This window comes from Uranotaenia lowii, chromosome 2 (genome assembly GCF_029784155.1).
Source record: "Uranotaenia lowii strain MFRU-FL chromosome 2, ASM2978415v1, whole genome shotgun sequence".
In the NCBI taxonomy this organism is placed as follows: domain Eukaryota; kingdom Metazoa; phylum Arthropoda; class Insecta; order Diptera; family Culicidae; genus Uranotaenia; species Uranotaenia lowii.
The window spans coordinates 10,376,688-10,448,776 of NC_073692.1; the positions used below are offsets into that span (position 1 = coordinate 10,376,688).

The following is a 72,089-nucleotide window of genomic DNA, read 5'->3' on the forward strand; positions in this document are numbered from 1 at the left end:
GACAAAAATGACAAAAATGACAAAAATGACAAAAATGACAAAAATGACAAAAATGACAAAAATGACAAAAATGACAAAAATGACAAAAATGACAAAAATGACAAAAATGACAAAAATGACAAAAATGACAAAAATGACAAAAATGACAAAAATGACAAAAATGACAAAAATGACAAAAATGACAAAAATGACAAAAATGACAAAAATGACAAAAATGACAAAAATGACAAAAATGACAAAAATGACAAAAATGACAAAAATGACAAAAATGACAAAAATGACAAAAATGACAAAAATGACAAAAATGACAAAAATGACAAAAATGACAAAAATGACAAAAATGACAAAAATGACAAAAATGACAAAAATGACAAAAATGACAAAAATGACAAAAATGACAAAAATGACAAAAATGACAAAAATGACAAAAATGACAAAAATGACAAAAATTACAAAAATTACAAAAATTACAAAAATTACAAAAATTACAAAAATTACAAAAATTACAAAAATTACAAAAATTACAAAAATTACAAAAATTACAAAAATGACAAAAATGACAAAAATGACAAAAATGACAAAAATGACAAAAATGACAAAAATGACAAAAATGACAAAAATGACAAAAATGACAAAAATGACAAAAATGACAAAAATGACAAAAATGACAAAAATGACAAAAATGACAAAAATGACAAAAATGACAAAAATGACAAAAATGACAAAAATGACAAAAATGACAAAAATGACAAAAATGACAAAAATGACAAAAATGACAAAAATGACAAAAATGACAAAAATGACAAAAATGACAAAAATGACAAAAATGACAAAAATGACAAAAATGACAAAAATGACAAAAATGACAAAAATGACAAAAATGACAAAAATGACAAAAATGACAAAAATGACAAAAATGACAAAAATGACAAAAATGACAAAAATGACAAAAATGACAAAAATGACAAAAATGACAAAAATGACAAAAATGACAAAAATGACAAAAATGACAAAAATGACAAAAATGACAAAAATGACAAAAATGACAAAAATGACAAAAATGACAAAAATGACAAAAATGACAAAAATGACAAAAATGACAAAAATGACAAAAATGACAAAAATGACAAAAATGACAAAAATGACAAAAATGACAAAAATGACAAAAATGACAAAAATGACAAAAATGACAAAAATGACAAAAATGACAAAAATGACAAAAATGACAAAAATGACAAAAATGACAAAAATGACAAAAATGACAAAAATGACAAAAATGACAAAAATGACAAAAATGACAAAAATGACAAAAATGACAAAAATGACAAAAATGACAAAAATGACAAAAATGACAAAAATGACAAAAATGACAAAAATAACAAAAATGACAAAAATGACAAAAATGACAAAAATGACAAAAATGACAAAAATGACAAAAATGACAAAAATGACAAAAATGACAAAAATGACAAAAATGACAAAAATTACAAAAATTACAAAAATTACAAAAATTACAAAAATTACAAAAATTACAAAAATTACAAAAATGACAAAAATGACAAAAATGACAAAAATGACAAAAATGACAAAAATGACAAAAATGACAAAAATGACAAAAATGACAAAAATGACAAAAATGACAAAAATGACAAAAATGACAAAAATGACAAAAATGACAAAAATGACAAAAATGACAAAAATGACAAAAATGACAAAAATGACAAAAATGACAAAAATGACAAAAATGACAAAAATGACAAAAATGACAAAAATGACAAAAATGACAAAAATGACAAAAATGACAAAAATGACAAAAATGACAAAAATGACAAAAATGACAAAAATGACAAAAATGACAAAAATGACAAAAATTACAAAAATGACAAAAATGACAAAAATTACAAAAATGACAAAAATGACAAAAATGACAAAAATGACAAAAATGACAAAAATGACAAAAATGACAAAAATGTCAAAAATGACAAAAATGACAAAAATGACAAAAATGACAAAAATGACAAAAATGACAAAAATGACAAAAATGACAAAAATGACAAAAATGACAAAAATGACAAAAATGACAAAAATTACAAAAATGACAAAAATTACAAAAATTACAAAAATTACAAAAATTACAAAAATTACAAAAATGACAAAAATGACAAAAATTACAAAAATTACAAAAATGACAAAAATTACAAAAATTACAAAAATGACAAAAATGACAAAAATGACAAAAATGACAAAAATGACAAAAATGACAAAAATGACAAAAATGACAAAAATGACAAAAATGACAAAAATGACAAAAATGACAAAAATGACAAAAATGACAAAAATGACAAAAATGACAAAAATGACAAAAATGACAAAAATGACAAAAATGACAAAAATGACAAAAATGACAAAAATGACAAAAATGACAAAAATGACAAAAATGACAAAAATGACAAAAATGACAAAAATGACAAAAATGACAAAAATGACAAAAATGACAAAAATGACAAAAATGACAAAAATGACAAAAATGACAAAAATGACAAAAATGACAAAAATGACAAAAATGACAAAAATGACAAAAATGACAAAAATGACAAAAATGACAAAAATGACAAAAATGACAAAAATGACAAAAATGACAAAAATGACAAAAATGACAAAAATGACAAAAATGACAAAAATGACAAAAATGACAAAAATGACAAAAATGACAAAAATGACAAAAATGACAAAAATTACAAAAATTACAAAAATTACAAAAATTACAAAAATTACAAAAATTACAAAAATGACAAAAATGACAAAAATGACAAAAATGACAAAAATGACAAAAATGACAAAAATGACAAAAATGACAAAAATGACAAAAATGACAAAAATGACAAAAATGACAAAAATGACAAAAATGACAAAAATGACAAAAATGACAAAAATGACAAAAATGACAAAAATGACAAAAATGACAAAAATGACAAAAATGACAAAAATGACAAAAATGACAAAAATGACAAAAATGACAAAAATGACAAAAATGACAAAAATGACAAAAATGACAAAAATGACAAAAATGACAAAAATGACAAAAATGACAAAAATGACAAAAATTACAAAAATGACAAAAATGACAAAAATTACAAAAATGACAAAAATGACAAAAATGACAAAAATGACAAAAATGACAAAAATGACAAAAATGTCAAAAATGACAAAAATGACAAAAATGACAAAAATGACAAAAATGACAAAAATGACAAAAATGACAAAAATGACAAAAATGACAAAAATGACAAAAATGACAAAAATGACAAAAATTACAAAAATGACAAAAATTACAAAAATTACAAAAATTACAAAAATTACAAAAATTACAAAAATGACAAAAATGACAAAAATTACAAAAATTACAAAAATGACAAAAATTACAAAAATTACAAAAATGACAAAAATGACAAAAATGACAAAAATGACAAAAATGACAAAAATGACAAAAATGACAAAAATGACAAAAATGACAAAAATGACAAAAATGACAAAAATGACAAAAATGACAAAAATGACAAAAATGACAAAAATGACAAAAATGACAAAAATGACAAAAATGACAAAAATGACAAAAATGACAAAAATGACAAAAATGACAAAAATGACAAAAATGACAAAAATGACAAAAATGACAAAAATGACAAAAATGACAAAAATTACAAAAATTACAAAAATTACAAAAATTACAAAAATTACAAAAATTACAAAAATTACAAAAATTACAAAAATTACAAAAATTACAAAAATTACAAAAATTACAAAAATTACAAAAATGACAAAAATGACAAAAATGACAAAAATGACAAAAATGACAAAAATGACAAAAATGACAAAAATGACAAAAATGACAAAAATGACAAAAATGACAAAAATGACAAAAATGACAAAAATGACAAAAATGACAAAAATGACAAAAATGACCAAAATGACAAAAATGACAAAAATGACAAAAATGACAAAAATGACAAAAATTACAAAAATGACAAAAATGACAAAAATGACAAAAATGACAAAAATGACAAAAATGACAAAAATGACAAAAATGACAAAAATGACAAAAATGACAAAAATGACAAAAATGACAAAAATGACAAAATGACAACAATGACAACAATGACAACAATGACAAAAATGACAAAAATGACAAAAATGACAACAATGACAACAATGACAAAAATGACAAAAATGACAAAAATGACAAAAATGACAAAAATGACAAAAATGACAAAAATGACAAAAATGACAAAAATGACAAAAATGACAAAAATGACAAAAATGACAAAAATGACAAAAATGACAAAAATGACAAAAATGACAAAAATGACAAAAATGACAAAAATGACAAAAATGACAAAAATGACAAAAATGACAAAAATGACAAAAATGACAAAAATGACAAAAATGACAAAAATGACAAAAATGACAAAAATGACAAAAATGACAAAAATGACAAAAATGACAAAAATGACAAAAATGACAAAAATGACAAAAATGACAAAAATGACAAAAATGACAAAAATGACAAAAATGACAAAAATGACAAAAATGACAAAAATGACAAAAATGACAAAAATGACAAAAATGACAAAAATGACAAAAATGACAAAAATGACAAAAATGACAAAAATGACAAAAATGACAAAAATGACAAAAATGACAAAAATGACAAAAATGACAAAAATGACAAAAATGACAAAAATGACAAAAATGACAAAAATGACAAAAATGACAAAAATGACAAAAATGACAAAAATGACAAAAATGACAAAAATGACAAAAATGACAAAAATGACAAAAATGACAAAAATGACAAAAATGGGGATTTTTTTTTATTATCTAACAATTTGCGCCGGGGGTCTTCAGATTTTCCCCAAAATTGAAAATTTGGTTCATTTTTGCGACTCAAAAACACATGTATTTTTTCAGATTTCTAACATTTTTATTTTTTGAGTTAGCTTCGGTTAGATTTTTTTGTAAATAAAAAATAACCATTTTTCAAAGCTACATAACTCTGTTGTTTCTCAACGGAAATTATAAAATAGCACATCAAAATGCATTGAAATTTTATCAGCTTTCCAAATAGAATAGTTGAAAAAAATTAAATAATGACCTTCAACATGAAAAGTTGTAAATAAACTTTAAATGGCGTCTAAAAGTACCGTCTGCACCACCGAATATTTTGCAAAAAATACCATTGTATAGCTCAATTCATGATGCAACTTTCATCTGAAGACACCAAAGTGGGCCATTAACACCTTGAAGAGTTATGAAAGAAATAATGACAATAAATCTCTTTTTTAGCATCGAAAACAAACAATGGTCGAACAATTGCACTCACATATGGAGATATCAAGCACTTCTAACAACATGGAAACAAAAGAACTTACCAAAGCAGGTAAAAAACACTTCTTTTTCGTGCTTTGTAGAGTGTTTGCAGCAAAACTGACTTAAAATTTTAACCAAAATTCTGAGTATCGTATTGTTTATGTGATATAACTAATAATGGGAATGATGCTTTTACAACCTGGTCATATACTATATAACTTATTAATTTTTCGATTAAAGATCATTGTGAAGCATAATCAATGCCAATAGTAGAAGGTTCAGTTCCTATGTTTGGGATCACAAAAATGTGATTAAAAAAATGGAATATAGACGTGCTTTACGTATTTTTTATATCGGGAGCTAAGCACTGGACACCAAAATCCTTTCCCATTGATCAAAAAAGTATGAGAAAGTGGCACAAATGTTGTAGAAATAATCAAAGAGCTCAGTATGACCAGCCCAGGCTGTAAAATGATGAAAATATGATACTTTACCGTATTCGTTTTCTACATTCGCCCAGTTTTGAGGTTAACCATACTAGAACGAACATAATTCGTCGTCAGTGTTTTGCTGCCTCGATCGCTCACACACGAATCTTCAGTGTTCCCCGTCCATTTTAAATCAAATCTGGGGAATTACGGATGCAAAACTTAGCGCATAAACTTCTAAAAATGGCAGTAAAATGTGCATAACTTGTTGTGACCTGGTGCAAAACTGGGTATAAACGAATACGTTATTAGATTTTTGGATATAACATGAAGTCAGTTAAGCTGCAACAATCTACCGCCCCTTCTTTCATAACAGTCCCATATACAAAAATAAGCAAGCGAGACAATCAGCTTTTTCTGTTTTGGAATATATTTTTAAATTGTGACCACCACTTTCAGCATAGACGAAAATCGTTTCTAGGTTGTCATAATAAATCGTTAGACCTGAAATTTTCGAAATTGGGTTATTGGTAAGGTCGAGAGCACCATTTTTATTCATTATGAGACTGTTAATCGACCATATTTGAAACCTTTTTCGAATCTACTAGCATAACAGTCCCATACAAAATATATTTTTCTCACAAAGCTACTTTCTAAGACTTAAATTTGATCATTTTTGAACTTCTAAATGCAATTGTCAGAAAAAGAAACATACTTTTGCAAAAAAATATCATGAATTCCACATTGTAAGTTGAATCTTTCTACGATTTTTGATTGCATCCGATAGTTTTTCGCTCAGGAAGTCATTCCTAAGAAAGTCAGACCTGCCTTCGAAAACTAGTGTGCATCATTCGACATCAAGTGAGTTAAAAAAATGTTTAAACGATTCAAAGCAATAAACCAAAGACTATTTCGCCGAAAGGTATATTTCATATAGGACAGCCACGAATTAATATTTTTTTCGAAATTTCTAGAACAAAACCTCTTTTTTTAGTCTTTTATGTTAAAGCCTTATGTTGACCTAAACTGACGAAAATTCATATGGGACTGTTATGCGAGTAGGGGTAGTCTGAAAAGGACGAAAAAATAGTGTTTTTTACCTGCTTTGATAAGTTCTTTTGTTTCCATGTTGTAAGAAGTGCTTGCTATCTCCATATGTGAGTGCAGTTGTTCGACCATTGTTTGTTTTCGATGTTAAAAAAGAGATTTATTGTCATTGTTTCTTTCATAACTTTTCAAGGTGTTAATGGCCCACTTTGGTGTCTTCAGATGAAAGTTGCATCATGAATCGAGCTATACAATGGTATTTTTTGCAAAATATTCGGTGGTGCAGACGGTACTTTTAGACGCCATTTAAAGTTTATTTACAACTTTTCATGTTGAAGGTCATTATTTAATTTTTTTCAACTATTCTATTTGGAAAGCTGATAAAATTTCAATACATTTTGATGTGCTATTTTATAATTTCCGTTGAGAAACAACAGAGTTATGTAGCTTTGAAAAATGGTTATTTTTTATTTACAAAAAAATCTAACCGAAGCTAACTCAAAAAATAAAAATGTTAGAAATCTGAAAAAATACATGTGTTTTTAAGTCGCAAAAATGAACCAAATTTTCAATTTTGGGGAAAATCTGAAGACCCCCGGCGCAAACCCGTCAGATAATAAAAAAAAATCCCCAAATGACAAAAATGACAAAAATGACAAAAATGACAAAAATGACAAAAATGACAAAAATGACAAAAATGACAAAAATGACAAAAATGACAAAAATGACAAAAATGACAAAAATGACAAAAATGACAAAAATGACAAAAATGACAAAAATGACAAAAATGACAAAAATGACAAAAATGACAAAAATGACAAAAATGACAAAAATGACAAAAATGACAAAAATGACAAAAATGACAAAAATGACAAAAATGACAAAAATGACAAAAATGACAAAAATGACAAAAATGACAAAAATGACAAAAATGACAAAAATGACAAAAATGACAAAAATGACAAAAATGACAAAAATGACAAAAATGACAAAAATGACAAAAATGACAAAAATGACAAAAATGACAAAAATGACAAAAATGACAAAAATGACAAAAATGACAAAAATGACAAAAATGACAAAAATGACAAAAATGACAAAAATGACAAAAATGACAAAAATGACAAAAATGACAAAAATGACAAAAATGACAAAAATGACAAAAATGACAAAAATGACAAAAATGACAAAAATGACAAAAATGACAAAAATGACAAAAATGACAAAAATGACAAAAATGACAAAAATGACAAAAATGACAAAAATGACAAAAATGACAAAAATGACAAAAATGACAAAAATGACAAAAATGACAAAAATGACAAAAATGACAAAAATGACAAAAATGACAAAAATGACAAAAATGACAAAAATGACAAAAATGACAAAAATGACAAAAATGACAAAAATAACAAAAATGACAAAAATGACAAAAATGACAAAAATGACAAAAATGACAAAAATGACAAAAATGACAAAAATGACAAAAATGACAAAAATGACAAAAATGACAAAAATGACAAAAATGACAAAAATGACAAAAATGACAAAAATGACAAAAATGACAAAAATGACAAAAATGACAAAAATGACAAAAATGACAAAAATGACAAAAATGACAAAAATGACAAAAATTACAAAAATTACAAAAATTACAAAAATTACAAAAATTACAAAAATGACAAAAATGACAAAAATTACAAAAATTACAAAAATGACAAAAATGACACAAATGACACAAATGACAAAAAAGACAAAAATGACACAAATGACAAAAATGACACAAATGACACAAATGACAAAAAAGACAAAAAAGACAAAAATGACAAAAATGACAAAAATGACAAAAATGACAAAAATGACAAAAATGACAAAAATGACAAAAATGACAAAAATGACAAAAATGACAAAAATGACAAAAATGACAAAAATGACAAAAATGACAAAAATGACAAAAATGACAAAAATGACAAAAATGACAAAAATGACAAAAATGACAAAAATGACAAAAATGACAAAAATGACAAAAATGACAAAAATGACAAAAATGACAAAAATGACAAAAATGACAAAAATGACAAAAATGACAAAAATGACAAAAATGACAAAAATGACAAAAATGACAAAAATGACAAAAATGACAAAAATGACAAAAATGACAAAAATGACAAAAATGACAAAAATGACAAAAATGACAAAAATGACAAAAATGACAAAAATGACAAAAATGACAAAAATGACAAAAATGACAAAAATGACAAAATTGACAAAAATGACAAAAATGACAAAAATGACAAAAATGACAAAAATGACAAAAATGACAAAAATGACAAAAATGACAAAAATGACAAAAATGACAAAAATGACAAAAATTACAAAAATTACAAAAATGACAAAAATGACAAAAATGACAAAAATGACAAAAATGACAAAAATGACAAAAATGACAAAAATGACAAAAATGACAAAAATGACAAAAATGACAAAAATGACAAAAATGACAAAAATGACAAAAATGACAAAAATGACAAAAATGACAAAAATGACAAAAATGACAAAAATGACAAAAATGACATAATATGACAAAAATGACAAAAATCACAAAAATCACAAAAATTATAAAAATCACAAAAATTACAAAAATCACAAAAATGTTAAAAATTACAGAAATGACAAAATTGATTTAAATGATAAAAATGACAGACAAAATTTTTCATGAGAAACCAAATTTTGGAAGCTCCGCACTACAATGTCAATCATTTAAAACTCATTTTGGATGTGAAATGACCTTATTTTTTAACAAAATATCTTCTGTCCTATTTTCATTTTTTAATTAGAATTCAGAAACTTCATTTCACTTGGTAAGGAATTGCCGAGGTATAATTAGACTGAGTCCAATACCCTTCATCATGTTATTTCTGTTCAGACCATAACGGGAAAGGAAATGTAAAAGTAGCTCAAATAACAAATTCTAGGTCTGTCTCTCGCCACTACTACTCAACTTCCGGAAGCGAAAAAGTACTCCAAACTCAAAAGCGTCAATAGCAGGCTGAAGCTGGAACTACCCTCCTACATCCTACTACAACATAGGGCTGAGCACAGATGAAACTTTGCGTAGTTTTGTTCTTCCGTTTTCTGTGCCAGTGAAGGAGGCTTGTAAGAAAGTTGCTAGTATTTTGTTTCAAGTTTCTTCAAGAAAACTTTCTGGGTACTCACCGAGGAAAATGTTGGCTAGCTGTACTCTTGAGTAAGAAAGAGCAAATGAGGAAATTTAAGCGTCTCAGTTTCCGTGTTCTGAGGGAGCGAAAAAAGCAAAACAACTCGATTCTTAGTGCTGAATTTAATTAAAACGTTCTTTTTCATCATAAAAGGTGCCTTTTTGTTGCAGAAAGTATTTTATTTCGATTGGAAATATTCATCTGACTGTTTAAAACATTTAAATCCAAGTGTTGAATTTTCGTCAATATATTAAACAACGCATTTTAGCAGCATTTTGGTTGTCTAAGTTTTTATAATTGATTTTAGAAGATTTTGGTATACGTGCAGCAATTCATATCCCTTTAGCTTCAAATGATGTTCTTATACTCCTTTGCCACCAACCCAGTCCATTTGAAAAGCTGAAGCTCGAAATTCACAAGGCTGGGCGCAAAAGAGAATTTTTAGGGGTTTTTCTGCTCCTCACGTCTTTCCGGTACAATGCAGCGCACTTCACAATTATTTCACAATTCTCACATTCGCAGTTATGATCAGCTTGATTCCGTGTTAGATTAATAGTATTTTTACTATTTTTGACTTCTGTAAAAACACTTATTTTACGGAGCGAAAATTTTGACGTCCTTGCAAAACAACGCCTACTTGAACAACCTCAAGATACAGTTAAGTATTTTGTTTCTTTAGTTGTCGAATTAAAAAAAGCTCAAAATGTATTTTGAGTTTGAATCCTAAATTTAAAACTTAGAAATTCAAATCAAATTTGGAATAGCATGCAATAGACTACCACCTTGAATTTTATGACTACAAACCGTGGCATTTTAATGATTATTATTGGAAATAATCAAGTTCTCGAATTCCAGGGAGGAATCCTTTTCGTCCAATAGACTCATCGTAAAAAATTTCAGCTGCGTCCCTCGAAATTCGAATGCATCTTCCTAAAACCCTCCCCCAAATAGCATAATAGACAATAAATTGCAGCGCCTATTTGGAAACCCAACACCGGGACACCCGACAAAAAAAAGACCATTTAAAGAGAGCGAGTGCGTTGCCAGGGCCGTAAAACACGCGGCTAATACTATACTTTTTTATGATTACTCCCTCCGGATGGCCAACCGCCAAGGGACCAGAAAATAGCGCCAATAACCGATGCCCGTCGTAGCCCTCGCTCGCGACTTCGAAAGATACATGTATACAAAGTACTTTTATGGCCGTTCTCACATAGTTTTTTTTGTTACTGTCTGTTATTATTATTTTCGAACACTTTGGAACACGCGGGAAAAACGGCGGCCAGCGGACAAAAACCGGTAGTCCGTTTTTCTATTTTCGGGTATCAGAAGCAGCAGCAACACCAGAACAGGAAGCGCCGAATTTGGGCAGCTCGTACCGGGAACAGCATGTGAATACCTATTTGTTTTTTTTTCACTCTGTCTCACTCCGTGCTCAATTCTGGATTTCTTTCTGCGTCTTTCGACTATCTGCTACTACAAGTGCTTGTGATAAGGCGATGATTAATTTTTATTTATGAATATTAGTCAATTAATTCAATTTAAAACGAATTTTCGGCTAGCTGGTCAAAATCCGGACTCACGTTTGCTAGATCGATTCAAAATCGTGGTAAAAATGAAACCGAGATACATTTATGATCTTTCGGATGAGAAAATTTATTTATACAGTAAGGGAAACAAGCATAGTTTCACTATGCGTTTCGCTTATTAAGATATAACCGATTAATAATCATCAAAATTTTATTCTAAAATTTGTATATAATTGTTCGATGGATAAATTGGAAAACTACCTCGAAATGATGGAGATTGGCCTAAATAAACCCGGCAAATCAATATTGAGACTAAATTTGGTAGTAACTGCAAGATAGTGCTGCCATCTACGGCTTCAACGTGGGAAACGTGTGGTCTGCTGAAAAAAAAATCTAAGTAGTTGATTATAACTTATTTTTTCTGATTTAAAATAAGCCCAGAACGTTTGTTTTATCATTTCACGTCATATTAGTGAAGAAATTAAGTGATTAAATGTTAAGAAATTGAATGGAATTAATGAAGTAGTATAGCTGAAATGTCAAATTCCTTAGTGCTCGAGGAAAATCTCGTAAAAACTCCTTTAAGACTGGTAGAAAAAGATAGCGAATATATCGATCTTGTAGAATGCTTGAACACCCCCAGCAATCAAAAAACATCGCACGGCTTGACAGTTCTGCCGTTGCGGGTGTGTTAGTGCGTGACTGCCGAAACAGCTGATTGAAACATCAGCAGCAGCACAGTTGAACCGAAACCATAGCCGCGAACAAATCTACTTGCCCCAAAAATAAACCGTCGCGAATTTAAAGTCGAAGTCAGTGCTCGTTTTTATTCATTCCGCGAATTCCCGCAAAGTGTCCGAACCGGTTGAGTGATTGGGTGATCGTTTTTCCCCTGAACATTTTGGTCCTTCGAAGCCAGATTCAGGACATTTGTGGAAGCCCCGTGAACCGCGGAATAGTGAAGCTTTTCGAGCTATTGTTCCTGCCTGATAGCTGCACCATTTTGGACGCCGGATTCGCCATCGCTACAGCAGCTGAGAGACGACGCCGCGACGCCATCGCAGATTTGGGTGCAATTGAAAATTGCAATCTATCAGCTGGGAGATACTGCAGTTTTTGGAAGCAGATCCAGGAGGAACTGAAAGCCTTTTTTGGTTTGTTACGAGAACGGTAAAGTGTATACGATTGGTGGCTTGATGCATGTGGCCTACCTGAGTGAAAATAAATAAAGATTTTGCATGTGAGTAAGTCTTGGTTTGTTGCATGTGGTGTGAGCCTTGTACGCTGTAATTGGTCTAGGATTTCGCCGCATAATTTCACTTTGCTGTTCTCTATCGGTTGCCTCCCCCTCGCTGCTGTCAATAGGGTTGCCAGTTGTCAGTTTTTCGTCGCGGTACTGTGGAACGTCGAGTTGATAGTTCGGTCAGTGAAAAATTAGTACAGTGTAACATATTTGGTGCAGTGTCAGATATTTAAAAGTGTAGCAATGTCTAAAAGTACGCTGAAGGCTTTGCTAAAACGTGAACGGCAGTTATATGTCATTTTTGATGGTACGGATAGATTCATCCAAACCTATCAGATTGATAGTGATCGGTGTCAATTAAGTTCGAGATTGCATGTGATTGATACTGTGTACAGTGAGTTTTTTGAAATACGGAGCAAAATTGAACTTTTGCTGGATGAAGCGGATGAGAAAGAACAGAAAGATGCTGACAGCGAAGTCAAAGGAGAAATTGCCAAGCAACGCGAAGAGGAAAACGACAAGGTTCTACAGCAATTCGATGACCGATACTTCGCCATCCGAGGTGACCTCCTTAGACTCCAAGGTGATAAGGATGCCTTAGGTGTGAACACAACCAGCAACAGTCCGAGTCAGTCTGCGTCAGGGAATACTTCAAGAGTAAAGCTGCCAGAGATACGTTTGCCGTCCTTCAGTGGAAAAATAAGAGAGTGGATTACATTCCGGGATTCCTTCCGAAGCCTTATCCATGACAACGAGCATCTGACGTCTATGGATAAGTTTACGTACCTTCGTTCCTCTCTACAGGGTGATGCACTGAAGGAAATCAACAACATCGAGCTTTCAGAGGCAAACTACGACGTCGCCTGGAAAACTTTGCAAGTTCGTTATGAAAATAAGAAGCTGATTGTGAAGGCTCATCTCGACGCTCTTTTCGCCCTCGAACCGCTTAAAAAGGAGAATTATGACGGTCTGAACTTCCTCATCAGCGAGTTTGAGAAAAACTTGATGATGTTACAGAAAATCGGAGAGCCAACGGAGTCTTGGAGCACAATATTAGTCTACATGTTGTGTTCTAGACTAGATTCTGCAACATTGCGCCAATGGGAGACGCATTACGGGTCTAAGGAGGTCCCAACGTACGAAGAGCTGCTTCTGTTCTTGCAAGGTCACTGCTCTGTTCTCCAATCAATCACCTCTGCAAGAAATCCACCATCCGAAGCCCGTCAGACGAGATCAACAGTTTGTAATACAACCATCAGATCAGTTTCACGTTGTCCGTTCTGTGCAGATCCATGGCACTCACCGTTCCAGTGTGGCAAATTTCAACGGATGAAGGTTCCCGAGCGAATGGATGCTGCTATTCGCAACAAGTTGTGTCGGAATTGTTTGATGCCAGGCCACTTCTACCGAAATTGTGAACGAGGTTCTTGCCATCATTGTCAGCAGAAGCACCACAGTATGTTACATTCTAGATCCTCCGTTCCACAGCCGCAGTTTTCGGCACAATACCGACAGCAGAGTCAAACGCGTTCGGCGCAACAGATACCGTTTCAATCGCAACCGCAACCAATGAATCAACAGCAACAACACAACTCAAGACCAATACAGCATGCGCACACCACTACACAGCATGCACAAACCCACTCACACAACACAAACACAAATCCAGACAACGCACAAGCCACCACAAGTCAGAATTACGTAGCACTTCCGTTTATACCGTCTCGTAATATTTTACTGTCCACGGCGATGATCCGAGTCAAGGATCGTTTTGGAAATACACTTCTGGCACGTGCGCTGCTAGATTCGTGTTCTCAGCATTGTTTGATGACACGTGAATTCTCTCGACGGCTTAAGTTCCATGAAACCCCAACGTTTTTGTCGGTGCAAGGCATCGGCTCGTCTCAAATGGTTTCAACGAAGTTAGTTTCCGCAGAAGTTGGTTCCAGATCCTCCAGAATTTCACAGTTTAAAGAATGGATGCAATTTTTTGTACTGCCAAGGTTGACAGTTGATCTGCCTACTGCTGCTTTTGATCCTTCGATCCTTACGCTGCCGGGTTCGGCCTGTTTAGCAGATCCTGGGTTTTATGAGTCTGGTCCAATTGATGTTATTATTGGAGCCGAATTTTATATGGATTTATTGTCAGATGGAAGAATGAAGCCGTTAGAGAACGGACCCACATTACAGAATACAGTTTTTGGTTGGATTGTGTCTGGTAGATTGCCTAATAATCAAAATACAGTTTCTCAGTCAGAAGTTTATGTCTGTTCAGTCGGTGATATTCAAGATCAGCTCACACGTTTTTGGGAGCTCGAAACATGTCATGTTCGCAGCGTTCAGTCGATTGAAGAGTCAGCTTGTGAAGAGATTTTTAAGAATACTACTGTCAGAGATGAGTCAGGAAGATTTGTTGTAACGTTACCCAAAAAAGAAGGCTTTTTGAATCGAATTGGAGATTCCAGAGTTATCGCCACGAAACGGTTTTTGAGTTTGGAGAAACGATTATCAATGGATTCTGAATTGAAAAGGTTGTATTCTGAATTTATTCACGAGTATCAGAGTCTTGGTCATATGTCAGAAGTTATCGACAGCTCAAGTCAGTTGAATGAAGTTTGCTACTATTTGCCGCATCACGCAGTTCTTAAGCCCGAAAGTACCACGACAAAGTTACGGGTGGTTTTCGACGCTTCCTGTAAGTCGTCGACAGGAGTCTCTTTGAATGATGCGCTTATGGTTGGCCCGGTTGTACAAGATGAGCTGATCGATATTGTTTTGCGATTCAGATTGTGTAAGTTTGCGATTGTGGCAGATATTGCCAAAATGTACCGTATGATCCAAGTTCAGAAATCAGACCAAAAATTGCAGAAAATTCTTTGGCGGGACTCCACCGATCAACCTCTTCGCACCTACGAGTTGTTAACAGTAACTTACGGAACAGCGTCTGCGCCTTACTTGGCAACAAAGTGTTTGCAAGTCCTAGCCGATCAGGGTTCTAAAACTCATCCCTTAGCGTCGAAGATTTTGAGTCGTTGTTTCTACGTCGATGATATGCTTGCTGGAGTTGACAGTATCGAAGAAGGTGTACAGTTAGTCAAAGAAATGTCAGAATTAATGGACTCAGCAGGTATGTCTTTGCGAAAATACGTTTCGAACAGCTCAGAAATACTCTTAGAAATCCCTGAAAATCTTCGAGATGAACGTTCGGTTTTGGAGCTTGATTCATCAAGCTCGACGGTGAAAACTTTGGGATTGTTATGGGAACCAGAGTCAGATGTTTTTCGGTTTAGTACCCCAAGTTGGAAGAGTTCAGCACCCATTACGAAAAGGTCAATTTTGTCAGATGTTTCCAAGTTATTTAATCCATTGGGATTAGTCGGTCCTGTGATTATTCAGGCAAAAATTTTCGTTCAAGAACTTTGGAAACTTCAATGCGGATGGGATGATGAACTTACCGAAGATTTAAAGAGCGCTTGGGATGAATACAGAAGAAATTTGATTGGGTTAGATAATGTGTCAGTACCACGATGGGTGGGTGTCAGTAAAAATGTCAGTTCATTACAAATTCATGGATTTTGTGATGCGTCAGAGAAGGCCTATGGGGCCTGTATTTATGTCAGAACTGTGTCAGAATCGGGAGAAACTGTTGTTCAATTGATGACCTCAAAATCACGAGTTGCCCCTCTAGAGAATCTCCAGAAAAAGAAGAAACGTCAGTCAATTCCAAGGTTAGAGCTATCGTCTGCATTACTGCTTGCTCACCTGTTTGAGAAGCTCGTGAAAGGCACGGAGCTGTCTTCTTTCAAATCGTTTTTCTGGACAGATTCGATGATAGTCAAATGTTGGCTTGCATCTTCACCGTCAAGATGGACTAATTTTGTGGCAAATCGGGTGTCCGAAATCCAGCATATTACACGGTCGGGCGTGTGGAGTCATGTCGCAGGCACAGAAAACCCAGCGGATATCATATCGCGAGGAATGACCCCCGCTCAGTTACAGTATCAGTCTCTTTGGTTTCATGGTCCCAGTTGGTTACGATTGGAGGAATCGCATTGGCCTCAACCTCCACAAGTTTGCCCAGAAATACCCAGTTCCATGCTCGAAGAGAGAGGAGCTGTCACTGCTGTCACTGATTCTTTGACAACCAATGAGATATTTGAATTAAGAGCCTCACTTGTAGATTCCATTCGGTTGACCGCGTACTTTTTGCGATTTCGTTTCAATTCGCAAAAGTGTAACAACAGTAACAGAAAAGTCGGATATTTGTCAGCATCAGAGTTAGAAGAAGCCCTTCAGTGCTTAGTCAGATTGTCCCAAAAAGAAAGTTTTCCGAAGGAATATGCAGATTTGTCGAATAACCGTCAGATTTCAGTCAGTTCAAAGTTGCTGTCTCTCAATCCACGCATGATGAATGGAATAATTTGTGTCGGTGGTCGATTAGAGAATGCAGCAATCTCTGAAACTAGAAAACATCCGTTTATCTTAGACTACAAACATCCGCTTACCAGATCAGTCATGTCTTATTACCATCAGAAGTTGTTTCACGCTGGACAGCAGCTTTTAATCGCAACAGTTCGTCAGAAGTTTTGGCCAATTCATGCAGGCAGTTTGGCTCGGTCAGTAATCCATAATTGCGTACGTTGTTTTCGTGCTAGACCCAAAATTCAAGAACAGCTTATGGCTGATTTACCACCGGAAAGAGTGACACAAAACCCAGTATTTCAACGTGTGGGAGTAGATTACTGCGGCCCATTCCTTGTCACTTACCCCCAACGTCGATGTCGCCCGGTGAAGGTATTTGTAGCCATTTATGTGTGTCTGGTTACGAAAGCTGTGCATCTTGAAGTCGCGTCAGATTTGTCAACAGATGGGTTTCTTGCCACTTTCAAACGGTTTTGTGGCCGAAGAAGCACGCCAAGTTTGATTATGTGCGATAACGGCAGAAATTTTGTTGGAGCCAAACGGAAACTCGACGAACTTTCCAAGTTATTCAGCGAGAATAGTTTCCAAGAATCGGTTGTAAAGCACTCAGCAAACCAGGGGATAGAATTTAAGTTTATCCCAGCTCGATCACCCAATTTTGGTGGACTTTGGGAGTCAGCAGTGAAGTCGTTCAAATCACTCTTGAAGCGCACTATTGGTACACGCACGTTGGGTCTAGAAGAACTGCAGACTGTCGTTGTACAAATTGAGGCAATTCTAAATTCACGTCCGCTCACTCCGTGTAGTAACGATCCAAACGATTTTGAAGTGCTTACTCCTGGTCATTTCTTGGTTCAAAAATCGCTCACTGCACCCCCAGAACATAACTGGGAAGATATACCAGAAAATCGTTTAAACGTATTTCACAGAATAGAGAAAACTGCTCAACAAATTTGGAAAAGATGGTCAATTCAATATTTGTCTGATCTGCATAACAGAACGAAATGGTCCAAGCAGCGAGATAACATTAAAGTCGGAACGATGGTAGTTCTCAAAGAGGATAATTTACCGCCATTACAGTGGGCAATAGGAAGAGTGTCAGAAATTCACCCTGGTTCAGATGGTAATGTCAGAGTTGTAACTGTTCGAACGCAATCTGGAAGTTACCAAAGAGGCATTTCGAAGATATGCATCTTACCAATTCGTGACAACGATGTCACATCAGAGAAAGAATAACAGAGTTAAATTTTGTCAGATTTGGGTTTCTATTTCAATTCTTAAGAATATACAATTTTATCTCCGATGTAAAAACCTGAGCATGCTGCATGTAGTTTATAAGTCAGAAGTATTCCGTCAGATGTATTGTCAGTCAGTAACTATGTCAGAATGAACTGCGTCAGAATGAAACATAAGGTTTCACTAACAGAGGCGTTAAGCGCCAGCACAGCACTGTGCACGTTCAAATTTAAATTGTATCCAATTGGGACTAACAGCGGCGTTAAGCGCCAGCACAATTTAGTGCACGTTTTCGGGCAGAATGATTCCCCCTAAGATGCAGAGCACATATCACCTAGCAGGGTTGATAGGTACCATCAACCCTCTCGTCCAGGCATAGCAGTAATCGGCAGGCTTGGCCAGCATTGTCGATCGCAGCTTAAGACCAAGCACACTGGACCAGATTGGGAGCCGTCAAAATCACCAGCGAGAAAGGTCTCGAGGCAACGGAGGAGTCAGCGGAGGCCTAGTGGCCTCCGCGCCAGGCAAGTTCCTTTCATGTTTGCACTTCGACGGTTTAAAAAGCGCTCTTCATCCTAACAGGTCACTCTGGTATTTTTCCCGCACGTCATCGAGTTACATCACACGTCGGATGCATCGCAGAACACCACCGCAGTTGATCACTCAGCCCTACAAGGTTTTTGAGAAACCAATCCAGCAGCAACAAAACAACGGCAGTAAACTTCAGCGCAGCCTAAAACAGCGAAACAAAAAATTAGTTTCATCAATCTCCGAAATAGTTGAAAATCAGTACACTGGTAACCGTATTCCGACTGCAGGCGCAGTGCACAACAGCTGATTGCAACCCAGCAGCTAACGGGATCTATCCGATGCGAATTGGCAGCTTCATGCACTCAACCCAACATTCTTCAGCACCAGATTCACACACAATATATGCACTGCAACACATATTCACACACTAGTGTAGTTTTAAGAACATTTATAGAACAAATTTGCTCTCGTTATTTGGAAAAAATGTTGAATTTATAGGCACAGAATAGCTAAGAACTATGAAACCAAAACAAAATGAATTATGTTTGTATTACCGTTAGACTAAGCGAGATAGGTTGAAATGATATTTCAAGGCGGGCGGCATATGGTAGAAAAAGATAGCGAATATATCGATCTTGTAGAATGCTTGAACACCCCCAGCAATCAAAAAACATCGCACGGCTTGACAGTTCTGCCGTTGCGGGTGTGTTAGTGCGTGACTGCCGAAACAGCTGATTGAAACATCAGCAGCAGCACAGTTGAACCGAAACCATAGCCGCGAACAAATCTACTTGCCCCAAAAATAAACCGTCGCGAATTTAAAGTCGAAGTCAGTGCTCGTTTTTATTCATTCCGCGAATTCCCGCAAAGTGTCCGAACCGTTGAGTGATTGGGTGATCGTTTTTCCCCTGAACAAAGACCTTTGGAATACTAGAAAACGCCTAAAAATTAGAGTTATCTATTCAAATAACACAGTCAATTTTTAAAAATAATCTTGAACATACAGACCCCGTTCGTTTTTGGCAACATTCGATTTTGGCAACATCCAATTTTAGCACATGTGCCAAAATCGAACGGTTTTTTGAAACAACATTACCTTTTAGTTTTCATTAAAACAGGACCAATATAATTCACACAAAAACCATACATATTTTTTTATGTTCTGAAATGGTGATGAAATGCAACAATTCCAACAATAAAAACAAAAGTTTTTTTAAAAATTTATAAAGTACTCAAAAATGACAAAATGATAAAAAATTCGAAATGTTTTAAAACAAATTCAATCAAAAGCCTGAAAATGACAAAAAAAAAACTTAAAAATGATGAAGAATGTAAAAAACAGCAAATTTGATAAATTAAAATAAACATTATAAACAAAACTAGAAAAGTTCAAAATGCATAAAGAACATGATGAAGGATATAAAAATATTGATACAAATGGTCAGCAATTGACTAAAAATAACGTTTTTGATAATAATAATAGCTATATTGTAAAAATAACTGAAAAAAATGTTGAGAAATGTTGCACAATTTAAAACAAATTGTAGAGGAAAACTTTGATGATTTTCTATCATTCATATTAAAATAAGCAAAAAACAGAGTGGTAAAGAGTGATACGGTCAAATTTGGTCAATATCAACTGGACGTATTTCTTTCAATTTTGCATTTTAAAAACCTGAACACCCCTCATTTTGAAGGTGTGTGTATGTAGAATGTTGCTCCTATTTTGATTTTGGAATTCACTCTTCAGTTGTCAAAATGCCGTCCAAGGAAGAAGAGCAGCGTATCAAAATTTTGCTCGCGCATCGCGAAAATCCGAGCTACTCGCACGCAAAGCTGGCAAAATCGCTAAAAGTTGCCAAATCAACCGTTCAAATGTAATTAAAGTGTTTGGGGAACGTTTGTCGACAGCCAGGAAGTCTGGATCGGGGGACAGTCGAAAACCGGAAGCCGCTGAGACGATAAAGAGAGTTTCCGGTAGTGTAAGGCGAAACCCTAACCTCTCTCTCCGAGATGCCGCAAATAAGCTAGGTGTATCGTCTACAACCGTGCATCGAACCAAAAAACGAGCCGGACTATCGACTTACAAGAAGGTAGTGACTCCAAATCGCGATGATAAACAAAATACGACGGCCAAAGCGCGATTCCGGAGGCTGTACACGACAATGCTGACGAAGTTTGACTGCGTGGTAATGGTCGACGAAACCTATGTCAAAACCGACTACAAGCAGCTTCCGGGACAGGGGTTTTATACGGCAAAAGGAAGGGGAAAGGTAGCAGATATTTTCAAGCACATGAAACTGTCAAAGTTCGCGAAGAAATATTTGGTTTGCAAGCCATCTGTAGCTGTGGCTTGAAAAGCAGCATTTTCATAGCTTCCGGGACTGTCAACCGAGAAATTTACGTGAAAGAGTGTTCGAATAAACGTCTGCTGCCTTTCTTGAAGAAACACGGTTGTTCCGTACTGTTTTGGCCGTATTTGGCATCTTGCCATTACGGTAAAAAGGCCATGGAGTGGTACGCCGCCAACAACGTGCAGGTGGTTCCCAAGGACAAGAACCCTCCCAACACGTCAGAGCTCCGCCCAATTGAGAAATACTGGGTTATTGTCGAGCGGAACCTAAAGTGGACAAAAAAAACTGCTAAGGACGAGCAGCAGTTCAAGGCAAACTGGCTTTCTGCGGCGAAGAAAGTTGACAAGGTGGCTGTACAAAATCTGATGGCGGGGGTTAAGCGTACGGCCCGGCAATTCGGATTTGGAAAAGCGGAAACCTAACTGAATATTTTTCCTGAATTTTATACTAATTAAACTTGAAAAGAAATTTAATTTGATTTTTTAAATAAACGATTTCACCGATTTTATCACGCGTTTTCCCTTGACCAAATTTTGACTTTTCTTGTTTCGCTCACTGTATAAATAAATGGATTTTTGTCTGTCTGTCTGTCTGTCTGTTCCTCATAAATTTTAAACTACTGAACCGATTTGAGTGAAAATTTTCAGGTAGGCCGTAGAAGGTTCCTATTTCGGTTTGAGCCTTTTCCCCCTCACAGTAAGGAGGGAGAGGTCCTCCCAAACAAAAGACAAATGTTTACATAATTCGAGAACCGATCAAGCAAATGGTAAAAAATTTGGCATGGGAGGGTATTTGAGTATGAAAAATATGTCAATGATAATTTTAGACCCTTCCCGTTTCCCCAGAAGGGTACAGGCACCTACAAATGTCAACTAAGTGTAGAGTTAAGTCGTGCAAAAGTTCTTTTAACGAAATTTTCACGTCTGTTAGTTAGTGGATATTGTTGATTCACCAATTTTTTTTTTTGAGGCGCCACGGTAGCGGACTCATAAGGTGCAATACTGGAAGCTGCTCCACGTACATATTTGTTTGTAATGCCATTATCTTTGTTTTTGACGATAAACGTTCATGTAAGTGATTATTTTTTTTATTATGATGTAATGTATATAGAACCGGATTTTAAAGAATTGATGTTTATCATACACCAATTTTGAGTTTTCAAATTAAAAAACAAAAAAATATCCAATTCGAAAATTTTGCTGAAATTCAATGATTTTAAATTCTACGTCACTTTCATATTGCATGTCTGCAAAATTTCACAGACGTGTAATATTCTACACACACTGAAAATTACGTACCATAAGATGCTTCTTTTCATTTACATCATAAGTGATAGTTAAAGACCTTAAAATGTCGATCACAAACCCAGTAGCACGTAGACATACACTGTTTAAAAAAATTGTCCGTACAGCACGTACCTTGAAATCCAAACAATCAAAAAGTGCACTTGTTCAGTCAACAAAAATACTAAAATTACATCATTCGCTGCAGAAACTACTCCTTTTTGTAGATCAGTATTAAAAATATTTATGAATTAAACCTTAAAAATAATCCAATTCATTTTGTATTGAAAGTCCCAAAAACGACGTCAAAAAATTGTCCGTACACTGAGGCCTTTGTCAAATATTAGTCAAGTAAACAGTTATGTGTCAGTCTGTCAAACGCAGAAACGTGAATTGAATTTTATCAAAGACAATTTCCAGTGGTCTGAGCGATAAATAAGGTAAAATGAACTTTTTTTTGCATAAATCAGTAGATTTCAACAATTTGTAGATTAAATTAACAGGAAAATGTCTGCTCTTCACAAAAAAAAAACCCATTGACATCTGGAAACTGATTGTTGACCTGCAGAATGACGGTAAAAGCTTGTCCGAAATTTATTGATTTACTTGTCTTCGAATTACGCATAGAAATAGTAAAATGGCCATGATCGTCGGTTCAGTTTCAGCTTCAGAACTTTAAAAAGACTAACTCCCTTGAGACTAACCGTATAAGCTGATGGTTGGTTTTATCGTATTTTCGGGTCAGAACCAATCAGTCATATTTATATTCCTGTAGACGCGTAATTTGACTAATAAATCTATTTGTTTTTCTCCGTGAATGAATGTCAAGTTTCCGGTGCCATTTGCGCTGAAAGCATACCACACCATTACATGGCCACCACCGTGCTTAACTGTCGGTTGCAAATTTTTTGGATCCAATTCCGTATTTGGCTTACGCCATACTCTTACATGTCCGTCAGACCCAAAAATATTAAATAAGCTTTCGTCAATGAATATGACGTTCTGACAGAACTCTTCCGGTTCCAGGACATACTTTTGAGCGTATTCCAGCCGCTTTTTCTTATTTTTAGCAGATATAAACGGCTTCTTAAGAGCAAAACGACCTCGGTATTTTTTCTCATGAAGTATGTTCCGTACTGTTTGAGGATTAACCTGTATGTTTTCAATATTCTTCAGGCTGTCTGCTAGTTTCGGGGCACTGATTTTAGGATTCTGACTGATTTCCCTGACAATGATGCGATGGTGACGATCCGTAAGCTTCAGTTTGCGGCTTCTTCCTGGAGTGGTCTCCAGGGAGTTAACGGGTGTTAAAGAAAAAATGAGAATATTTTCAATACCTTTCAGTAACTCAAATAAAGAGCGTAATATTTTCTTTCTCCAAGAAAATTGCTCTTTGGGCTCCCTAGAAACCGTAGGCGTGTTTGGTTTTGCTAGTTTGAATTTAGTCAAAGCAAAGATGGCGTCGAAACAGCACGTGCTCCGCGAACGCATTGTACGGTTCTACGAAACGCATTTCCAGCAAGGAAAAAAGTTCACGGTGGCACATTTTAAGGAAGAAAATGTACCTGTCAGTACGGTATATCGTATCCTGGGTTCCCTGAACCCATCGATTAGGCGGATGGTTTTGGCCAAAATCTGTCCAGCTTCTAGGTAGCCAGAAGGTGGTTTGGTTGCGCAAACGACGTGCTGGGGTGTGCAAACTCAAGCTTTGGAACAATTGTGGACTGTCAACATTGTTTGTCAGGATATCGTTTACAAAAATTCTCTGCAAATATGTTCTTCTTTGACTCAGAGACGATATAGAAAGAAGAGCGCACCTTTGTGGGTAAGGCGGTAGCCTAACGGGGTCTCGTCAGAAGCTTTAAAAGAGTCATTTTTCATCACATATTGCCTCATCACTTCAAAAAAAAAAATGGTAATCCGTTTTCAACAAAACAAAATGCGCATTATCATTTTGTAAACTTTTGTTGAATTAATAGTTTTGATAAAATATCACCATGAAAGGATATCAAGAAAAACTGATTTCAATCTTATCACAGTTAGGAAATAATTTTCGGATTTCAGAAATCTTGTGAACCACCCTAAAAAATTTCCAATCAAAATGACCGCCTTTAGTTATTGTAAAAGTGTTTTGCATCAAACTTTAGGGGAAGACGCTAAATTTCATATCTGGACCACTGTGCAGTGGGGAGATAGGAAAGGGTAAGTGGAAAGGCAAAATGTGGCCAAGTTGTGGTTAAATTTTCAACCATTTTTTGGTTTACGCTCCGAAACTTCGAGTATGGTTAGAATTTTAACCATAATTTTTCTTAAAAAATAACCATTTTAGCATTTTCATAGCAAAATTAGAAAAATGGCTATTTTTTTTAACAAAAAATGGTTATAAAAACGAGCGTGAGGGGGGCTCAGAGTAGCACACTGGGTTCACGCTGTTGCTCGCCTTACCTTGGAAATCAATTTGTTAAATAAATTAACTACCTAAGCGAAGGACATTCTAGGCCTCAAGCTCAGCCTAATAAACCATTAAGCCCTGTTATAAGCCGCATAAAGGACAAACAACAGCATTTCAGTGCCTATTAGCCGTAGATATATTTTTTTTTGTTGGAATGAAGACTTTAAATAGGCCGTATATTGGTTTTAAGGTGGCGCTTCAGGGCTTTCAAGCCCTGTAGATCAATTTGATTTCTCTAAATGACCTCTGGGTCGTGAGGTAAAACAATAAAAATGTATAGAAATGAATCAAAAAGAAAAAGTGCACATATAAAGTTTTCATGATCGGATGTTGAGAGTTTTTATTTTGTTTTGCGTCATTAAAGTTAAAAAATTAAAACGCAGAAAAAAAAATCAATCGAAGAACGGAGAGTGGATTCAGCATCTGTTTGAATGGGGTTACCGATACAGCAATACATTTTTGCGGAAAACTCCGTCATCCTAAAATTCGAACCCAGTAAGCTATTTGGGAAGGATCCCTTGATGCAGATTTCCGCAGTTTTTTTCGTGGACAGTTACTCGGAGTACCGTTTTGCAATCATCGAAGCACGAATATCAGGTTCTGGAACTACGTGCTGTACTATTATATGCTTCTGCTTCGCTCAGATTAGCAGAACAATCAAGCAGTTCATTTAAGAAGGTCCAATTTTCGCTTATTGGCATAAGAACGCAATTGGATCATGCGGTCAAGTCACCAATTAATACATATCCCAATAAATTCTAAGTTTGATTCCAGTTCCTATCCAACACCTATCGAAAAAGTACGAGTGTGAAAGAGACAGAAAGAAAACAAAGAAAAAAGAAGCTATGGGGGAAAAAGGCGTCAAAAAATCATTTTTTTTCCTTTTTTAGCTGGAAATTTTTTTTGACGGTTTCGTATTCGCTTGTTTCGAATGTGGGGTCAAGCCCTAAATCGGCCGAAATACACACCAAAAATGGCTTTTGTTTATTGTTGTTTATTGTTTATTGTTGTTTATAAAAAAAAACCATCTGACGTAAATGTCTTAATGGTTTACTTAATCTAGGTCTATCTTGACATACATTCAAAGTTTTCTTATTAATTAGTTCTTAATTGGTCACTTATGCTGGATTCGATCAAGCGTTTAAAGGTTGCAGTTGAGACATTAAAGTCAAAGAGAGCATAATTGCGTAAGAAGCTTACTTTTGCAGAACGCAGGGGGTCATTGCTACCATAGCGCGTATTTCTTGATTCCAGTGATAGCCAGTCACGATTTCGCAGGGTTCTTTCTGGAGCATAAATATGACAGCGCGAAAGTATCCAAGAGCAATCGATTTCGTTTTTGAGAATTTTCGCCACAAACAGTGATTGGCTAATATCATGGCGATTCGACAGCGTGTGAAGGCCAAGCAAAGCGCAGCGTTGTGCATAAGGTGGCAGATTTCGAGGATTATCCCAAGGTAGATCACGCAGAGCATAACGTACGAATTTTCGTTGAACCGCTTCAAAACGCGCCACCCATGTAGTTTCGAATGGCCACCACACCAGATTTGCAGATTCTAATATTGAACGAACCAGGCAGCAATACAGAGCTCGTAGACAAACAGGATCTGTAAATTCTTTACTCAGACGTATGACAAACCCCAGCATTCGATTGGCCTTTTCAAGTGTAGCAGAGTAGTGTTCCTTGAATGTCATATGACTATCCAAAACAACGCCAAGGTCCTTTATTTGATTAACACGATGTAGAAGTTCGCCCTGGATGTAATAGTCGTACAAAAATGGAAGTTTCTTGCGTCCAAATGTTATGATACAGCACTTAGAAACGCTTAAGGCCAGTAGGTTGACAGCACACCAGTTCACTACTGTATCGAGGAATTGCTGTAGTATCTGGCAATCTGCCAAACTGTTAACGTTCAGAAAAATTTTCAAATCATCCGCGTACATAAGTACTCCGCATCCAAAAAGCAGCATGTTAATATCATTGCAGAACAGGGTGAACAATAAAGGGCCCAAATTACTTCCTTGTGGTACTCCTGAAGTCGGAATGAAATCTGAAGATTCAGATGTTCCGATTTTAACAGCAAGACGACGATTTGTTAAATAGCTTCTGATCCACGCACAAAATCTCTCAGATAATCCCAGGCGTTCTAGCTTTAAAAGTAAAATTAAGTGATTAACTGAGTCAAACGCCGCAGTGATGTCCGTGTAAATTGCGTCGACTTGTTTGCCACAATGCATGTTAGATATGCAAAATGATGTGAACACTGCCAGGTTAGATGTTACCGAACGTTTCGGAAAAAAACCGTGTTGATTGTCCGAAATCCAGTTCCTGCAGGCTGCAAACATAACATCGTTGACAATCCTCTCTAGGACCTTCGAGCAGGCAGCTAGTGATGTGACACCACGATAATTTCGAACCTCTTGCTTATCACCCTTTTTGAAGACTGGGCTCATGAAAGATCTTTTCCAGGTGGCAGGGAACCGATGTTGTTGTAAGGACTGATTAAAAATATAAGTCAGGGGCTTAACAAGTATAGTGCAACACTTTTTCAATACGCACGCAGGTATTCCATCCTGCCCGGCTGAGGTAGAGTACTTTAAGTTTTTGATAGCCTCGAAAACCATATCCTCTCTAACAGCAAACACGTCGAGATTCAACACATCGGTAGGCAATCGTGTCACGGCTGCGCTAATTTGTTCTTCTGTTGGTGATTGACTTGAAAATATACTGGAGAAATGCTTTGCAAAAAGGTTACATTTGTCAGCAGATGATTTTGCAATTCTGTTATCTAAATGTACCTCTGCAGGTAGGCCAGATTCCTTCCTTTTGGATTTAACAAAATTCCAAAACTTTTTAGGGTTCCGACGAAGCTCACTTTGAGTCCGATTCACATAACGGCGATAGCATAATCGATTGTAGATTCGATATTTTCTGGTAGCATCATTAAGTTTAGATTTCATGAATGGGCATCTAGAATTAGTAAATGCTCGAAGCAATTTCGAGCGCAGCTGTTTCAGTCGTTTTAAGCGAGAATTAGTCCAAGGAGGTCTAAGCGGAGGTCGAACCATGGGCACAGATTTATCAAAAACGTCGTCCATAATTGCGCAGAATGAACTAACAGCTACGTCTACACTTGTATATCTTTGGAGATTTGTCCAGTCCACTTCAGATAGAGACAGGTTCATGAGATCGAAATCAGCACGACGGAAGTCACGTGCAGATGGGTCGAAAGCCTCAACAAAAGCGACCGGACTCGGGAATGCAATGTTGAACTCAAGCGCAGGATGGTATACGTCTATAAGTACCACGGTATAACTTGCTTCAATTACGGGGCTGTTCAAGATTGAGTCATCCGTAAAAACCAAATCCAACGTCCGATTTTGAAATTTTTTTATGCCGTTTCTTTGATGAAGTCCGTTCAATACAGTTCCGTCCAAAAAAGTAGCACTCGCCATATTTAGTACTGAAGCAGAATCGACCACCAAGTTGTTGCTACCGCTAGGAACCCACGATAACTGTGATTGATTCAAATCACCGAGCAAAATGCGGGGCTAGAAGGCAGAGCTGTGTGACTAGATGAAAAGCACGAAACTGAAGGATACTTGCCATGAAATGGCAATTGGAAGCCTCCCCCAGAACCACCTGACCGATAAACAGGACGACTTGAAGCTGGAACAGTCGGTCGTTGGTGGTCCGGGAAAAGAACTTCCAAATTGCTTTGATTGGTGCGTCCCGACTTCCGGTTGAGGTTCGCAGGAAAATGGTCAATATCAGGGGCAACGTTCGCTACAGACTCTAGTTCAGAGTTAACATCCGTGGAAATTTGTTCATCGTGACGGCCAAAATAAAACTGATTCGATGGGAGGCTAGAAGGCAGAGGTGCGTGACTTCGAGAAAAGCTTATGTTTGAGGAATACTTGCCACTGCATGGCAATTGGAAGCCTCCCTCTGGACCACCTGACCGATAAACGGGACGACTTGAAACAGGAACGTACGGTCGTTGGTGGCCAGAGAAGAGAACTTCCGAACTGGCATGATTGATGCGTCCCGGTGTCAAGCTGAGATAAACTGGCGACTGGTTATTATTGAGGATCACGAAACTGTTTTGAGTTGTAATCCATGAACTCTCGGAAATACAATCCTTTCGGCCACGATTCAGGATTCAGCGCCCTCGGTTTTGAATCCGGAGAAATGCCAACTTTAAACGATATGAACCGGAAAGAGCTGATATCGCTACCTCTCGGAACTAATTTAACCACCGTGGCATCTTCCACACCAAGGTTGGCCTGCACCATGGTTTTAACAGCGTCTTCAGTGACTTCCGGCTTAATACGTGACAGATAAATCCAGAATAACTTTGGATTTTCATCTTCACAAAGTGGAATTGAAACTAGATCGTTTGAATCATGTTTTGATCCGAGTTGACAAGGTTCAGTTGAAACCGCATCTGGAACCCGAGCCCGCTTCAATGGACGTCTGAGTGGTGTAGGTGTCGGCGTGGGCGTAGATTTGTTCCACATGGGGGTACGAATTGGTTTCGGAGCAAGTTGTTGGATTTGCGAACGCAATTCTGTGATCGCGTTCGTCAACTGCGCTAGTTCGTTCGATTCAGGCGGAGCGTTGCAGGCCACAGAACGGAAACTAGGGTTAGAAAACAATGCAGCGCAGTCGTCACAGAACCAAAACAGGTGCTTAGAATGCGCATCCATTTGTCTGGCAAGACTTTTAGATAAGCTAGTACACGTGGTGTGGAATCGCTTGCTGCAAACGCCTTTGCAGGCGATATGCTCGATTCCGGTTCCCAGTGAACATTTTGGTCTGTATATTTCAGTTGTTTCTGAGATATACACACTTTTGTACAATCTGAAAAAGTTGTATAGAATATTCTATATGAGCCTGTACGTACCAAAGTGGAGGCAATATACGGACCAATTTTGCTCACCCTGAAAATATAAAACTTGGTATTGCGTTTTCAACAATTTGATAGCAACTTTGCTTTGCATAAAATCTTAGGATTGTATAACTTACAACTTTCTATTGCCTGCCCTACAATTTGATTACAATTTCCTTTTGCAGGTAGCCTGAGGTTTGTACAACTTTCTTCACCATTTAATACAAATTATTGTTACTGTATCCCAAAACAATTATATTTTTCCTTTATTACGATTTTACTATGAACCGCCATGAACATTAATACAATAGAATTTAATGTTTACTGCGAAAAAAAATTGAACCATATACAACTTTATGTGTCTCTTTTTCCTTAGTCTCGAACTCACAACGTTCCGATCCCTGTCCTGCAATACTTCCTCGGCGCCATTTCATATTGATACAAACAAGCCAATTTGTTCATGTACAGTTGAGAGTTCCGTTTAAAAATCAGTTGATCGTATAAAGTACCACTGACTGCATCATTTCGGACTCCAAATCTATTTATAGATGCCGTTTTTTGATATACAACTTTAACCTATCTCATAGACAATTCGATTACAATCAATAATTGTATTCAGCGCAGTGCGATCTAAGCTAGCTATTTACTGTATTCTCAAACAATTCGACAATCTGCAGATTGTTTAAATTCCATTATACGATGTTCTTACAATTACTGTACGACCTTTCATGGAAATAATATGTCATCATAGATCGCAAGCATGAAAGATTGCTTGATTGTACAATGGGATTAAATATTGAGCTTTACACAATTCTACTGCAATTCAAAACAACTTTATTGATCTTTCTATACGATTAACAAAATGTTATCGTTTGTAATGAACTATACAAACCATAAACGATAAAATATAACTTGGTTTAGCTACAACATGATGTTTATACAATTCCAATCTAAGCTGGATGCTTATACAATCTAAAATGAACACTGCTTAACGATTTCTGGTTATCTGGGTTATAGCCTCGTGGCAAGTCGAGCAGTTATATTCCATTGCGCCTTTCGGTATGCAATAAAATTTTGGAAATGCAGCTTTATGGTTCCGAATTTTACCGCTAGATGTCGCTTCGGTCGAAAAAAAATCGAAATGGGATGTTTACATAAGCAACTTTAGTGATAAACAAACGGTGATGCACTTGACACTTTGATCACGATTTTTGCCTAAATTTCCTTTTTTATCACCAGCACTCGACCAGTTCCGAGTTTGGTATGAAGTTAATATAAAGCCGGATTGGACTTTTACAATTAAAACGGTATAAAACACACGAAAAACAGGTAATGAAAATCCGACGGAAAAAAAGGTCAACCATTCAATAACGAATTATTACACCAGTTTGTTTTTTTGGACTGCATTATACTTATTCAAATATACAGCTTTTTGATCTAAATAAGCATGCTCTATATTCGACTAAAAGGCTGAACTAGGGCCAATTTTAACGGCATAATGGTTACTTGGGTTTAACTACTACAACAGAGAACAGCCGTATACGCTAAAATCTCCAAAAAATGTGTAAAATTAACAATGCCGAAATAAATAAACTTTGAAAACAAACTTGAATCAGTGCCATCTATTGCGCCGCACACAGGGGTAAAATATGATAAAGGCGATCAAAACTGTTTTCTGCCGAAACTGTACGTTTTCGACCTATAGTGTCTTCGAGACAAATAACCAACATTACAAGGGCTAAAAAAATAGTTTTTTGAAACATTGATTAATCCATTTAGTAGTGAGTTAGAAAAACTAACTTTTTTAATATCCATTTTAGAGCTATATTGTCTGAGAAAATAAATTAGTATAAAAACTTCACTTTCGGCTCACTTCTATTGACATTTACACTATGAAGGTCACAATTGGCCACTTTGAATTGAACATTGTTTGAAAAACGATATTTTTTTGGTTGCATAACTGTAAAATATGTAACCGAACTCGTCTGAACTCAGGAGATATAACCAGTTCAAAATGACTATTTTTGTTAAGTATTTTTAAGATATCTCGTTTAAACTTCAAAATTTTTATACAGTATATTAAGCAAAAGTGTACAACTTTTTTTGTCTTCAAAACCCTCTAGAACATATTTTGTATGAAAAATCACGCGCAAAAATGTAATGTTGAAAAAACTGAAAATTGATGTTATTTTTTTTTAAATTGTCATAACTTTGAAACGATTAATGTTACAGCTATGACTTCTTTAGCAAAGTTGCTAGAATTGGTACAAGCTAAAAAATTTTTTCAGACAATATAGCTCTAAAATGGATATTAAAAAAGTGAGTTTTTCTAACTCACTACTAGGTGGATTAATCAATTTTTCAAAAAACTAATTTTTTAGTCCTTGTAATGTTGGTTATTTGTCTCGAAGTCACTATAGGTCAAAAACGCATAGTTTCGGCGGAAAATAGTTCTGATCGCTTTTTTTCATATTATACCCGTGTGTGCGCCGTTCAAAAGTTACAAATCAAATTTTCAAATAGCCGTAATCGTTTATGAACTCGATAATAATTAAACTAATACCGCGCAAAAAAAGACGGGTTCAATTTATTTTTAAATGGATGCAATAAGAGTAAGAGTAACTTTTGTGTAGACAGAATTTCACTTTTTTTTTTTTTATTTTACACGGTTTTTACTTATCGACTTTTTGGTGAGTGAATGAACTTTTTTTTAATTTACGTGATGTTTTGGGTTACTTTTCCTCACCCATCATCAGATGTCCCCCAGAGTAACCCGAAACGTTACGTTAATTTAAAAATAAAAAAAAGCTTTTTCACTCACCGAAAAAACCGCAAAAAAGTACTGGGTTTAAACTTTTATTCATTTCTTTATTTTTGCACAACTGAGGCAGTTGGAATAACTAACAATTTTACTATAAATTTTTGCACTTCTTGAACGGTTATCGTCAGAGGACGAATCGGCTTTATCCAGCCAATTAGGAACATTGTTGACGATCAGTCTTACCCATCAGAACTGATTCTAGACATCTCAAAGCGGGTTACTTTATAGTATCAATTTTGCATCCCATTGTTCAAAATATAGCTTGAAGGAATAGTAGGTAATTAACTTTTAAGATATTTTTCCATTATGCAACCGGACGAAATTGTAACAAAACTTTAACAGAAATTTTCTTGAAACATGATAAACAGTTCATACGATCTGTTCAAAACTGACCAAAATTTTGATTTTTTCTCAGTTAGGTTTCGACAGTTCTCTCTGGTCAGCTTCGATACATCTGGGGGCCTAGCCAAAAACCAAATTTGGTTCAAAACGATCGTTGAAACTTTTACACAAGTTTTGTGGTACGTCTATTCTCTGTACTACTACTCAAATAACTAACAGATGCCGTCAGAAACTTAAAAGTTCCATGCTCCGGTTCTGGACCCAAGAAAAAAAACATTGCTTGTGGGAAATTTTGAAATAGGCTATCGAATTACTTTCAAAACGCATCGCAGTGATTACTTAAATGTAAGATTGGTGAGAAAAGTCAGTTAGGAGTTACTCGTAACGATTTTCTCCCCTCCAGTTTGTTGTTGAATTTCCAGCTGAGAAAGTTCTGAATCGATCTAATATACCTAATCATGGCCCGCGGGGCAAGCAACATAACAGAACAGAGTAGAGTAGGCCTACAGCTGTCAGATGATATGCTCAAGTGGATTACATGGCTTGCTGTGATAGGCGCTTGCTTAGCTTTCGAGAGGCAAGCTACACATATAGATCCTCGGCTCTGTCGGCTTCTAAAAACCCAAGTTGGAGAGAGGTGATTGCCGCGATGTGCTACAATATAAGCGACTTATAATTTTATTTTGTACTTCTTGTGTTTTTTTCAACGTTCCAAGAGCCGAATTCAAGGGGGAAGAGCTGTTTTTTATTCCATCTGCCGACCCGCGACACCGCCGTCGTCTTTTTACTTTTCGTCGACTTTGAATCATATCGTATATATTTTTTTCTGTCTTTATTTTTCAAGTGCGTGATGATGCGATTCAGCCGCTCGCTTATCGCATATTTTCCATTATACCTCGCGGTAAGAGACTGGAAGGCGACATTGAGATGAGCGATGATTGTACTAAAACATTGTATTATTGGACATGCAGCCCAGCGAAGAAAGAGGGGATCCGGAATATGTTGTACGAGTACGAACAACATACTACATGCCACTTACCCGAGTGATGATGTAAATCTTGAAGATGGTCGGAATGTCTTCAGATGTGGATGAGGGAGGCTTAACAGCAACAAAAAAAAACTCCCGTCACCCAGTTTGTCATAATTTTTCTCTTCAGCTGTCAGATCAACCGCTCGGGTAGGACAACTTGGAATCTGCACAGCACCGGTAGAACTATCATGATGCTTTCTGAACAAAAGTTCATGTGACCTCCTAATCGTAGAACATTCATCAAAATTTCAAAATACTGTTAGGTAAAAGTAGTCCACAGAAAAATTGTAAACTGCGTATAAAAACATTCGTTTTAGTAAAATGGTTTCTCAAGGAATAGAATTCATTTTAATTTCTAATCATTAACAATTATCTAAGGAGATGTTTTTGTACTTTTCGAGGAATTTCTTAGTTGCTTTTCCAAGGAGTCGGCATCTCACAAACTAAAAAAAGCGCCGACTAGCGAAGAAAACCCTCGAGGCCCCGCATTTATGATGCGTGTGGGTCTGTATGTGCGTGCTCGAAGTAAGTGGCTTCATATGATTTAATTTGGTCGCACTTGAGATTTTATCAGATGGATTTTTCATTTCTTTGAAGTTGATACGACTACGTCGAGCGCGCTATGGATTACAACGACATGACATACATAAATAAAGACAACAAGGACTTTATGCGGCTGGCTCTCGGGCCCGTTTGACGATTTTATCTAACATTTAATTCCTCGGCTCGGCTATTTGAATCCACGAGTAGTGACCTCATTTCCGCAATCGATCAAAGCGTTGAGCGTTAGAGGGCTTTTCCGCCATTTAACTCCCCATCAATGGCCAATCCATCTCCATCGATGTCATACTCAAGTTGAGATGCCCGGTTTTTTTTTCACTATGACCCGCATAAACGGGAAGTCCGTAGAAACTAAAGCGGAAATCATCATCATCCTCGTCTAGTTGGTGGTGATCCTAGTTGGCTTTGACTTTTTTTCGCCTGACGTTAATGATGGTGAACGCTTAACGCCGCCCATTTACCGCGTTTTAGTAAACCGAGATGGCGATGCTGAAACACTAAAAGCACCAACCAGCAAGCAAGCAAGCTTTAGCGTGAAGCAAGTTGGTAGTAAGGCGAATGGCTTACTTCTTTCTTCCGAATATAATTTTCGAGAGCCCTTTCGAGGATGTCGCGAAAATATTCTTGGGGAAGGAGTTTCTTTCTGTATACACAGGGAGAATTCAGAAAAGACGGTTTAATTTATAATCTGAAAACAGCTCTCAGAAATGCCTAACAAATTTTTTGAGAGCACGACTTCTCACTTTATTAGAAAACCTTATGGATAATTTCACTAATAAAATTCCTTTAAAAAATTTGAAATTGAATTATTTTTTTTATCTTCAAAATTTAGAACTTGTTGCAAAAAATGCAAAACATTCGCCATTAAACATTTGAAATACGACTTTGACATTTGACAATTGAATTTTAACTATTAAAATTTGACATTTGACATTTGACATTTGACATTTGACATTTGACATTTGACATTTGACATTTGACATTTGACATTTGACATTTGACATTTGACATTTGACATTTGACATTTGACATTTGACATTTGACATTTGACATTTGACATTTGATATTTGACATTTGACATTTGACATTTGACATTTGACATTTGACATTTGACATTTGACATTTGACATTTGACATTTGACATTTGACATTTGACATTTGACATTTGACATTTGACATTTGACATTTGACATTTGACATTTGACATTTGACATTTGACATTTGACATTTGACATTTGACATTTGACATTTGACATTTGACATTTGACATTTGACATTTGACATTTGACATTTGACATTTGACATTTGACATTTGACATTTGACATTTGACATTTGACTATTGTTATTTGACATTTGAAATGAGAAAATAGGAAAGAAAAATGAGAAATGAGAAATGAGAAATGAGAAAAGAGAAATGAGAAATGAGAAATGAGAAATGAGAAATGAGAAATGAGAAATGAGAAATGAGAAATGAGAAATGAGAAATGAGAAATGAGAAATGAGAAATGAGAAATGAGAAATGAGAAATGAGAAATGAGAAATGAGAAATGAGAAATGAGAAATGAGAAATGAGAAATGAGAAATGAGAAATGAGAAATGAGAAATGAGAAATGAGAAATGAGAAATGAGAAATGAGAAATGAGAAATGAGAAATGAGAAATGAGAAATGAGAAATGAGAAATGAGAAATGAGAAATGAGAAATGAGAAATGAGAAATGAGAAATGAGAAATGAGAAATGAGAAATGAGAAATGAGAAATGAGAAATGAGAAATGAGAAATGAGAAATGAGAAATGAGAAATGAGAAATGAGAAATGAGAAATGAGAAATGAGAAATGAGAAATGAGAAATGAGAAATGAGAAATGAGAAATGAGAAATGAGAAATGAGAAATGAGAAATGAGAAATGAGAAATGAGAAATGAGAAATGAGAAATGAGAAATGAGAAATGAGAAATGAGAAATGAGAAATGAGAAATGAGAAATGAGAAATGAGAAATGAGAAATGAGAAATGAGAAATGAGAAATGAGAAATGAGAAATGAGAAATGAGAAATGAGAAATGAGAAATGAGAAATGAGAAATGAGAAATGAGAAATGAAAAATGAGAAATGAGAAATGAGAAATGAGAAATGAGAAATGAGAAATGAGAAATGAGAAATGAGAAATGAGAAATAAGAAATGAGAAATGAGAAATGAGAAATGAGAAATGAGAAATGAGAAATGAGAAATGAGAAATGAGAAATGAGAAATGAGAAATAAGAAATGAGAAATGAGAAATGAGAAATGAGAAATGAGAAATGAGAAATGAGAAATGAGAAATGAGAAATGAGAAATGAGAAATGAGAAATGAGAAATGAGAAATGAGAAATGAGAAATGAGAAATGAGAAATGAGAAATGAGAAATGGGAAAGGAGAAATGAGAAATGAGAAATGAGAAATGAGGAATGAGAAATGAGAAATGAGAAATGAGAAATGAGAAATGAGAAAGAAGAAATGAGAAATGACAATTTAGAATTGAGAATTGAGAAATGAGAATTGAAAATTGAGAATTGAGAATTGAGAATTGAGAGTTGAGAAATGAGAATTGAAAATTGAGAATTGTGAATTGTGAATTGAGAATTGAGAATTGAGAATTGAGAATTGAAAATTAAGAATTTAGAATTGGGAATTGAGAATTTTGAATTGAAATTGAAAATTGAGAATTGAGAATTGAGAATTGAGAATTGAGAATTGAGAATTGAGAATTGAGAATTGAGAATTGAGAATTGAGTAAAGATAATTGAGAATTGAGAATGTAGTATTGAGAATTGAGAATTGAGAATTGAGAATTGAGAATTGAGAATTGAGAATTGAGAATTGAGAATTGAGAATTGAAAATCGAGGATTGAGAATTGAGATTTGAGAGTTCAGAAATTATTATTGAGAATAGAAAATTTTAAATTGAGAATTAAGACTTAAGAATTGAGATTTGTGAATTAAGGATTTGGAATTGAGAATTGAGCGTTGAGAAATGAGAATTGAAAATTGAGAATTGTGAATTGAGAATTGAGAATTGATAATTGAAAATTAAGAATTTAGAATTGGGAATTGAGAATTTTGAATTGAAAATTCAAAATTGAGAATTGAGAATTGAGAATTGAGAATTGAGAATTGAGAATTGAGAATTGAGTAAAGATAATTGAGAATTGAGAATCGAGTATTGAGAATTGAGAATTGAGAATTGAGAATTGAGAATCGAGAATTGAGAATTGAGAATTGAGAATTGAGAATTGATAATTGAGAATTGAGAATTGAGAATTGAGAATTGAGAATTGAGAATTGAGAATTGAGCATTGAGAATTGAGAATTGAGAAATGAGAATTGAGAATTGAGAATTGAGAATTGAGAATTGAGAATTGAGAATTGAGAATTGAGAATTGAGAATTGAGAATTGAGAATTGAGAATTGTGAGTTGAGAATTGATAATTGAGAATTGAGAAAAGAAAATTGAGAATTGAGATCTAATATTAAGGAATTAAGAATTGAAAATGGAGAATTGAGAGTTGAAAACTGAAAATTTACCATGGAGAACCGAGAAAAAAAGGTTATGATTTGAGGCTTCAGAAATCAGAGTTGAAGATCTGCACTTTAGGAACAAAGAAGTTAAAATTGAGGAATCGAAAATTGAAAATCGAGAATCTAATTTGAACTTAAAGTGGATAATATTGAATTGGTAAAATCTAAAATAATTTACTTTGGTTTTCAAAATCTAAAAACAAAATTTTAATCAAATTCGTTGAACATTATTTCTCAGTATGAAATTCGAAGCAAGTGGTTGGAATTTTATTACTTGGAGTCCCTGAATTAAAACTCGAAATGAATTATTCGAATTACTTTGGACATCTAAACCCGAAAGAAGAAATATGGAATTCAGAATTTACAAGGTTCGAACTTAAAATTCTAAGCTGAGAAGTCAAAATTTCAAACTCGACACTTAAAATCCAAATTATGAAATGAAATTTGGAACCTGTTATTCAAAACGTATGATTGAACAACCTAAATTTCAAATAGAAAATTGTCACGGTGTGCCAAAATACGTTATTTAAAAGAAAAAATGACCACCAAAACGGCACTCGGCATTCGAAAGATATAGTATTCAGGCATCCATTCTGAAAATTTGGAAATGTTTCATCGGGCTTTTTTTAAATTAGAGCGATTTTAAATTTTTAAGTCTATTCGCATTAGATTCCCAATGGAGTTTTTCGACCTAATGTTCTACGTCCATCGATTTTTCTGACTACATATTTTATGACAATCACCCAGTTCAATGACTTTATGGAAAATTTTATGCCCGACAACTTTGTCGAAGACTACAAAAAGGTTTGAGTTGATCCTGAAAAGTTATTGGCAATTTTCTAAAACTTTATTAGAATGATTGAAATTTTTCCATGTTTCTTAAGTTTTTTTCAATGCAGCTTCACTAAGAAGCGAATATCTTTCCAGACGTAGTTTGAATCGTTTTTGGGTCTTCGATAAAGTTGTTTGGGATAGACTTTTCAGCACAAATGTGTATGTAATAGTAAATGAATGGGTAATAGTCATCATACGAGCAAGATTCTACTGTCACAGATACTTTCGTGAGTTTAACAAAAAGGGAACAGGTTTTGACAGCTGGGTTAGTGTTATTTTTTGTTGTTGTTGACGTAGGGCTAGAAAATGGTGCCTGACATTATTGAAAGTGCATTTTTTGGATCTCATCGGCAGACGCATCAGGGTGATGTGAAAATGTGTTCATAAACTTTATATACACTGCCGGCCAAATGTTTGGAATCACCAACCAAAAAACATGCAAATTTTGATCGTTCATATCTAAGCCGTCTTAGGGCATATTGCAAATCTTCTGATCTCATTTGAAAGATAATGAGCAATAGCTATTTCGGAGGTATTTTGCCCAGATATAATGTTTTAGCTTTGTACTTTAATCTTAACCTAAAGTTAGAACATTTTGGAAAAATCGCACTCAATATTCAAAGCCGATCATTTCGGAATACGGTCGACCATATTTCAAAATTTGAGTTGCATTAGAATCCTTATTCTGTACTTCTCAGAACACATTAAAAAATTTGTGCAAAGTTTAAGAATGTACTTTAAATTAATAAATTAGACACTTAAGTTATGGTCTGAAAGTTTGGGATCACCCCTTAGTATGGTGTATCGGCCAAAAGTTATTCGTTTGAAAACAAGCAAATTTATCTCATTCATATCTTTCTCATCTAACATCGTATTGCAGATCTGAAGGATTTATTCAGAAGTTTGGGAGTTGTTGCTTCTTCTTAAATTCATTCAAAAATTATATTTTAAAGTTATAATCATAAAAAAATCACCTGAAACTAATTGTTTTTTGAAAGTTCAAACTTATGATTCCGAATTTTTTATGGTTATCATTTCGAAATATAGTTTTTGAATGAATTTAAGAAAAAACAACAATTCTCAATCTTTCAAATTAATCCTTCAGATCTGTTAGATGAGAAAGATATGAAAGAGATAAATTTGCAAGTTTTTAAAAGAATGATCCCAAACTTTGGGCCGATACACCATACTTAGGGGTGATCCCAAACTTTTGGACGATAATTTAAGTATCTATTTTATTAATTGAAAGAACATTTTAAAATTTTTGCACAAATTTTTTTTATTGCATTTTGAGAAGAACAGAATAAGGACTCTAATGCAACTCAAGTTTTGAAATTTTGTCGACCATATCCCGAGATGATCGGCTTTGAATATTGAGAGCGATTTTGCGAAAATGTTCTAACTTTAGGTTAAGATTAAGGTACAAAGCTAAAACATTATATCTGGGCAAAATACCTCCGAAATAGCTATTGCTCATTATCTTTCAAATGTGATCAGAAGATTTGCAATATGCCCTAAGACGGCTTAAATATGAACGATCAAATTTTGCATGTTTTTCGGTGGGTGATCCCAAACATTTGGCCGGCAGTGTATATAAAGTTTGTGAACACATTTTCACCTCACCCTGATGCGTCTGCCGATGAGATAAAAAAAAAATGCACTTTCAATAATGTCAGGCACTATTTTCTAGTCCCTACGTCAACAACAACAAAAAATAACACTAACCCAACTGTCAAAACCTGTTCCCTTTTTGTTAAACTCACGAAGGTATCTGTGACAGTAGAATCTTGCTCGTTTGATGGCTATTACCCATTCATTTACTATTACATACACATTTGTGCTGAAAATTCTATCCCAAACAACTTTATCGAAGACCCAAAAACGATTCAAACTACGTCTGGAAAGATATTCGCTTCTTAGTGAAGCTGCATTGAAAAAAAACTTAAGAAACATGGAAAAATTTCAATCATTCTAATAAAGTTTTAGAAAATTGCCAATAACTTTTCAGGATCAACTCAAATCTTTTTGTAGTCTTCGACAAAGTTGTCGGGCATAAAATTTTCCATAAAGTCATTGAACTGGGTGATTGTCATAAAATATGTAGTCAGAAAAATCGATGGACGTAGAACATTAGGTCGAAAAACTCCATTGGGAATCTAATGCGAATAGACTTAAAAATTTAAAATCGCTCTAATTTAAAAAAAGCCCGATGAAACATTTCCAAATTTTCAGAATGGATGCCTGAATACTATATCTTTCGAATGCCGAGTGCCGTTTTGGTGGTCATTTTTTCTTTTTAATAACGTATTTTGGCACACCGTGTTGTATTACAAAATTTGAATTTTATTTGCCTAAGCAAAAAAAAACGATATATATATATGATCCCTAATTCAATTTTTTTTCATTTGAAAACTCAATTCAATAAATTTGGAAAACTTTATTCAAATTTTTCCATCAAGAAAACCTATTCACATTTTGAATTAGTGACCTCAGAATGCTAATAATCTAGAATACCTATTTCCAAAATTATGAGATTGAATTTTAGAAATAAAATAATTGCAATCGAAATTAAAAATTTCATATAAAAAATCAGAAATTTTTTGTCTTTCGTTATAAAATAATTACAATAAATTTAAAAAAAAATCGTCCTAAATCAGAAATTTTGAATGAAGTGTATTTTCTTGGTTTTTTTATCATTGAATCCTATATTCAGAATAATTTATTCATTTTTCAGAATTCAAAACCATAGACATCCCTATTAAATGTTGTTTTATGATCCGATTCTAGGTTCGGGATCAATGGTTTTGGTTCATATTTTGGATTTGGGATCTTGGGTTCTGGATATTGAATTTATAATTAAGCAAATTGTATCATGGAAAAAGTTGTTTTTTTTTTGGAAATTTGATTATGAAAATAATATTTTGGATAATGGATTTTGGATTTTGATTATGTGTTGTATTTTGGATTTGTTTTTTTTTTTTTTTTTGAAAAATTTGGGGAGAACCTTGCTCAACCATTATGGACTTTCGAAAGATTTCCTCGAGCTATTTATATTTTTGAAATTCGTAACATTATTTTAAAAACACGTTTTGTCGTTTTCCACGGTCGCCACCTCCGCGCTGCCTTGCTCCGTTAACTTGAGAGTTTTCCGGGAAAGTAGAAAATAGATGGCAGTCGGTGAGTGCCACTGAAAAGCGCAATATTTTTCTTGCTGCTACTCTTTTTCGGGTGGTGCGAAAAAGTGCTGCTCGTCTTCTTGGCCCTTGATGGATGTTTTTCGTCGCCTTGATGGCCATCTTCAGCCCTCTGTTGAAATGTTGTTTTTTTTTCTCGTTGCTTATTTTCTTCGAGATGTGTGTAGAGCGTCTATCCGGAGCAAAAATGATTAAAGGCTGGCCCTGGTTCTATCAGTGTCGGAAGCCCTTGGTTCGTCTTTTTTTTCTGTCAAATTCCGGCAGCAGGAATCCATCAGTCAATGTACACACACTCACCGCATTTCGGTTCCCTTTGGAGGATGTGAGGATGCGGAGGAAAGATTTATTTATATTTTATTTAGTCCTCCGATATAAATATTTGCGGAAATGTGTGCACTTGACAAGAGATGGAAATTGCTTTCACTAAATCATAACAAAAAATCATCAAAGCAGTCGTTGGAAATGGTTTTGATGGCTGGCGGAAGAAGAAGGGTGAAGGAAGCTACAAAGCAATCCAACAGCTGCTCTCCACGGAATTGTTGAAGGCGTAGCCTACTGCGCTGCTGCTGCTGTTTAACCGCAGAAACATCAGCAAAACGGGAACAGCTCTTCTTTTCAGCTGTAGGTTTGTAGAACATTTTGTCGAGGGGTCACTCGATGGTTTCTCAAGTGGTTGAAGGCTTTTAGGCAGTTACTTTCCCTTTGGTTTGAAAGTTTGTTTGCCGAGAGTCGAATCGCCAGATGTGCGATGTTGCAAATTATAACACTTGACAGTGCTGGCTGTTGGAGGTTTGTTAGGTAAATTCCACGCATCAACTCTCAATGACCTTCAAACCTTGGCAGCGCGCAATCCGGGGGGCCGACCACCTTCTTTGACCCAAGCCAGTTATGCCATCCCACTTTTTGTTTGTTCCCAAAACGGAGAAAGGCTAAGAGCTCTATACGCAGTGAGGGTAATTCGAGGCAGGGTAAAGAGCACTTCAGCGATGAAACGCCCTGAAAGCTCCTAACAGCAAACACACACTCAAGTTGAACATCTGAATGAAACCGCTCTCGAAGCGAGCTGAATGAATGATTAATGGATCGCAATGGTATACGCATATATCTTGTTTGGAATACACGCATAGCAATTGGCCATACACTTTCACATGAGTATGAACCCGTTTGGGTGTTTTCCATATAAATACAAAGAGTGACCATTAGGGCTTCCTACATATTTGGGATGGCCATTTGGCCGCGGTAACAATTATTTCGATAATTTGTTAGGAGCCCTCCTCCTACTAACGAAATGGACTTGGACAGCGAATAATGTGTGCTCTCTAAGAATGTGAACCCAATTTTGGGATAGGTACATTTGTACGTACCGAAATACGGGTTTCTCAATCAATTTTCAATTACCCAAATGAGTCATGCAAACAGCGGGTAATTTGTCTTCTAGCTAGACTTTTGTGGGCGCTCGTGACACTGAGAGGGTTTGGTTCAAGGATAAGTTTTCCAATATAACTCAGAGAGAAATGAATGGGTATAGATTTCATTTAAATCGTCCAAAATAAGCATTTGAGAATGTTTTAAAACGAAAACGAAATCAACTGATCAAGTAGCTCTCGGTCTTTCGTAGTTTACAAGTGCAATGTCTTTACCAAAAATCCGAATCTCTATCAAACTGATAATATAATCACATTTATTCTCGTCAAGTCATGTAAAAAGGTCAGGTAAAAATAGAGATTGATATATTCCCGGATTATCCATCCCTCATATTGGCAACACTTTCCTAGTGATTTCCAATCTATTCAACTGGTGACAATGCCAGTGAACTTTATTAAAACACTCTTCGTCGATTCTTAAAATTAGTGAATTGACGTCCTCTCGTTATTGTTATTGTTAACATTTGCCACGCGGTCGTGGGTGGCGTTCAACAAATATCATTTTCTAATTACTTAAATGCGGCTTTTCATTGACACTTTACCATCTCCGTGGTATTCGTGTCATTGAAAATCATTATGAAAATCATAAGTTTAAGCAAATATAATAATGTTTGAAAAGTCCTTTAGATAGCTCATTGTTAGTTGTTTGAAAATAACCTACAGCAAAGAATTTAAAACACGCACATACTTCTTGTTATTTGTAGTGATTGAAGCGTAATAATATTTTCAGCTAATCTATCAAACACCAAAAATTTCCAACGATACCCGGCTTAGAAATTTTACATTTTCTTTATCTACTGAAATAAAGTTTTTGCATACGCAAAAATCTGCTAAGTTGCAATCAAATGTGTGGGTAATGTTGATTGTTGAAAATTAAGTTAAAATATTCAAGAAATAAAAAGCGAGGAAACTGATGATACCTCTCATGTTGAGTCGATAATTTTTAATCAGAAGTGTAAATTTGTTGATATTTGATACCCTTATAGCAAGTTAACTCGAGTTGGAAAAAAGTGGTAGAAATTTGTACACTTGTAGCACATTTTGAAAATTTTACCATGCAAAATTGTTTTCAAGATCTCTGGGCGTTGAACTATTTTTACAACACTGTTTCTATATCAGCCGTATGTGATAGAAATAAAGCTATTTTTGCATCACAGCATGCGGAAATTGAACATGTGTTGTAAAAAAAAACTTGAAGGCCGAAGATTTTGCATGGTAAAGTTTTCAAAATGTGCTAAAAGTGTCAAAACTTCTACCATTTTTTACCAACACGAGTGAACTTGTTCTAATTGTAAGCATTACATATGACCAGGTTATATCGGAGCTTGCTCAGATTTTTAACGAAAATAAAATAGGACAAGCCCTGTCCGGTCCGGACGCGCGGATATAAGGCGAAACGCCCGGATGTTGTCCAGATTTATCCGCAGTATCGGCAGAATCTTAACCAAAAACCCGAAACATTTTTACAAAATTTATGATTTTTTGCGTCAAATAACAAAATTTGTAGTTTGTTACATTGAAACGAATTTGCAAACATATTTTTGGAATTTTAAAGTTGAATTTAATGCCGCTGGTGTGCATCGGAAAACTATTTTTTTTCACGTTCTCTTCAATTTTTTTATGTGAAATACCTGAACTTTCAGTCATTCATTGAAAATTCAGTCATTTATACAGCAAAAAACTTGCGGGTTTCTGAACATCAATTTCAAAAACCGGGCAATATGCGGGCTAATCCAACCAAAAAGGTGAGAAATATGAAAAATTATTGTTTACCAATCATCAGCAGCGTTCAACTCTTTTCTTACAACTTATAAAAAAAGTTGTACAAAAACATGTTTGCCTAAATTTGAGTTTTAGGTAAAAATTTTGCCTAAGTTATTAAAAAAATAACCGGACAAAAACCCAGTTAATTTTGTTCGATATTCGAACAACCGGACCAGCCCAGCATTTCCTATTTTTTTCTTCGAAAATCAGGACAAGCCCAGTCGAAACCGGACAATCTGCAATGCTTACTTTAGAGCAGTCCTATTTTGCATTTTTTTTAATTTTAGTTAAAAATTGCAAAACTGTCTTCATGATTCAATAAATATATTTCCATTGAAGTTTTCCGTTTATGAAATTTATTGGAAAATGTATGTATGTATAGAAAATTTGACCAGTTGCAATGCCTGAAGAGTGTCAAAGTAGTCTTAAGACACTTAAACTTATTTTGATTTGAGGAACTACTTTTGATAAGTTTTCTAAATGTGAAGTGAATCTAAAGATTTTTTTACATAACCACTGTTTCCCAAATTTCGAAATGAACTGTTGCATTTGCACGATCATTTCACGTCATAGAAAATGTTGTGGGCGAAAATTTGTACAGAAATTTCAAAAATTAATCGACACCGCAGGTTGCATAACCTGAAATATAATTTATCGCATTCGCATTCGCATAAACAGTCGCTTAAACTTCGGTTGGCGCTTCTCGTCAACTCTCCGTTTTATAAAATAACTGTCTTTGTGAATTGCACCACTTTCTTTTCTAGAAAATGTTACACTTCCTGACTTATAATTTTAAAAGAAGAAAAGTCTTCCAATTCGTTGCCTCAGACTTTAGAATCTCTTAAATTGGAAAATTTGCTCCCACAGAATGTTGAAGGTGACCTGGCCGAATCCTGCGGACTGTGTGGGGAAAGGGAAATGTATATTAGTCGTTTTAAGTGACTCACGTTTACTAAAACGATAGATGCAGAGATCTCTACGATCCACTCATTAAAGTGGGGAGGTTTAAGAGAGGTAAAGTTGGTGAAGGCAAACCTTGGGAGATGTTAGGCCAGCATTACGGGTGATAAATTTATCTTACACCTCCTATGCTCCTAAAGATTCATACTGAAACTTTTAGCTCTAGTGAGGCTTTTTTACAAAAATCTTGAAAATATAACTGGTTTTGTGACATTATGTAACATAGGAGTTTTTAAACAAACATAAAATAATAACGATCTTCAAAAACTTTTATTTGAAAGGCTCCGAAAAACAACGAGAATGTATGTATGTATAAAAGTTAATTACAAAATTCTTACTATTTTCCTTTAAATTTTCAAAAGAAGCGTTATACGTAATTTTATTAATTTTTGAAAATTTATTCGAAAAAAAGCATTAACGTAAATGTTTTTTTAACATAGTTTATTAGGAGTTTTGGAGTGAAAATTGATTCCCAATAGTACCAGCTAACAATTTTAAAATTTATAGTATGATATTATTACTAGCCTCAATAAAAAAATTTCATGATAGGTTACAAAATTAAATTTTTACATATTCAAAGTATATTTCAGAAAAAAATTAAATGCATTCAATCATTTAGTTTCAAAAAATTTTCAGAAAGTTTTGTTTTAGAAAGCATGAACTAAAAGTTCGATCACCTAAGAGACGTTTTGATCGAAACTGAATCAAATAGAAATTTTAAATTCATGCTAGTCAAATCAGCTAGTCAAATGTGGAAATTCGACAAAATATTCAAAATTATGGATAAGACAGGGCTGAACTTCAATCGTTTGAAGGATATTGAACTTTTCATGGAAGCCTGAATATTTGATACACAAAATCAATTCAGTTAGGTTTGTAAACCAAAAAAGAAAAAAATGGGATGAATGAAAATAAAACATAATTTTCACTTCTAAAACAATAAATTGCAAATGGGAGGCATTACGTTGAACCCATTTTAGTTGAGAAGAAAAAAGAAAGAGTACTTATCCTTCCTGAGTCTTCCTGAGTCGCTAAGCCTGTGCGTAAAACTGGACATTACGGGAGACTCCTTTTAATCCATCGCGAAGATTGCCATCGCTGCTCGATCGGTAAGTGTTTTTTAAAAACCCTGTTAAAACTTGATGTGTTGCAATTTGAAGCCATTTTCAATTCAACAGTTGAAGTTTTTCAATTAATTTTGAATTTTCCGCTAGCTTGATATTGGCAGATGAAAAAACATGTCTCTTTTTCTTTTTTTTACTTCAACTCCAAAACCTGAAACACATTTTATCTTATGTAAAATTTTCTTATAAATTTAAATCTGCCATCTTGTTGGACCGGAGACAACTGAGCGGATTGTAATTTCACCCCTACCACCCAGAAAATTACAGAAATAATTTCGTGCAAATGAGTTTGATGAAAAAAAAAATTAAAAATAAATGTGATTAGGAGACATTTTAATTTGATGTGCAGATTGATGAATTACTACAGGAGTAACATTAATTACAAATAATCCTACATTCCTGAAAAAAAGGTAAATTAATCAATTGATTTTCGAAAAGATAAATTCTTATGCAAAATTGTGGGGTGAGTGGGGTATCATGGGTCACTTTTCTTCTTTGCTTCAAAACTTCTTTATTATAAAAGATTAAAAAAAAAAATTGAAAGGTTTTCTACATTTTTAAGGTATCGTTAAGCATTTTTTTTTTCAAATACATTAATTTCCCGAGTTCTGACTGTTTTAAAAAAAGTTTTTTTTTTATTTTGAAAAACTGTGGGGAAACGTGAGCCACCAAATCTAAATTGACTAGATAACGTGTAAAGTTTATGAGTTGACCCAAAACTGAAATTTAATAATTCATTTAGTTATGTTAAAGCGATTTCAGATGAGGAAATAAAAAAGAGAGTTGTGTATGATCGATTAGTTCCTAATTCCTGGCTTGCGAACGTTTCGGCAAAAATCCTCATATAGGATTTTTGTTCGTCTCTTTTGAATTGGAAAAAATGGAGCAAATATTTTTCACAACTCTTTATTTTTTCTATTTATTTACTTTTATTGATGATCCTAGGATCATCTCAGATTATCTGAGTCTGAACTTAAGAAAAACATCGACCACACTATAATTTGTAGTAAAAAACTTCTTAATACTAGCTTTAATTTGATTTCAGGACATATTCGAGTTGATTTCTTCTACATATGCGTTGTAAAGTGCCATCATCCTGTACATTGGTTTGTTTCTGGCGTAATTTTGGATCCTGTTTGATAGCTGGAACGGCCTGCAAACTATTGCGTCCTTCATTGAGAGATATCTGTGAAAACAAGTACGGCGAATAATACGTTCCACTTGCCAAATTCTTCAAAAACAACGCGTCAATGGACTTCCTGCGATTTTCAAGCGAATCCAGTCCGACCAGCATACACAGGGCTCGATAAACCAGCATTTCCTCTTGTCATCCAAGGTTTCTTAGAGCGTATTGGAGAAACTTCTTTTGGGCTCTCTCCAGTCTATTGATGTGAACGTTGTAGTACGGTTGCCAAACAATGCTGCCGTACTCAATTGAAGTTTGCACTAACCAAACATAAATTGAGACTATAGTATCGTTCAATTCATTACAAATTCTGCTGACCATTCCAAACATTGAATTTGCTTTGGCTACCACTTGCTCTATGTGCTTAGAGAAATTCAGTTCTCTGCCCATCTCCAGTCCAAGATCTTTTACCGACGTCTTTCTAGTAATGATCAAGCAGTTTTCGAGGATTATGTTCATAGATTATGTTCGTTGTTTTCCGAGAAAATTAAATAACGCTACATTTCGATGCTTTAATTTTCAATCCATAGTTTTTGCAACATTCTGAAAATCGGTACAATGCGTTTTGCAGAATCTAACAATCCTTCTGGTGACGAACAGGAAGAAATATTTTCAGATCGTCAGCGTATATCAGCACAAACACGTCGAGCAGAACTTCGGGGAACTCGTTCATAAAAGAGATGAAAAGAAGGGGTGTCAAGTGACTCTCTTGTGGTACACCAATGTTTACCGAGAATGCACCAGATCTGACATTTCCCAGCCTCGCGTACTGAATTTTTTCAATAAGGTAAGAATGTATCCATTTAAGGCAACCATTCTTGCAAAGTACGGATTATTTGACATAAGAAAACTTTGCAGGTAGGAAAAACATATTTTAAGTTCTGAATGTGTATAAAAACACCAAAATATAGGTGGCCCAAGATACCCCACAATATGTGGCCCACGATTCCCCACAAGCTAATATTTGCAAATTGGTTGCGTTTGTGTGACTTATTGATTTTTCATCAAAAATTCCTTTTCTTCTTCTAAGCATATTTTTGTTATGTGCTTAAGGTCTCCCACGGATGCAATTTTGCGGGTGCTTGTTTAATTATGTAAGTACACTTTTCTAGGCTAGTTAAATAAAAGAAGCATATAATACGTACATATGTCAACAACATATAGAAAAATATGCTTAAGCAAAGCGACGACGATGACAGTTGGATTGAGATTTTTATCTCAACACACAGCTGAGATATTTAGAGAGGCCCATGTTACCCCACTCTCCCATATATCTTGAGCATGAATCAGTCGAACGGTCTGAAACTTTGAGAGTTGTTGAATGCATTTTCAACCTTTAAATTGATATTAATGATGTAATAATCGACCAACTTCGAATTGAGACACAAAGCAATAATTTTATAAAATGACATTTTCTTTAGAGAGGTTCAGAAGGGCGAAACAGATCGCGTCACATTATTTTTACATCAATACAGTCTTTTCATCAGAAGTTTCTCTTAAAATATTTCAAGTGCTAAAGAACCTTTAAGCACAGACTAATAGTTGTATTTTTTGTGCAACTATTAAGCACAGAAAACATGTTTTGATGATTTTTTAAATTTGCATGTCACTTTATTCAAACTTTTAGATCTTGTCGACCAAACCTGCATAAAAACAATCGACAAAAAAAATCGAGTGTATTTTGGTTAAAAGACTAAAATACTGCATAAAAACCAAATCCAAATGCTTAGCTGAGAAATCATTGGCAAATCACCCTATATATATAAGGCAACCTTCAAATGATTTAAAATATTTTTTATAAAATGTTAAGAATGTTTTTAGTTTGTTTGAGAAAGGTATCACTTAGTGATTTCGCGGAAATTTTATCATTGGATAGAAATATTTGGAATATTAGGGAACGTTTAAAAATCTCCTTTTTTGACCCAACACTCAGTATCAGAAGTCAGAAACCGGTTTTGATTCAATAACATCTCCAAACAGAGATTCCTAGAAATTCATAATTGAAGTCTCAAGAAAAATATGTGCCAAGATTATAATAAAAGATATTTAAAAAAAAGCAGAGGCATCTGTTGAAACGAAGTCTTAACTCCGAAAACTGTAAATTGTTATAAAGTTTAACAAATGTATTTTTTTAAATAGAATTAAAACGGAATTTGCTAGGACCGAATAAGAAAATGAATCATAGACTGGAATAGTATAAAGAAGATTGAAGAAATTTCTCATATTTTCCATATACAGGTGACTTGAAGTTGACCATAATCATTACCTGGACAAAGTGTTTCATATGAATTCATAAAATGCTTTTCAAAATTAAAACGGTTGAAAAATAACAACAAAACTGTTTCTTCTTGACATTAAAATAACACATCTAGCCCAGCTTAGATATCGCTTCAATCGGGTTTTTATTTATGACGAAAATGGAATGTTTTTTTTTCCAAACCCACCTATCTTTCAATTTCATACTCAGCATCGATGAGTCCCCATCAATCGACATGTGACCTGTTCAATGGTACTCAATCTTCGGTTCTCCTACGGCTAGGATGATCTCCATTATTCCTATAGACCAATTTTGAAGAGCATTCCATCCGTATAGGCGATAGATAAAAAACACACTAAAAGAGGCATCTTTTTTCTAATACCATCTTTTTTTTTCTTTTTCGCCTTCCATAGAACCAATAAGGTTGATATGGCCATCGTTCTAACGGATGATGGATTGGACGGTGGAACGAAACTTTTATTTTCGGCATCGGCACTCTTAATAAATTCCGGACCCGTATTGATGGGGAAGATTTATGGTACTGCGGGTTGGTTGGTGGAGATCCTGTTTCGAGTGCTTAGAGAAACCTTTTGGGCAGATTTCTCGTTTAGTTGATAGGATTCTCTATTTTTGAAGTATTTCAATAATTGTTTTATATAAAAACTCTAATCAACGGAAAATGTAAACTTTTTTACCAACAACAAGCGATTTAAATCATTACATTTTGCATAAATTGAAATTGAGGTGTGAAGTATAAATGTGTATCTACACTTTCCGAAATCGTGAAATATCCAACTTCGCACCTCTCCGTGTGTATTGCTTTCACTAAAGCTAACTTGTTCCTGTAACCAAAGCTGGCCGTGATTTGTGTTATTGGGATGTTTTTTCTTTGTTTTCCCTCAGCCAAATAGATCGATGTGAAAAAGCTTCCTCCATCAGCGAAGTAGGCCCTGATCGATCAGAGGCCCTCCTAGGATGAATTCCATTCCATCCATTTTTCGCCCAGTCAGTGTGAGAAGTGTGGTCAAAGCATAGTTTAAGGTGTGTATAAATAATGAGCCAATAACACAATCTCATCATGGTCAATGGCCGTGGCAACGTTTCTCGTGTTCCTAGAAAGTTCCGATCGAAATCCAGACCATACCGAAACCAGACAGCAGGAAACATACCCGTACCGGCAACTTTTTCCTGCTACTTTTTTTCTCCTAATTTCAATCTCTTTTCCCTTGACAGCTTCCGTTTCCTTTCTAGAGTTGATGGGCGGGGCGGAACAAATTTCCTTGAATTTTCCGAAAGTCGAAGCTTATTTGCTCATGCATCGTTCAAACATCCCAGCCCAGCAGAGCAGCTTCGTTCGGTTTCGTACAATTTTGTTCCATTCCGTTCCGTTCCGATCCGATCCGTTCATCGAGGGAAAGGCGGCTAGTGGAAAAATTTTCTGCAACCTCAGGGTTCGGGCCGGAAAAATTCTTGCCCCATTCTCTCAGTCATTTTCCAAATATGGGAATAACCGTAAGCAAAAGTGAAAAGCTCGGTGGTTGCATTTTTGGGCACTCACAATATGCATGTTTTAGCAAAAAATTTCCAGCTTTCCGAGAAAAGTTGTCCTCTATACAATTATACTGCTATTGCCTACAGAAAAGGTGATGGGACCTATATTTTCGTAAGCAAGTATTTTTTTGTTGAGTACATCTGAAAATTCCCCAGCTTAAACGAAAGAAATAGAAAACAACCAATAGGTCCGAGACAAAGATTGTGAATGAGTGGACGACAAACATTTAAATCGTGTTCAAGTTGTGGAGCAGAACAGATTAACATACATGGTTGGGTTTATTTTTTTTATTGGAACAAAAAGTTTTTAAATTCAAACTGAGAAAACTTTGACATTAGCTGTAAGCTCCACTTATAGGAATTACATGCATACATACGTATTATTTTTGTCGTCGAAATACAAGACACATAAATGACTTACTCGATTCTTGGAAATGCCAAAAGTTCGGGCAAATACATTTTTTTGAATGAATTTCCTCCTCCTAAGTTCATCTGAAAGATTCGCAAACTTATTACGTAGAAAAGGTTTATTTTAATGGATTTACGAATTTTTCAACAGAAATTATGATTTGCTTCAGAGGTTAATTGCATAAAAAAAAACTTGAGCACGAATGAAGGTTCCTGGAATGGCCAGCTGAATTTATTGGAACTACAATATTATTTATAAGTAAAAATCTGGTCCTTTGAGCCAGATTCTGGACATATGCTTCAAATTAACAACATAGGCTGATGATATTTTTATTTCGCCTAGGGTCAGGGTACCCTGCGTTAAGGATCAAGTTTCCTGTAACATAAAAAATCAGAAAAATCAGAAAAATTTTAAGTTTTTTATCACTTCCCCCATTAATATTTTCAGATTGAGTTTGATAAAACCTCTAGCGTTCCCTCACTTCAAGAAATCAATCATCTTCACTGTTATTCAAATTTTAGTTCACTGAAAAAGTTAAAAGTCTCTCTTATTAAATAAAGAAAAAAAAATTTTTTTTAATTCACTATTAGATCCTCTAGGACTTCTTAAACGATTCACTCAATAAATTTTGGTCGAATAGTTGATTTCCAGCTGATTTTGAGTCTCCGACTGGAACTTTTCTGGATTTTTCTGGATGCAAAAGACGGTGATCTGCCAAATTTTCCCAAAAGATATGATGAAAATAAGAAAAGGGGATCAAGTATCCCCATTCTCCTCTATAAAAAGAGACTAAGCGTATTAAACTCATAGTATCTTCGGGACATTTTACTTTCATCAAAAGTCTTACTTGAAAATAAACTTATGATGAAAATGTTGAAATCAGCTAGCAGTAAGATATAAAATTATTTTTAGTAATTTTCATTTAATAGCAATCATACCTTTGGCAAGTTTTACGATTGTTTAAAATGTAGTAACTTTGTTTAAGACGTTAACATCGTCCAAGCTAACACTCAAAATTTAGAAGAGTTCAAATATAAAGTTTATATAAATTATAAATATTTTTCAACTCAAAATTTACAGTTTTTGTATAATATCCTCTCAGGCATACATGCAAAGTATGTTGAAAAGAGTTTTGATTCACTGATTGTCGTACAATTATGTAGAAAACACTCAATAAAAATATGTTTAAACTAAAACGAGATACATATATATGGAAAAAATTACTAAGAAAAAAAGTTGTTTTCAAACAACTTTATTTTTTTAGTTCAGATGAGATCAGTTAATTTATTTATTGCGTTAAATCATGCAGGTTTAACCGTTAAAAAATAAAAAGTTTATAGCAGCAAATTATTTGCTTGGAAGCTTTATAATTGATTAAAGTCAATAGTTTTCGAGGATTTTAGAGGGCAATTTAAAATGAGCTAACTGGAAATAAAACTCAAATATTTCGTGTTCAGAGCGACAAGAAAAGTTGTAGGATTCGCCAATGGCAGCTCAAAAAATTCATACACATACGTGCGAGAGAAGGATAAGGCAAAAGTTTCAACCAAATAAAAACGGTTGTTATTGCTATTCTTAAATAAACTTGCAATTTGTCTTTTTAAATCTTTAGTTGAAACAGCTGTTTTATCTTCATTTTTGTGTTTTTAGAACACACTGTTTCCAATTTTAGTGGCTCTAAACTCTTTCAAACATACTTTGCATATATAAGCTCTGTCTGAGAAGATATCATTAATAACAGTAAATTTTGAAAAAAAAAAATTAACTTTGATCTCTTCTAACTTTTAGGGGCTAGCTTATATGATGTTGATATCTTCAACAAAGTTGCTACATTTTTAAAAATCTAGACTCTTGTTGACATTAAGCTCTAAAATAAAAATTACAAAAACTTTTTTTAGTTTCTACAGCTAGGTGATTTAATCACTGTTATTAAACGCTAATTTTAAAGTACTTTCAATGTTGGTTAGATGTCTCGAAGATACTATGGCTCTTCTAAACGCTTTGTTTTGGCGTCAAAAATTTTGATCATTTTTTATTTCCTTAAACAAGAAATTATTACAAAACTGTTTTTTTTTGTGTTCCTTTCGAATACATTTTTATATAATTCCATAAAATTTAAGGCTCATTGCTCAGGCATTCAGGCTCAAATTTAAAATTTCTTCTAGGCCTAGGATCAGTTTGAGCTAAGAGCTTTTAAGAATTTCATAAGATGGCTGATTTAAGCTACTATTACAGAATTTCAATCGACAAAATGCTTTTAAATTTAGGTTTTTTTCCAATTTAGTTTTTTCAAAGAATTGGTTTTTTTTATTCAATAATATTCACGTGATTGCACAAATAAATTCCGAAAAAAATTTGTTTGCAGTTTTGCAAACCTTATCTGCTTATCTGCTTATTTTAAGAAGATAAATGGATCTATTTCATCTTCAAATCAAATTATTGCTTATGTTTCTAAGCAGTTTAAGAAAATGAAGTTTTAATTTCAAGATTATACTTTGGTTTATTTCATGTAGCTGAAAGTAAAACTTCGTGACGTCACTGCAATGCTTTGCAAAACCGTGTTTAAAAAAAAAGGGCTCATTGTGACAACACCAAACTATTTCGCTCTGGAAAAAAATTGTAATCAAAAATTCAAAAAATCAAAAACATCGATTTGTTTATTGAAATAAATTGATACTTTTGTGAAATTTGCAAAAAGTTTGTGGAAAAGCACAAAAGTAAGGTTTTGTAGAAAATCAGAAGAGTAGAAAAAGTTTTAAGTTACAGTAGCTTATTGTAAAGTTGTGATTTTTAATTAGTGGAATTAGTGGATAATGCATAGTGATCAATGGTTGCATGTTTCACCTCTAGCAGGTGAAATCATTGAATAATTAGCTTCAAAAGGAAACACACTGACTACCTACTTCAATAATTGGTGATTCGTTCTGTGATCCTTCTCGTTCATTTATTTTGAACTGATGTTGCGATGTGGGAGTCTCTACTTGAATATTTTCAGAAGCCTACAAAATTTGAAAATTCTGAAAAAAAAACCGTTCGTCAATGTATGAAGAGATGTTAGGTGATTTCTCGCAATTTGCGGGGAGTGCAGGGGTGGTTGTTTTTTTATTGCAAAATACTTTTTCAACTAAAAAAGTCCAACAATTTTCGGGTTTCTGTATTACAATAATTAATATGTTTTAAAAAACAAGTGGATGTAAGATAAGTGAGATGCGCATAAGAATCAGGTTAGATATCGTCGCACAAATAAGGGGATTCTTCCAATTGTGTGGGCCTTGGAATTTGACAGTATGTTTATGTGCTCGTTTTATAAATCATGTTCTAGGTTTTAAAATTTCCAATATTTACTAAAGTTTTCTATGCTAGGGTTCAATCGGCGGTAAGTGATCTGAATTTATTCGTTATGATTCATATCTAAGGCGACACGTTGGAACTGTCCGGATACTGTGTCAATCAGGAAAGTGTTTACTTTCACAATTTACTTTCACAATTATTCTTAAAATCTTTTGTAAGAGTAAATTTCAAAGGATATTCACAAGGGCCAACATCAAGAAACACAGTAAATTTTAGCAAATGTGCTTCAACTACTCACCGGGATGCTGACAAGATCTGACTGTGTATGTATTTAAGCATAAGCATCAGAATAACTCTCTATACGTTTCCGAATATCATAAGGCAGTGTTCTATTAGTTATAGCTAATTCAATGTCTCGTTTAAACCTGTTGTTTTTTATTTTTCCTAAAAAAAAGATTCATAAATACTAAACAGTGTCTGATTAAGTTTCTATAGAATTCAGTCGGGATCATCAATTCTTCATAGAATCATGAATTCCCTTCAAGTGCATTTTTGTCAATAGATAATAAAAAATTGGTAGAACACAACAGAAATTTTACTGAACGAAAACATTGCATTGTTTGATGAAAAATATGCAAAATGTAAAAAAATTTCAACTGTTTCAGTTAACAATTAGCGATTGGCACTTTGAATAAGATAAGCGATTTTTTGTTCACAAACTCTAACTTTTCCAACTCAGCGACTAATCGAAATAGAGTGCCCATTTTCATAACCGAAACTAACTTTACGATATTCTATAAGAACATGGGTTCAAATTTATTATCTTTCAAATATTTTTAAGATATTTTCACACGAATCACATTCAGATATATCAATTCCCAAATGCAATGGGTTTTATTGAAATTCGAAAATTGTGGTTGTGGCAAACCATTCATTTCAATAAGTAATTGAAACGAGCATACTCCAAAGGTGAGCATCAGTAGACGCAACACAACCGATTGCAAGAAGATAAATCGTACAAGTATGACCCTCGGCACCGAAATAAATGCAATATTACGTACCCACGTTGTTATAAATAATAAATGAGACTTCAGATTGAACAAGCCCGAATGATACGTTCCGATCGTTGCTTTTCTATCGATTCGGCCATTCATCGGGCTGGAGATAGGAAAACTGATATAAAAAGCGTTAAATCAATCCGTCAAAAGTTAACCTTTCACCTTGCCTCCATTTTTATACCGCCCAGCTACAGATGTTTTTCCCATCCCATCGGATGATCTCACTCCTACCCCACCACCGTCATCGGCAAAATCGTTCAACGAACGCATTTTACCGATTCACCCCAAACACGCTAAAATACCACCAACAAGACATCCTAGCATGCCGCGTCCATCGCTTCTTCGATGATGGTGATGCGAGCATCGCCGCCTGCGATTCTCACCTTGTTTTCTCACTTGGCCGGTCGCCATTACTCACTTAGGAGGCCTGCTACGTCGTTACACACACCCGGTGGGGTCTTGCTGGCTTCATCCCACAAAAATTGGTTCAGCAACCTATCGCTTCAAAGTTATCTCCATAGCGAGAAAAAGAGCTAGTTTTGTGCGTTGGCCAGCGGCAGCCATAAATTTACAACTCCGATTCCGCGGTGCACATACACTGGCAGACACACATACACAAGACACGCACAGCCGTGTCAGATGAAACAACACTAAAATTAAGTACATTTTTATTATTCTTACTTTGTTACTTTCAACTGTTGTCTGGCAAACTACCCATAGGTATTTTCTCGTTTGCCTTTCGCACGTCGTTCTCAAAACTGACGGCTTTTACACTTCTTCCAATTTTTGGTATAGTTGACTTGTTTTTTTCTTTCGTTTTGATTTGAATTTATTTCGTTAAGTAATCTCACCGAGCGTTCGCGGATTTCTCATTGATGTGATTCGTTTTATGGCAACAAATCTCCTTAGGCAGTGCAGGCAATAAACCTCGAATATGGTGTGCCAATGTGCTCGATCTGCTTTCTGTTGTATTGAGTTTCTGCTTTTTACTGTTCCTTTGACACTTGTTGAAGTTCTTATTAGCGAACGCGCTATTATTAGTCAAACTTTCTTTAATGTTCTTGCCATAGTAAAAACTTCTATGCGTTAAACTCATTTGAAAACAGTTACAGTAAAGTTATCCTTTTCTGATAACGGAAACAAGATATTTCACTGCAAATTGTTGGGATGGTAAATTATGAGGAGGCACTACTAAGAGGAAACTTATACGCTCATTTTTCCTTTTGTTATCCGCGCATATTATCACACTGAGGAAGACATTTCCGAAATATAATGCTCGGCATGACGTTATTGTGTGTGCAGTTGTTGGTGAAACATTTTTCTTTTGATGCCGGCCGGCCAGTTCCGAGACCGGATCCGATGAATAGTAGGTCCTATAGTAAGGTTGTGATTTCCAAAAGAAGAATGCCATCGGCCATATCGGTTGGCAAGATTTAACCCCGAGGCTATCGTTCCACCAAAAATAGCTCCCAAGCAGCGCAACAAAAGGATCCTCTTCGCATGGAGCATGGGTGCGAGGGTGTTCGTGTCCATTCGTTCGGCCGTCCGTCCATCTGCCCGTCGAGTTGGGTCGGGTGGGTCTATTGTCTATTCGTCGGATTTCGGGAGATGACCACACTTGTATGTACGTAGGTACCTCTCTTGGATCATAACAAACTAGGCGCGCGCGTTCCATCGGATCGGTTGGAGAAGTCAGCAATCCGCGTGCTTGAAGAGGTCTCCTTTCCGAGAGACATTACTGTTCGCGGCATGAGGAGAAGCGTTGCCAATCTTTTAAATAATTTGTTCAATAAACTCATCAAACCGTTCAGGAGACCTGATTTCCTTAAATTATTTCGAAAAAACTTCCATATTTCAGAATCTACTCCAATAACAGCTCCTTCATTATTAATACTATTTCGGCATAGGATGGTGGCATAAATAGCAGAGAAAAGCTTGCCACCGCTGCACGCCAGCACGCTGGCATGATCCTCCGAGCTCATTCACATTAATCCACTTATTATGATGCCCAGGTTTAGGATATATCCGTCAATAACAATATGATTTCAAAAGAGACCAGAACATGGTTGGGAGGAATTTGAGTGTTTTTCTAAAACAAAACCCGGATATTTGTGTATTACAATCCGACAAGGGTAACAGAACTGTCATTATGTACAGTCAAGCATATGATAATAAAATGAAACAGCTTGTCAACGAAACTAAGACCTATGAACCACAAAACAAAGATCTAAAAACCAATTTTGAAAACAAAACTAATGATATAATAAAGATCAAAAAACAGCCTATTACCTCAAGAGCACAATGGCAACATGTCCAAAAATATATGGTAAACTGAAAGCACATAAATCTGATTTGCCTCTCAGAGCAGTTGCTCCAGCTTTAACAAGTCCAACATATGAGTTATCAAAGTTTCTTGCCAACATCCATTAAACACGAAACAAACATTAAAAATTCGTTCGACTTTTCTTCAGAAATTTGCAACATTCAAATTCCTCCCATGCCTCCCAACCATGTTCTGGTCTCTTTTGACGCCATATCGTTATCGAAAATATACCCAAATACCAGGTCATCAGTGGAATTAATTTCTAGAAATAGTCGAATTTTTTCTAGATTCCAGCTACTTAATGTACGATTCTAATATTTATTTACAAAAATTCGGAATAGCGATGAGGAGTCCATTATCGCCCATTCTAGCGTATATTGTTTCAAATATACAAATGGACTCAGTCAAAAAAAACCTGACTTACAAAATACCAGTTCTCAAAAAGTATGTGGATGACCTATTCTTGATTCTCCCAAAAGACAAGGTCCACGAAACTTTGGAAAACTTCAACAAATACGACGCCCACTTACAATTTACTCTGGAAAAAGATAATAAAACCCAATGGACATCTTACAACTGAATGATACAGCAATCCCAATGCTTCTGGCAGATTATTGAATTATTAATCGGATAAATCGAATTTTCAATCGAGTCGTCACCAAAAATGAAAGCAACATTGACAACATGGAAAGCTCTTCACAACAGGAACAAACAATCAGTGGATATATTGCTCTGCCCAACGTACCTGTATAGCGAACGCCTGACGAAAATATTTCGAGAAGACTACCTCTCTTGAAGAATTGCATCAAAATCTAATAACACCGTTGGAAACTTTTTTTCAAAAGTTAAAGATCCGTTAAGCATAATGCTACAACTGTTTACAAATGCACTTCACCCTCAACTGGCGGACTGTAAAACCAGTTAAAATTAGCACTGAGGGGATCTTCACTACTGCACTGAATTGTAGTACACTTTCCCACTCTGGGGGAACGGTTTTATTTCACCGATTCGGGGTTTCGGAAGAGAGCAATAAATTCGCAAACGCGTTGTGTGGTGGTTGGATCAAGACTTAAACTTTATTGCCGTTTGTTTACACACTCCAGTTCGGCTCTCTGGATCTAGTTCTTATGCTCAGACGGTGTAGCAGTGAGACGTGAGAAATTGAGTAGTTTGACCGTTAGCACGTCTCACTGCTGGGGGTTCCACAAATCACGGATTCTCATTTCATAACAACAACATAACATCATCTACAAAATTGCATGCCAATCTTATCCGGGGCTATACGTAGGAGAATCTAAACATTACTTGAAGAAACGTATATCAGCTCACAAATCAAATCAAACGAAATTGTATAGCATGCTTTCAAAACGTTTTGATTACACCAGCCAGGAAATCAAAGCTCTAGCCGATAACACCTCAGCAATGGTCAAGCACTGCGTATCATACCAGCCTCGTTTTGATCTTGCTAACACAACCGTGTTTGACCGCTCCTACCAGAATGAACGCCTAAACTCTCTCGAAAGCTACCACATCAAGGCAACCGCTCAAGCAGTAAACTACTGAACAGATGTCGAAGAAGTCTTTCCCGTATACACCGACATCATCCACGAAGTAAGTTCCCACAGCAAAAATGCTCCGACCAAAACCAACCAACGAAATCAGCCTACAGTCAGCAAAGATCTCCAAGTATCAAGATAATCGGGCTGTTGTTTTTTCGAGCAAATCGTTGGCGACGCCTACAAAATGTTTATGGTGCTGCCGCCCTGCGAGATGGGATCCTAGCTTTGCAGCTTTTCACTAAAGCATTGCATTGCAGCTTTGTATTCAAGCTTTGAGTAAAAACACATCTTCACGCTAATACTTTGAAATTCAAGCGTCACTTCACTCACACAATATTTCCGCTTATATTGATTACGACAAGCCAATTTGCACTGGTCCTGTGTGCGTAAAAAATGTTTAAACTCGAGTTTGGATCTCAACCCGTCAACCCTTAGTTGGCGCTAGTGCTTTGTCGCTAGAATTTCGTGGAAGCCGATTGCACCTGCAGTCAGTCATCATCATACAACCTATAAGTTTAAGTAGCCAAACTGATACACTCCAACAATTCTAAATTCATATCCAACACACACAGTAGAACCTTACCATATATAACACAAACCGATGTCTATAGAGTAAGGTGGGGTAAAAGTGCGAGTCGGGTAAAAGTACGTTTTAAGATTTCAAACTCTGGCATGGATTGATAATGATTTGGACTGCCTACATCCAGACATAACTTTTTTCGTAAAAGTTGAAAATACTCTTAAAAATGACGAAAAACAGCATTTTGCATAAATGATGTAATTTTGAAAATAACGGCAAACATGTTTGAGCAATCAAAATTTTGGCTTTCAATGAAAGTGTTAATGTGTTTGTTTAGTTGTTTTCAACCACTATCGAATGCCGAAGAAAGAATTTCATTAAAGTTTGTCTGTTTCGCTCAATAAGTTATGAATCACAAGAAACCTTAAAGGGGCACAGACTTCGAATTTCTATGTGTTTTAGCAAAATTGGAACCACAATATCCGGAATTATTCTAGCCTGAGCTTTCCATATATTCTTCCCCAAGTGTCAGGGCTTTGAAAATTCTGGAATTTTTTTTCCAATATCCACCGATATGAATTTTTTTTTTCCGGGATTTTCATCCCTTGGGATGATTCATCCCTTTTGGTTACCGATATGATAATTTTAAATAAAAATATTGAAGAAATGTACTTGACTTTTTTTTATCGAAATACATGAAATACATCAAATACAATTGATTTTGGCTCCTTAAAACCGAACGGTACGAGCCGTTTAAAATAAATGAGATTTAATAATAATAATAAAATTCAATTTTTAATAATATTTTTGGCTTTTAAAAAATTGTTCACATTAACCTTGATGAAATTTATTTTAAAAATTTAGACGCAAGAACATAATTTAAATAACTCAATTTAAGTTTTTGTTTGATTTTGCAAATAAAGTGCAAAAATTCGAGCAAAATCTGGACGATTTGGGAAGCTAATCGTTTTCGAATTCGATAATCAGGACTCAATTTCCCTCAACGAGTTAGGATTCTTTTGAAAAACTGTTGTAGAATTAATGACCTGAGTTGAAATTTCGAAGTATTGGCTTAAGGTCTGAGAGGAGATTTTTACTCTTGAATGGTTTTAGCCGTTCATCAAACTTTTATTTGAAACTTTGAATTTTTAGTTTTGAGAAGAACATTATGCTTGGTATTTTTGGACCCTCATGGGGGGGGGGGGGGGGGGGTGTTTAATTTCCAAAGCCCCTCCTTCCCACCCCGTTCCTACGGCCATGCATTCTTGTAGTGTGGTGTCTATTTATGATGAAATTATTTATTTGCTTTAACGCTATATCCATTGGTTGAATTTAACTAATTAAGAGGTTGACCGTCTCCACATTAGCACTAGCATAAAGGACCCAGTTTTGTTTAAATTCTCTATTTCAATTATTTTCAAGAGAAATTTATAAGTCTAAAATATACATCAAGGTGGAACTATAAATTGTTTTGTTAAATCTGAGCCATTTTTCCAATTCAGTCATGTGAACGTCTCCAGGGCTCAAGAGGATGAAAATGGAACCCGTTAAATTGACGGGTTTTCGTTAACCCGGTGTTCAATTTGTAGTTGATTTCACTCAAAGAGAGGAACTAGAATCTTGAGATTTTTAAGAATACCATAAATTGGCTGAAATCTTTAAAAATGTGTCTATTCAAATAAAAATAGTCCAGAATAATAGAAATGCTGATGTTTTGTTAGTCGTTTTAATCTTTAAGCAAGATTTTTTTTTACTTTATCTGGCTCTGTGTTTATAAGTTTGAAGGTTGAAGGAATGTCAAATATGGGTCATTCCATGTCAAGTGTGCACAGCGAAAAAAAAAATCTTATCGAAAATTCGCCAAACTTGGCCGAAAGACTTTCTGAGGCCTACAAAATAAATCCTCAATTTATGAGAATGATCCGCCCACCCCTCGTTCCAGGACCCTCCCTTCTTTTTTTCACGATTTCGAAAAATTCATCATTTTTAAAATACTATATCTCCGGACTGAAAAATCATACCAAAATGACAAAATATGCGTTGTGTAGATTTTGTTAAAATCTATCAATTGATGTTAATCATTTTGTGAAATAGTGACGTTTTAAACGTCAAAACATAGCTTTAAAAATAAAACGTTATTTTTCGCAAGGAAAGTATATTTTTTTCTTGAATTTTATGATTTCATTGTTTTTTTGAGAAAATTTTACGTAAGAACCAACCAAAATCTTAATATAATATTTCTTGTTTTCGAGATATGAAAGATTTAAGTTTTATTGTCATCAAATATTTTCTTACTGTATCCTCTTAAACTTTTGGCAATCCCATTCACGATTTTCTGGACGAATCAAATATAAAATCAGCATACAAATGATGTTACCTTCTAGTGAGCAGCAAATTTTTGTAAAGATAAGTGCTTAAAAAATAATGTAACACTTTTTGTTCCAATTAGTTTTGCTATTGGATAATAATTTTATTCATTATCACACTGTATAAAAATCATTAAGCAAGAGCTTCCTTAGCGAATGCTGCGGATGAATTAATGTGAGGATTTGGTTCTTTTTTCCATAAAACTGTTAAACTTATTCACAGAAAATGTGTAAATGTCGAGAATTTGCTCGTATGTTGATAACCTACTAAACTTACATGAATTATGGCGATACTGGTCTAACAATACTGACTATTGACGCACAGCATTTGTTCATTGTATATAGCCTTTATTTAGATATGCAAAGTAAGCACAGCAGATTGTTTTTGTTGACGCCGAGTGGCAGTGGACAATAGCAATTTTTTTAACTGATTCACTGACCATTGTGAACGAATTGTTGCCGCAACTGCTCGCTTGCTGCTACTTGCTAGTAGTTATGAATACAACTTCTAAAATCGAAGATTGCGGTTGAAATATCCAGTTGTTCGTGCCTATTGTTCTTAAGTCTAGGTAGATAACGTTGTCAGAAGTATTTTTAAAAAAGGCAGTGGAATAGGAATTTGCCTTCAGTAGCCAATAAAGTGCCACACAGTACATTTGAACCGCGTTTCGTCTTTTCGCCAAATAAATTTGGAATTTTGCTAAGTTTAAATTTATTGTCATTACTCCACAAGAACAATCTGCCGAAATATTGAACATAAAAGTGGGATACGGTAACAGTTTTCCGAGCATGGCAAAAGCAACGCGTTCAATTGGAAAAGAACTTCATAAGCGATGTTCAGTGGATACATTTTTCAAGAACACACGACTTTTCACCTCAAGGGAGTGGAGTTTGTATCCTGTTTCGCAAAATGTTGCTTATGTTGCTTTCAAATCAGAATAACATTGACTAGAAGGTTTGAAGCATCTGTGGTAATCAAAGGAATTCGTTCGTTTCACGCCGCAATCCCTTTAGATGGTGGAAAAATAGGAATGAAAACATTTTCAAGCTCCACGGAATTTAAAATATTCTTTCATTCAAAATGTTATTTCAAATTTTTTTAAATTATAGAACAAATCATGAAAACAAAAAATCTGTTCAAGCATGAAAGATGTGACTAAAAATTTCAACGATTGTTGCACTCTAGTGAAACCACTGAGTACTGCGAGTAAATAATTGTTATACAATTCAACTTAAATCTTTCATATCTCGAAAACAAGAAATATTATATTGGTATTTTGGTTGGTTCTTACGTAAAATTTTCTCAAAAAAACAATGAAATCATTAATTTCAAGAAAAAAATATACTTTCCTTGCGAAAAATAACGTTTTATTTTTAAAGCTATGTTTTGACGTTTAAAACGTCACTATTTCACAAAATGATTAACATCAATTGATAGATTTTAAATAAATCTACACAACGCATATTTTGTCATTTTGGTATGATTTTTCAGTCCGGAGATATAGTATTTTAAAAATGATGAATTTTTCGAAATCGTGAAAAAAGAAGGGAGGGTCCTGGAACGAGGGGTGGGCGGAACATTCTCAAAAATTGAGGATTTATTTTGTAGGCCTCAGAAAGTCTTTCGGCCAAGTTTGGCGAATTTTCGATAAGATTTTTTTTTTCGCTGTGCACACTTGACATGGAATGACCCATATATAATTATCAACTTTATTGATACTCCATTGAAATGGAAATAACGTTTTGAGAACATTCAATAGGTTATACAAATGAAGCGTAGTGAGGCGCGTGTTTTTTAGAGACGGCCAATTTTAGGAACACAGAAAGGCCACAATTTGGAGCGGTGGTCACAATAAGAAGCATATCAATCAAAAGTTTGAAATGATTTATCTCAAATAATCTACAATATTCAACCAAGTCAATTTTTCACTACATTCCAGGTAAGTTAGCAATCATATTTGTCGAAGGACATTCAAATGTGCCGATTACTGAGAGGCTGCAATCTTGGAAAAACTAGACAACCATACCTTAGGAGCCAAGATCGAGTACATTTACCCTTTATTTCAGCATATTGGAGCTTCAAATTTTGATTTTGAATTTGAAGAATAACTATTTTCTCTTATATTTCAAGATTCTATGTTTGGAATAAGTATGAGAAATTCAAGATTCAGATGAAGATGTTGAGATAACAGGTTGGCTACACTGGAATCGGCCCATCCAAGCAGGCTCGCATCTAACTGGTGGGTGAAAATTCGGTAACAACAATAGAGACATCGTTTATCATTTTCCTAGCACACGGGCGAATCCGGCCTGAGAGGAGGAAATCTTTGGACCAGTCCATGTATACCTAGTATGAGCATTTGAGCAAGCAAGCAAGACCCAGCGACCCATAATGGCCAAAAGTGGTTTACCCTCTAGAAGGATGGTATATGTAGGTATCTGATCGCTTTTGTATTGCGGAATTGTGAAGGTGGACATGGACAGTATGTCATCGTTACTGACAGACTCTTGGGCATTTTCACAACAGGCGCTAAATCATCCGATGCAAATATGACAGCGCTTCTGTTCTGTGTGCCAATCGTCGTCGAGTTTTGACCTCTTTTTTTTTCAAACATACTGAGTGTTGTTTCAGACTAAAACTATGTGTGCTAACGGTAGAATTAGCCACCAAATCCAGTATAATCACATCGAACAATAAAAACATCCTCCACGGTCGTTCGGTGGCGAAGTAATGAAATCGGAATTAAATCCTCGATAATTTGTTATACTTTCCACATTTCCCAAACGGTAGCTCCAACATTTTAGAAACTCGCGGAGCAACAGAACACGAGAATGTTAAGCTGACAAGTATTAGAGGTGGTAAAAAATTGAAATCGCTAAGCTCGAACGAGAACATCAAAAACCAACAGCGGAATAACTAGCTCCAACATCAGTCGACGACACCTTGTTGTTGTGGAGTATTTACATTCCTAACCCGTTAGTTTGAAGGGGGACTTGCCTTAACTGAACCTGGTAGAGCTGACTTTCAGGGATTGTCAGGGGAGCCAAAGTGAAGTAAATTGAGAGAAAAATCTGAAGAAAACAAACGACCAACTACACGAGCGCAGAGACAAGCGGAGATGAATTAGTTGATCGTCATGTAGAACAAGCGATTTGCTGGTGTTCTTTTTATTACTGCATGAGAAGGGCGCATTTTGGCTCAACCAGGACTGGAAGATGGTAGCAAGAAGAGCGGGAAAACAAGAGGAATTTAAGATGAAATACAAGATTCCGATGGTCGGCGACAAATGGCGGTGGAATTTTTCGGTTTTCTTCTGTTGCAGCTTTCGATTCCAGTCTCCATGGCATGAATTGAAGTTGTTCCTGGGGATTTTGTCACGTTGGCAATTTCTTCAGAAATCACTAAATTCTAAATTAAAACAGCTTAGTTCTCATTGATTCAGGTTTCCGAGTAATGTTAGCTTTAAACAGAAATCAAGATTTTCAACTTATATTATTGGATTCTGAGCCTTTAATTATGATCAGTAAAACGTGGACACAATTACAGTTTACTTTCCAAATTTTCGGTTATTGAACCGCAATATCGAAAGAAAAAATCGTGATTAAGGTAGTAGTTTCGAAATACAAGTAGGCGTTGTGGGTTGTTAGGAAACCTCAAATGCTCCACAAACTAACGGCTAAATGCGTTGTTTTTTTTTCAATTCAATTCAGTTCAGTTCAGCCTACTATTTAGATTCGACGCGACCAACCACAACTCGAATGTGGATCTACTTTGAGGAGGCGTCAAAATGCGTAATAAGAAATTAGATTATCAAAACATAAAACGATAAAAAATAAGCTGTTTTACAGCGTGTTTCTCCTCTTGCTTTCGGTCATTTGGTGGTCAGGTTTTTTTCTCTCCGTTCCTGCCAATTGGAGCCGGGAGTGGAGAAAAAGTTGTACCTACCTCTACTAAACCCTGGAAATAAGAATCATTTAGGCCGAAAGTCCCGTGTGCCGTTGAGCAAGTTCTTCATCGGCATGACCCCTCGAAAAGGTCTTAAAGCATGAAGAAAAAAGCGCGAAATTCAAGAAGAAAGTGACGATGAATGGGCCCGGTTTAAAAGACGTTCGTTTACCGAGTGCTTCTCGTTACCACTTGACCGGATGATTTTTCTACTTACACTTTGGCGGGTTTGAGTTCTGTTCTATTTTGAGACATGCAAAAATTATTTTAGACTCGTTAACGCAGCGGTTCATCTTTCATAAGTCTCTTTTGATTTTTTGATTGACCAGATTTTTGACCACTAGCTCGAAACTAAATAAGTATGTATGTATGTATGTATGGTTCCCCCATCGGTAGCAAGGTCCAGCCTATGTATGTGTGGCTTGGCCTTCGAATTTCTTCTTGGGCTTCCTCGGCCGATGGTTCGTCGAGGGAAGGCATCCAACCTTCAGAGACCTACAATGGTTGGCAATCCACTCCGCTTGCAATAGTCTCTTCAGATTAACCTCAGATGCATTGCTTCTGTAATATTTAGTGTATTTAGTTATTTATACAATTAAACACATCCTACCCGTCAGCAACTTATGAGATTCGACCCCAAAAGTTTTCTTGCCGATACCGGGAACCGAACCTAGTACACCGGGGCTACCAGACTCACACCATCCTATCCACTAGCTAGACCACATAAGCGCCCACGTAAGACCACGCATTTTGTAATATAATCACAAACTGAATGTTTTTTATGATCTCTCGTAAACAAAAAATCGCAGCCAGTAGAATTCGAAAAAAAATCCGATTCAAAATGACCGCCCAAGCAACCAAAAGTCACATATTTACTTGAATGAAGGCTTTCAAAGTTACATATTGGCTGACAAAGAGAATCAACTGCCCAATTCCCTTGAGTGATCTATATGTACTCATAAATGAACTTGAAAGTTGCAAAAGTGATTAATATGTAAGTTGTACGGGACTCAAGTTACATAAAGGGACAAATGTTGAAAGGCCGCTGGAGCTTTTAAGACCCCAGGGTTTGAGAAATTCAAAAATGACCCCAAATCGACTCAGTCTAATGTCTCAGGTCTCAGGTTTCATGTCTAATTTCTAATGTTTCATGTCTCTTGTCTCAGGTCTCTTGTCTCAGGTCTCTTGTCTCATATCTCATCTCTCATGTCTCATGTCTCATGTCTCATGTCTCATGTCTCATGTCTCAGGTCTCAGGTGTCAGGTCTCATGTCCCATGTCTCAGGTCTCAGGTCTCATGTCTCAGGTCTCAGCTCCCAGGTTTTATGTCTCAGGACTCTAGTCTCAGGTCTCAGGTCTAATGTCCCAGGTCTTAGGTCTCATGTCTCAGGTCTCAGATCTCAGGTCTCTGGACTCAGGTCTCAGTTGTCATGTCGAAAGTCTAAGGTTGCCATGGTCTGGTGTTACTTAGAAAATTTTGACGGTTAATTGATTGAATAGTACGGTTTTTACACCACTTTTTATCCTTATGTGCAACGTATAGCTTCTAACTTCAGCTTTCTTTGGCATTAAGTGAAATTTTTTCTGAGCATTTCGTAGCTGATCAACAGTGTTTTTACGAAGCATATTTTTTCGGATTATTTTTTTCTTACACTGTGAATAACGGAAATCCTAAGTCTTGTAGCTATATTGTCTGAAAAACATATTTGAGCTACACTACGAGGAATCCAAACCTATAAATTTCGTAAAAATCGGTTGAGAAACCAAATTATTATAGCGATTTTAAGCGAGGGGTGTCAAATAAACACAAGGTCTGATTGGGGAGTTTTTTTTTCCTGGGGCTTTCAAGGTGTGCCCATAAAAAGTAATGATACAAAATTAAAGATTTCATGGATTCATTGAGGGTCCCTGAAGAAATTGTATTATTTGGATGCACCCGAATAAAGTTACAAGCCGTCAAATTTCCAATATTGTCATATTGACACTCAAGAGCGGTTTAGGGTTAAAAATCAAAGGTTTAGGAATTGCATAAGGAATCTACTTTTTGCCAAATGCTGTGTTTTCTCCACCTATTAAACAGCAGACATCTGGAAAATTTTTGATGCTACTGTTTTGTCCTACGCAGCACAATGGTCTTCAGGAAGGAAAGATGTTGCTTTATCATGATAGAAGCAACTAAATAACTACACCAACGAGAGCCTCAAAACTTCGGAAAAATATCTTGCAGAAAAATTGTGCTTTCATCTCATATTCGGAAGAATAATCATATTATAAAATTATTGAAGCCAAAAAACAGTGCTTTCCAGAAGGAACTCGATCATCAGAAAATATTGTTAAGCGTCTTTTGCAAACATTATTGAATCATACAGTAAGACATGTTTTGGAAACCCATACAGCTGACGTTGCAAAATTTCCTGTTAAGAAATTTCTTAAAATGACGCTTTTTGTTAAATTGGGTTTTTTATAGTAAATAGCAGCGATTCAGTAAATTCAACAGATTCGCACATATTTTTAACAGCAATCGAAGAAAAAAGAGATATTCTTCTAAACATTCTTGTCATTTTAAAATTTTAGTACACATAAACAAAAATTCTAACAGACTCTGACTGAAATGTTGAAGTAAATAGATTTTTTTCAATGATCCACAAAAAATCATAAACATGATTCTTTCCTACTCCCCTAAATAAGAAAAATGCACAAGCTTTGCTGGCATGGATTCAGAATGACAACGAGAATTTCCTATCGTAGCAAGCGTTGAAATTAATTTCATAACTAGGATGAGCACCAACGATATGATATGATGATAGCAGGAATGGCTTTTTTTTAGGCATTTTTGGGGGCGGCACTTCTTCTTCTTCTTCGTCGCAGCCGCTAACAAGTTGAGGAGCGCTTTTAACTAGGTTCCATCTTTGCTTTTTGGGCGGGGGTTCTTTGTGAGAGTATTTAATAATAAATTTAAATAAATTGTTGCGGCGAAAAGCCGGCAAAGTGTTACTCGTATACCTACTCGTACTCGTACCCGTCCATATATGCTACGGTGTTGTGTGGAAACGAGTTGAAAGCTCAGCCTTCTCTCTGTCTCTCTCTCTTCCCTGGCAGAACAATAGAAATGGAACTTTTGTTATCAAATTTTCAGTGGGTCGTGCAGGAAGATTAACGATTCGGGACCGCTTCGGGACACGACGAGCTCGTAATTTTCACCCTAATAGCCAACAGAGCCTTTTTTTTTTGCTCTTCGTCTCTTTCTAAACAAATAAATGTGACTACATAGTTGAAAGCGAATCTGGTCGGTATGGTTTTCCTGCTTCTATATTTCAATGCCGTAAGCCCACAAGCTTTGCTATGAAAAATCGTGTTCATTCAAAGACCCCATTTAGGGTTCGTGACGATCGTGAACGGATTTTTCCATCTTACTTACCACATTTGGTTCCCTCTGTCCGGCGGCCTACAAGTTAATTAAACAGTACTAATTTAATTTCTCGCTATTCTTGATCCGAAGTCACCCGTCCACTTACCTTGTTGTATTCCATCGCAGCGTTACCGACCATGCGGAGAAAGAACGAGCAGCAGTTCTTTAATTTTTTTTTTTTTTTTGACTTTGTTTATTCATTCGACCGACCCGAGAAAGATGTCAAAAATCATAGTAATAAAAAAGAAAAGAGTTGAAAGCCACGCTTGCTTTGATGGGTTCGGGAAAAAACCGCCTCCGTCAACGAACCGTGTAAAATATCCGCGCGCGGTCATCGTCTATTCGGGAATTTTCGCTCAAGCTTCCTGTATGGACGAAGGTCCGCCGGGTGCCAAATTGCAAATTTGACTGTGGGTAGAATATCTCGGATTCTAGACCACAAAATAAGTTGACTCATGTGTAAAAATTTGAAACAAATATAATATTAAATTTAGATGGTGTAGGCATATGAAAGCTAGCTAAGTATATTGCTTTCTTATGCCTTACCCATTTTTCTTTTGAGTATTTGATAGCTCATCATTCTTGAAAAGAACATATTTAACA

The 72,089-nt window shown here is 35.1% G+C and overlaps 1 protein-coding gene across 1 annotated transcript; it reads left to right on the forward strand.

The window, feature by feature from the left end:
* Positions 1-13,075: 13,075 nt before the first annotated feature.
* Positions 13,076-27,520, forward strand: LOC129741053 (uncharacterized). The gene is made up of 3 exons (XM_055732753.1): positions 13,076-15,959; positions 16,422-17,626; positions 27,437-27,520. Exons 1-3 carry the CDS (start codon positions 13,076-13,078, stop codon positions 27,518-27,520), a joined length of 4,173 nt encoding a protein of 1,390 aa, XP_055588728.1.
* Positions 27,521-72,089: the final 44,569 nt, after the last annotated feature.

Excerpts from the sequence above, each read along its gene's own strand:
- LOC129741053 (XM_055732753.1), top strand. The coding sequence starts at position 13,076 with ATGTCTAAAAGTACGCTGAAGGCTTTGCTAAAACGTGAACGGCAGTTA. Across the intron at positions 15,960-16,421 it reads AGAATTAATGGACTCAGCAG|AGAAGGCCTATGGGGCCTGT; the intron begins GTATGTCTTTGC and ends GTGATGCGTCAG. Across the intron at positions 17,627-27,436 it reads GTCGATGTCGCCCGGTGAAG|TTCCTGCAGGCTGCAAACAT; the intron begins GTATTTGTAGCC and ends TCCGAAATCCAG.